Source organism: Schistocerca piceifrons, chromosome 5 (genome assembly GCF_021461385.2).
Source record: "Schistocerca piceifrons isolate TAMUIC-IGC-003096 chromosome 5, iqSchPice1.1, whole genome shotgun sequence".
Classification (NCBI taxonomy): Eukaryota; Metazoa; Arthropoda; class Insecta; order Orthoptera; family Acrididae; genus Schistocerca; species Schistocerca piceifrons.
Window position 1 is genome coordinate 452,455,256 of NC_060142.1, and position 72,089 is coordinate 452,527,344.

A 72,089-nucleotide genomic window follows, 5' to 3' on the forward strand; every position below is an offset into this window, starting at 1 on the left:
TTCCGCAGACAATTAACAGACCACTCGAGAGCCACTTGTTGACGACGCAGCGTCCTCTCCGAACGACTCAGGGGATCGATCGGTCCTCCTTTAATCGAGTTTCTTCCAACCTTGATCCGCGGGGCTAATCCCCCGCGACCGTCCCCTGTCTGGCCCTGGGCGTGGGCCATCCTCGAGATGTCGCGAATGCTAGTCGTTAATACTTTTGAAACTGATATGAAACCAAGAGTTTAATCAAAGAAATTATGATTAGCATGCAATCACCAGTGAATTTCATAGAGAGGCTGTCACCACCGACTGCAGTATTATTGGAAAAGGTGTATGGCAACAGAATATGATATCGCCATTGTTGTTGAATACCGTTCTTGAAAGAGCGTATAGGAAATAGAGAAAGAAAAAAAAGGCTGAAGTGAAAATCAGAATAAAATTACGAAGATATGAAACAAAAATACATTTCATTTTCTTGTGGTATGGTAATAGTGGGAGATGACGTGGAAACAGCCAAATTACAGATTAGTATGTTTTAACAGCTCTTTAAAAAACAGGAATACGTACGTCTTATGTGAAAGCAATAATATTGATGGAAGAGGAATGAGACCCAACACAAATATTACAGGCCAAGAACGAAACAGCTGAGTGACGCAGAGATTTAAGAATCTATAGGGTAACTGTCAAAGTGGTTATTGCATTAAAAGAAAATGAGAAAGAAATGGCAGCAGGATACCAATAATGCCAACATATACCGGGTGATCAAAAAGTCAGTATAAATTTGAAAATTGAATAAATCACGGAATAATGCTGATAGAGAGGTACAAATTGACACACATGCTTGGAATGACATGGGGTTTTATTAGAACCCAAAAAATACAAACGTTCAAAACATGTCCGACAGATGGCGCTTCATCATAACAGAATAGCAATTATTAGCATAACAAAGTAAGACAAAGCAAAGACGATGTTCTTTACAGGAAATGCTCAATATGTCCACCATGATTCCTGAACAATAGCTGTAGTCGAGGAATAATGTTGTGAACAGCACTGTAAAGCATGTTCGGAGTTATGGTGAGGCATTGGCGTCGGATGTTGTCTTTCAGCATCCCTAGAGATGTCCGTCGATCACGATACACTTGCGATTTCAGGTAACCCCAAAGCCAATAATAGCACGGACTGAGGTCTGGGGACCTGGGAGGCCAAGCATGATCAATGTGGCGGCTGAGCACACGATCATCACCAAACGACGCGCGCGAGAGATCTTTCACGCGTCTAGCAATATGGGGTGGAGCGGCATCCTAATAAAACCGCATGTCATTCCAAGCATGTGTGTCAATTTTTACCTCTCTATCTACATTATTGCGTGGTTTATTGTTTTCAAATTTATACTGACTTTTTGATCGCCCGGTATATAATAAAGAATCCATCTCAGTCAGTGCAAAATTCATTCGCTGCAATTACTGATAAAATGGGAAACACAGCTTCCAAATGAAGGTATGGAACTGTATGAAAAACACCTGACAGAGAACTTGGAAATAAAGAACGTAAACTATTTAAGGAAGATCCAGTTATCCACGAAAAATGGATATAAACACAAATTAAGACCGAGTAAGAAACTATATGAGAACTATGAAAAACCCTATACGTCCGAGAAGGAAGTCGACCGAGCCTCTGTGGACACGACAAAAGAAAAACACCGGAGTGAACGGTTTAAAGAATGTAGGAAGACATGGATGGCACGGTGACCTGCATTAACTGTCTAAAAGAAGTAAACATTGCTTACTAATGGAATACCACAACAAAAGTGCGGTATTAGAAAAACAGAGCGTGTGAGAAGAGGACGGTGATTTCTGCATGTCAATAAAAGGAAGCCCAGTAGAAAAATAAAGTACTGAGGAGAACGCAAAAATAAATACAAGAAGAAACGCTTATAGTAGCCACAGTTTACTTGTACGCAATAAATAGCAACAAAACTAGCCGAAAAATATAATTTTGTGAATGTTGATTTTCCTGGCGTGTGCTGCTGATGAAAGCTTCATAGGTTTCCCACCAGCGAGGTGGCACAGTTTCTGTTAACTCACTGGACGCAATTCGGGAAGACGATTGCCCCAATCTTCAAGCGGTCATCCTGATTTTTGTGACTTGCCTAAGACACTCCGGGCAAATGTTGGGATGGCTCCTTTGAAAGCGCACGCCCAATTCGCTTCCCCAACATTGAACTAATCCAGTCTTGTGCTCCGTTTTCAGTGATTGCAATGTCGATGGGACGTTAAACCATAATATTCCCTTTTCCGTTCGGGTTTCCAGCAGAGTGGCTGCTTTAAAATTAGGCCACTTTTCGATGAGTTTCACTCTCACCGCTTTCTGGCAATATATCGAGATTAAGCAGGCATCCCATGTATATATATCTGATCGGCTGCCATCACTCATCACCACTTCCCTCCGGTTCGGAAGTCGGCGACCTGTAGTAGGAGAGGATGGAGTGGAACGCCGTTCAGGTCTTGGTTCCTTCAGTCTTATCCAGACTCGCGAAACATCCACTGATGGCAGAATTCTTCACGTGTAACTCCTAGTGCAGTGTTCAGTTCGAAATTATCTGGTAGCTCATGTCATTTACACCACACACTTTTTTGTTTTCAAGTTCTCCCACTGCCTTATTTACCTCTGAACCTAGGGTAAAATCTCCTTTTTCATCTTCATTGACTGATTCTACCTTCTCAGTCTTCAGAACGGAAGGTCTGTGATCCGCTTCATAGACGATTTCAATATATTCTTTCCACCTATTCTGAACAGTGTGTGGATCACTTAAAAGAGTTCCACCTTTCCCTTCTATCTCCATATTTGCTTTGTTCTTCCTTCTCTGAAACACTATATCCTTGGCTACTCTGTACACCTTTTCGTGCCGGCCGTTGTGGCCGAGCGGTTCTAGGCGCTTCAGTCCGGAACCGTGGTGCTGCTACGGTCGCAGGTTCGAATCCTGCCTCGGGCATGGATGTGTGTAATGGCCTTAGGTTAGTTAGGTTTAAGTAGTTTCTAAGTCTAGGGGACTGATGACCTCAGATGTAAAGTCCCATAGTGCTTAGAGCCATTTGAACCATTTTTTGAACATCTTTACGTACTTGCTCTCCTTCTCCAGTGTCTCAATTTCTGAATAAATTTCTCTCGCCCATTTTTCCCTGGCCTGATCAGTTACTCTTCTCAGCTCATTGTTCAGTCTTCTGTGTTGCCTTTTTCCTTCATCAGCTTGTGCGTTTCTCCATTTTCTCCTTTATTCCATCTTCAAGATCATGTCATCGATGACCCATGGTTTGCTTCTCCACCTGCACTTCACCAGATCAATAACATCTTTACTGGTTGCTTTGAGGGTGTCTCTGAACTTGTTCCACTGTTCATTAATTCCATCTGTCTTTTCTCTAATTTTCCACTTGTCTCGGACTCTTCTTCAAGCTTTTTGTTTATAGTACAAGCCACATAATCCACGATTTTGAATCCCACAGTGGAGAAGCTTAGGAACATCTATATTTTTAATATGCTCTTAATGCCATGTAATGTACATTCTATGCGTTTATACTATTATAGCATAGTAACTGTATTGGCTTCCATTTAACTTTAAGAGGCAAGCAAATTAATACAGGTGATAAGATAAGCATCTCAAGATATGATACATTCACTTACGTTCCGTGTAAACCATATGTTACTGTTGTAAATATTTACGAAATACAGTTAAAATGCATTACCAGTATCGTATTTTCTGGTTTATATATGGTACATCCACTTAAATTTACTACAAGTAACAGCTACATTCTTAAACAATTTCGGAATAATGTTAAGACGGAACACAACAGGGATGAAAATGTCATGTCGGCACAAGAGGGAATTGCATAGTACTCAGAGCATATTAGCGAACCCAATTATATTGATTATTTTAAAACATTTAAAAGAAATCTGTCAGGAGTTATTTAAAAAGTAAAGAAACTACAAATATTTTGTTATTACGATCAAGCAGTATTAATTTATTCTTTCTATAAAATTAACAGTTCCTTAGAGCGACGTGTGGTTTTATACAGTTGTCGTAATTAAATCAAGAAAAGTAGCTTACTTTAAACTTACAATGTTATGTCGTGATATGTAAACATAACCTGCAGCAAGATTAAAATAAACACAAATCTTACATACATAGTTTCATTTACACCACTTTGTGAGCACGTCTATTTCTCAAAACAAGTAGAAAAAGCCTTTTTACTTACATCACAAAGTAGTTGCCCGATTTTGGTGTCCCATCATTGCGCCTTGAATTTACATGCCATCTTTTACGCCCATTTATATCTGAAAGAAACCTATAAAACTTACAGCGACCATGTTGTTGTTGTTGTTGTGGTCTGCAGTCCTGAGACTGGTTTGATGCAGCTCTCCATGCTAATCTATCCTGCGCAAGCTCCTTCATCTCCCAGTACCTACTGCAACCTACATCCTTCTGAATCTGCTTAGTGTACTCATCTCTTGATCTCCCTCTACGATTTTTACCCTCCACGCTGTCTTCCAATGCTAAATTTGTGATCCTTTGATGCCTCAGGACATGTCCTACCAACCGATCCCTTCTTCTAGCCAAGTTGTGCGCCGGCCGCGGTGGCCGTGCGGTTCTGGCGCTGCAGTCCGGAACCGCGGGACCGCTACGGTCGCAGGTTCGAATCCTGCCTCGGGCATGGGTGTGTGTGATGTCCTTAGTTTGGTTAGGTTTAAGTAGTTCTAAGTTCTAGGTCACTTATGACCTAAGATGTTGAGTCCCATAGTGCTCAGAGCCATTTGAACCATTTTGAACCAAGTTGTGCCACAAACTTCTCTTCTCCCCAATCCTATTCAATACCCCCTCATTAGTTACGTGATCTACCCACATAATCTTCAACGTTCTTCTGTAGCACCACATTTCGAAAACTTCTATTCTCTTCTTGTCCAAACTATTTATTGTCCATGTTTCACTTCCATACATGACTACACTCCATACAAATACTTTCGGAAACGACTTCCTGACACTTAAATCTATATTTGATGTTAACAAGTTTCTCTTCTTCTGAAACGCTTTCCATGCCATTGCCAGTCTACATTTTATATCCTCTCTACTTCGACCATCATCAGTTATTTTGCTCCCCAAATAGCAAAACTCCTCTACTACTTTAAGTGTCTCATTTCCTAATCTAATTCCCTCAGCATCACCCGACTTAATTCGACTACATTCCATTATCCTCGTTTTGCTTTTGTTGATGTTCATCTTATATCCTTCTTTCAAGACACTGTCCATTCCGTTCAACTGCTCTTCCTAGTCCTTTGCTGTCTCTGACAGAATTACGATGTCATCAGCGAACCGCAAAGTTTTTACTTCTTCTCCCTGGATTTTAATACCTACTCCGACTTTTTCTTGTGTTTCCTTCACTGCTTGCTCAATATACAGATTGAATAACATCGGGGAGAGGCTACAACCCCGTCTCACTCCCTTCCCAACCACTGCTTCCCTTCCATGTCCCTCGACTCTTATAAGAGCCATCTGGTTTCTGTACAAATTGTAAATAGCCTTACGCTCCCTGTATTTTACCCCTGCCACCTTTAGAATTTGAAAGAGAGTATTGCAGTCAACATTGTCAAAAGCTTTCTCTAAGTCTATAAATGCTAGAAACGCAGGTTTGCCTTTCCTTAATCTTTCTTCTAAGATAAGTCGTAAGGTCAGTATTGCCTCACGTGTTCCAACATTTCTACGGAATCCAAAGTGATCTTCCCCGAGGTTGGCTTCTACCAGTTTTTCCATTCGTCTGTAAATAATTCGCGGCGGTATTTTGCAGCTGTGACTTATTAAACTGATAGTTCGGTAATTTTCACACCTGTCAACACCTGCTTTCTTTGGGATTGGAATTATTATATTCTTCTTGAAGTCTGAGGGTATTTCGCCTGTCTCGTACATCTTGCTCACCAGATGATAGAGTTTTGTCAGGACTGGCTCTCCCAAGGCCGTCAATGGTTCTAATGGAATGTTGTCTACTCCGGAGGCCTTGTTTCGACTCAGGTCTTTCAATGCTCTGTCAAACTCTTCACGCAGTATCGTATCTCTCATTTCATCTTTATCTACATCCTCTTCCATTTCCATAATATTGTCCTCAAGTATATCGCCCTTGTATAGACCCTCTATATACTCCTTCCACCTTTCTGCTTTCCCCTCTTTGCTTAGAACTGGGTTTCCATATGAGCTCTTGATATTCATACAAGAGGCTCTCTTTTCTCCAAAGGTCTCTTTAATTTTCCTGTAGGTTGTATCTATCTTACCCCTAGTGAGATAAGCCTCTACATCCTTACATTTGTCCTCTAGCCATGCTTGCCTAGCCATTTTGTACTTCCTGTCGATCTCATTTTTGAGACGTTTGTATTCCTTTTCACCTGCTTCATTTACTGCATTTTTTTATTTTCTCCTTTCATCAATTAAATTCAATATTTCTTCTGTTACCTAAGGATTTCTACTAGCCCTCGTCTTTTTACCTACTTGATCCTCTGCTGCCTTCACTACTTCATCCCTCAGAGCTACCCATTCGTCTTCTGCTGTATTTATTTCCCCCATTCCTGTCAATTGTTCTCTTATACTGTCCCTGAAACTCTGTACAACCTCTGGTTTAGTCAGTTTATCCAGGTCTCATCTCCTTAAATTCCCACCTTTTTGCAATTTCTTCAGTTTTAATCTACAGTTCATAACCAATAGATTGTGGTCAGAGTCCACATCTGCCCCTGGAAATGTCCTACAATTTAAAACCTGGTTCCTATATCTCTGTCTTACCATTATATAATCTGTCTGATACCTTTTAGGATCTCCAAGAATCTTCCATGTATACAACCTTCTTTTATGATTCTTGAACCAAGTGTTAGCTATGATTAAGTTATGCTCTGTGCAAAATTCTAACAGACGGCTTCCTCTTTCGTTTCTTAGCCCCAATCCATATTCACCTACTATGTTTCCTTTTTCCCTTTTCCTACTGTCGAATTCCAGTCACCCATGACTATTAAATTTTCGTCTCCCTTCACTACCTGAATAATTTCTTTTATCTCATCATACATTTCTTCAATTTCTTCGTCATTTGCAGAGCTAGTTGGCATATAATCTTGTACTACTGTAGTAGGCATGGGCTTCGTGTGTATCTTGGCCACTATAATACGTTCACTATGCTGTTTGTAGTAGCTTCCCGCACTCCTATTTTTTTATTCATTATTAAACCTACTCCTGCATTACCCCTATTTGATTTTGTATTTATAATCCTGTATTCACCTGACCAAAAGTCTTGTTCCTCCTGCCGCCGAACTTCACTAACTCCCACCATGTCTACTATTATTTGAGTAGTTTGGAGTTGCATACCCAACCATTTGACGCTGTGGAACGATAAAATTAAGCAGAATGGCCTGATTCACTTTTCTGCGCCACGAGAAGCATACAACACTGTTCTCGGATCAGGATTGAAAAAGGCGGATTGTTCAGCTCGGTATATCCAGTGCTTTATATTGCAGTTAATTAAAGGAACTTCTTTTGTCTTAGATTCTTTTGTGATCCGGTGCCCACACCCGCAGTGCGTTCTTCTTTAACAAAACTAGTAAAACTGTGCTATTTAAAAACTGATCTGGCACATATTGTCTGCAAATGAACATACCCAAAGAAATGGATTAAGCCGTTCTTTAGAGCTCAGATAACGAAAATTCTCTATAGCATGATTTTGTCTGCATCTAATGTTATTCCTGTGCAAGATATTATGTGTCCTAGAAATTTAATTTTATACCTCACAGATTTTTTTCATTCCAATAAATCTACGTTCTCTTCCCATTTATGGATGTCTATTAACAGACCATCATCATATAAAATAACCATGTAGTAGTTAAAGCACTAAGACTATATCCAGGTCAGTAATGAATGCACCTTAACTCATGTTTAACTCAGATGGTAATATGCAAACTTGGTAGCTCCTTCCTACACTAATAAAAGCAGCATATTTTCTGCATTCCTTGGACAGGCTTACCTTCCAGCATAACATATCAAATTGATTCTAATGAGGTACTTAACTCCATGAAAATTCTGCAAGTGTTTGTCTAAATTCTTGGGTGATGTTTTTATAGGAATAATGATGTCGTTGACGGCTCTTGCATCTAAAAATAGGTGAATGTTACCACAGAGCTTTGCTGCAACTAGCAGAAGACTACAATGTGGTGATATTAAGGGTTCCATTATTCTCCAGACAAGTATTTGCCTTACTTCATTAGTGACCACTTCCCTGTTGATCTATGGGATGGATTACTATTCCAACAGTATGTGTCATGGGAGAAAACTTCCATTTTATATTGGTACAGGTTAATTACATCAGGTTTGTTTCCAAATACATGCATATACTTCAGGAGTAATTCTTTAATTCTGCCTACTGCAGGGCATCAATAGTAGCAGACTCTGGTATCTTTTTTTTTACTTGATCTTGAATACGCTCAGTCTGATTGTTTTTTGAAAGTGTATTACTGGTGTACGTTGTCATTGTCTTAAGAAATTTTACTTTTAAGCCCCAGCAGTATTTCCCATTCTCTCCCTTTATTTTTACCAAGTTAATTGCTCTCTTTTAGCAGTCTACATCTCTACGTCTACATCTACATCCATACTCCGCAAGCCACCTGACGGTGTGTGGTGGAGGGTACCCTGAGTACCTCTATCGGTTCTCCCTTCTATTCCAGTCTCGTATTGTTCGTGGAAAGAAGGATTGTCGGTATGCTTCTGTGTGGGCTCTAATCTCTCTGATTTTATCCTCATGGTCTCTTCGCTAGATATACGTGGGAGGGAGCAATATACTGCTTGACTCTTCGGTGAAGGTGTGTTCTCGAAACTTTAACAAAAGCCCGTACCGAGCTACTGAGCGTCTCTCCTGCAGAGTCTTCCACTGGAGTTTATCTATCATCTCCGTAACGCTTTCGCGATTACTAAATGATCCTGTAACGAAGCGCGCTGCTCTCCGTTGGATCTTCTCTATCTCTTCTATCAACCCTATCTGGTACGGATCCCACACTGCTGAGCAGTATTCAAGCAGTGGGCGAACAAGCGTACTGTAACCTACTTCCTTTGTTTTCGAATTGCATTTACTTAGGATTCTTCCAATGAATCTCAGTCTGGCATCTGCTTTACCGACGATCAACTTTATATGATCATTCCATTTTAAATCACTCCTAATGCGGACTCCCAGTTAATTTATGGAATTAACTGCTTCCAGTTGCTGACCTGCTATTTTGTAGCTAAATGATAAGGGATCTATCTTTCTATGTATTCGCAGCACATTACACTTGTCTACATTGAGATTCAATTGCCATTCCCTGCACCATCGCTGCAGATCCTCCTGCTTTTCAGTACAATTTTCCATTGTTACAACCTCTCGATACACCACAGCATCATCTGCAAAAAGCCTCAGTGAACTTCCGATGTCATCCACAAGGTCATTTATGTATATTGTTGACAGCAACGGTCCTATGACACTCCCCTGCGACACAGCTGAAATCACTCTTACTTCGGAAGACTTCTCTCCATTGAGAATGACATGCTGCGTTCTGTTATCTAGGAACTCTTCAATCCAATCACACAACTGGTCTGATAGTGCATATGCTCTTACTTTGTTCATTAAACGACTGTGGGTAACTGTATCGAACGCCTTGCGGAACTCAAGAAACACGGCATCTACCTGTGAACCCGTGTCTATGGCCCTCTGAGTCTCGTGGACGAATAGTGCGAGCTGGGTTTCACACGACCGCCTTTTTCGAAACCCATGCTGATTCCTACAGAGTAGATTTCTAGTCTCCAGAAAAGTCATTATACTCTAACATAATACGTGTTCCAAAATTCTACAACTGATCGACGTTAGAGATATAGATCTACAGTTCTGCCTAGAAAGCATTTGCTTGAAGGGAAATCGATTACTACATACTTCTTCCTTACGAAATCATTGCCGAAAATTCATTCTATAATTTACTCACTCACTATTAGACACCTGAGTTTGCATTTTGACCTTTATCAGCGTAACACCGATGGCTGCAATGATATTACAATTTTTTACAGGAAACTAAGGATCTTTATGACCTCACAAATGTTATTAAATAAATTAAATGACATGACATTCACCATAGTCCAATATCTAAGCCAATGATGGTCAACGTCTTCCCTACTATAGCAAGTACTTTTGAACAATGAAAACAGCATTGTTAATGGCCAGCAAATTAATTCTTTCCTAATGTCTGTGACTTTGTTGTAACATCATAAATTTGTAGGCTTACACACTTTGGCCCCAGACCAGGCGATGACCAACATTTGATGGTATAATGCAGCCAGACTTACGTTGTCACATTCAGTGTTGTGGGGCAGGCCTCTTCCACTACTTCAGCTTCATTTATGTTTATGGTGGGATTATGCATCAACCTATCAGGTAAAAATGTTCAGTTTCATACTGGCGCTTCTTGCATGTCACTGTCGCTGTGCATGGCTGTTTGGTTATATATTATTTACCAATCTTCCAGGTCAAAACTGACTGCAATATTTCGCTTCTTATTCTATTTAAAGTTGATTCGTTATATCAATACTTTCTGAAGTTAACTACAACCCTTTATTCTGCTTTTACTGTTTCTTATATCTAAATTCCTCTGATTGTTGTTGTTGGTGTTGTTATGGTTCTGCCAGTGCCCATTAACACCAGAGTAGTAAGTAGTGATATCAGTTATCATTTCGTATCATTTTATTAAAGTTTGGTGGACTACAATCAACCTACTGTGGTTTATGCATTGGAGACATCCCGATTTGTGACAAGTAACTTCCTGATTGTCTCTAATCTTACCGTTATTTCGTGACTGTGAAAATGACAAAGAAGGCTGTGCTGCACCATTATTGTGATTGTTATTGAATTCTGAATCTCCATGGATAAAATCATGCGAGTCTAATAAAGACGTAAAGTATTCAAAATCCGTTTCTGGTACACGTCTACCTTTTCCTTTAGATCCGGTGGTAGTTTCGCTTTTAGTATTCTTAATTGTCCCTATGCGATATTGGTTCGTCCCAATACCAGGTTTTATTCAATTATTTTTCAAAGTACCTGCCGAATCTTCCTTGTCCATTATTGAAGGATTCCAGAATAAAAACCTTCTTATGGAGTGTTTCATGGACACAATATTACCAGTATTTCGATTAGATCATCCTTTCAGACTGCTTGTACTTTTAAGAACTTCTGCAGTCCCATTTGTCAAAGGGCAGCTTCTTCCCGATTGATATCTGTGGTGACGTGGATCTTTAGTTGATTCATCCATGGTCTCAGCAATATACCCTTACATGATCAGATGAAGATAATGGGGTGAATACTTTTTTATCTGGGGTAAGCTCTTGAAATTGTCTGTACTTTGAGAAGCATTTATTTCATAGAACAGAAGACAGATCCTACCTAATGTGGCGAGGGTTAGGTAAAATACTTGTGTGATTCATATCATTACTAACCTTATTATCTCTTCACTGTGGTAAATCCTTGCTTGATGCCATTTGAATGTGGTTCAACTCTGTGTTAATTACTTCTCCTGAAGCACGCCCCATCCCCAATTGTCTGCTGAGCAACATGTAACAGTTCGGAATCTATTTTTTCATTTATGTTAGTCTCCTTACTGGATATCCACTCAGAAAAATCTATAGAAAAATTCTATCTATATATATTAGATCGAAGGTTAATCTTTACCTATGGCTCTACTTTTAGATTTCATTTTCGAACAGACTTTGATTTCTGCTTGTGCATCAGACAACTGTTTTGTTGGATCAGGTAGGCCGTGATACGGATCTTTCAGGGTAGTGATTTCTATAGTTAATGCACTTTGTTGCAGTGGCATAGGTGACCTATGTTGCAGTGGCATGGGTGACCTATGTTATTGAGACATAAGTGTTGTGATCAAGACTGAACTTTAGTTAAAATATAATACCTTGTTGATCACTGTTTCCAAAAATGTTTACCAAAATTCTTCATACCCATCTTGTGGGATGCTGTGCAACAATACACAGTTCTCCAGAGATACATTAATGCAAAATTAATGGCTCTGAGCACTATGGGACTTAACTTCTAAGGTCATCAGTCCCCTAGAACTTAGAACTACTTAAACCTAACTAACCTAAGGACATCACACACATCCATGCCCGAGGCAGGATTCGAACCTGCGACCGTAGCGGTCGCGCGGTTCCAGACTGTAGCGCCTTTAACCGCTTGGCCACCACGGCCGGCATACATTAATGCATCAGGAATTCAATGCACAAGTGGGTTGATGGATATATCCTTGCTAATGAAGGGCATTTTGATATTTCAGTCAGAACAGTGTTTCATACTGTCGCCAGTGGGGTACGTTAAACATTTCATGTAAGTAAACGTTTCATATAATGCTGATAAATTCTGTTTCTGTGTGTTTCTCGTCTTTAATGTGATTATGAAGAGAAGTGTAAATGAGACCCTTGTTTATATAATGTAGCTCGTGGCTTTATGTGTGAAATACGTTTCCTGAAAGTATGGCCATATCTTTTTGTTACACTCTGTATTCGACGGAATGTCATTTGCATAAATGAGAAATAATAGAGGAGCTAATACTGAGCCTTGTAGAACAACATATTTGACTTTTTTACCAGTCAGCAGAGACTGGCCTTTTTATATTGACTGAATTACTAACGGCAACAAAGAGTCAACGAAGGAAAGATCGGAGGAAAGAGGGGAAAGGAAGAAGAAGACTTGGAATGCTGAATGATATTAACAATGGACGATATTAACGGAAGATTGCGAAAGAAGCACAGGCGAAAGTCGAGAGCGTATATACGATGCGTGTCATAAGAATATATTACAAAGAAGGAGGGAAGCCTGAAAAAGCTTAGAGTTACAATGAATTTGTCATGCTATGTTACGTCATGGCTGTCACTAGCTACTAATGACAACATACTGTGGTTTGTATCGTGGCAAGGCACGCCGCACGTCAGTATTCAAATGCAAGCGCGCGCGCACACACACACACACACACACACACACACACACACACACACACATTACGCCGGTGCTCTTAGTTCCTGTAAGCTGCCGACAAGCTGCTAATAACCGGTAGAGCCTGTTGCCTGCGGCGAGTAACTGGAAGCTGTTGGCGCCGGTGGCCGCTACCGTGCATGCCCTTTCCCAGGCCGACAGCTCGGGCGTGACTGAGTTGCACACTGCCGAACGAGTGTCGGGGCGTTGGATGGGGTAAAAAAAAAAATTAACAAAACGTGGCGCAGCCCGTCGGCGCCAGGCCACGTCGCCGCCCGCTGCAGACGCAGCACCGCTCATCCGTCACGCGGCCGGCGGTGCCGAGCCTGTCGGGGACGTAATGTACATGCAGACCCCTGCCGGATCATCGCTTTATTGAGCCGCGGAAGGGGCTGCCCGGCCGCCCAGCAACCCAGTAGCCCTCGGCGGGTCTGGCGGACGCACACCACGGCACAGCGCCGTACGGGCAGCGGATAAAATATGCACCCCTTTGGCTCTCACGCACGCGCGCCCGTTCGCAGCCCGCGGCTACAAATATTTTGTTAGAGCGACAAGCAACGGCGCACGACCTCCCCTTGCTCCCTGCAGAGTTTTGCGTCGGGGTGTATGTGTACGTATGCGTTATACATCGGGGAAAGAGTGAGAGCGGAGATTTTGTTTTTGATGGCGCCTGCCCTGAGGCTAGCGTGAGACGACGCGGTAAGAGGATTCGTGGCCGGAAAGAGAGGACGCAAATTTTGCAGGGGAAACTTTACCGTCGCTCATAAATATAAGCGTTATTAAGGTCGGCCGAGCACTCTCGGTGACTAGACGCATTACGACAGGCGCAGCGCCTTACAACCACCTTTGGGCTGAAATACGACGATAAGCCGAATCTGCGTTCGCATCTATATTTCACGAGTCACCTACGGTCTATAGCGAACGGTACCTTTCATACGACAAACATTTTACCCTTGTTTGTTGAATTCGTGAATGGCCCACGGAAATGGCTCTGAGCACTATGGGACTCAACTGCTGAGGTCATTAGTCCCCTAGAACTTAGAACTAGTTAAACCTAACTAACCTAAGGACATCACAAACATCCATGCCCGAGGCAGGATTCGAACCTGCGACCGTAGCGGTCTTGCGGTTCTAGACTGCAGCGCCTTTAACCGCACGGCCACTTCGGCCGGCGGCCCACGGAAAGAAAGACTGTCTGTAAACTCCCGCTTATGGCCTAAAGTCTCTGACTCTTCTGTAATAGTCTTGTTGCGAACTTACACTCTTCGAATTTCAGCTGTAACCGTCTACATGAAGCGCAACGCTCCTCTTTTAGCGACAGTCACTGGAGTTTGTTGAGCCTCTCTGTTTCTCTTCCACCGTTACTAAAAGAACAAGTGAAGAAACGTGCAGCTCATATTGAAACTTCTCTACCTCTTCTGTTAATTGTACTTGTTAAGGGTGGAATAAGTGTTTCGTAAGTGTCGCGAACGACTTCGTACACAATGGTAAGGAGAGGTGTGCTACAGAATGGTGTTGTTGTAATGCTGGACAGGAGCAGAAATGAGTGGCGAACAACTTAAAACAGTAAACATAAGATTTACTTAACTTGTATATATCTAAGTGAACGAAGACTCATTACAAAGAAATAGAGTCCACCTTTCAATGTCAACAAGGGTTATGCTCCTTGCACCACAACATGAACGATGGTGTTGTAAGGAAGAGGCTCCAAGTGCAAGTGGGCGACAGGCTGCCACCGGCAGCAGAGGGCGCTAATAGTCCACAGCCACTGGAGGCGTGCTCCATTGGCTCTACTGGACCCCCCATGACCACAATCGGCGTGAGCTGGAAACTACTTTCGTCAATAAACTACGTTTCCTGATGATTTTTCCAGTGAATCTGACCCTGGCACCTGCTTACCCTTCAGTCTGTTTTATGTGGTCGTTCTACCACAGGTCCATTTACCGTTCTTATTGTTTCAAGTGGTTCAAATGGCTCTGAGCACTATGGGGCTTAACATCTGAGGTCGTCCGTCTCCTAGAACTTAGAACTACTTAAACCTAACCACCCTATGCAAATCACACACATCCATGCCTGAGGCAGTATGCGAACCTGCGACCATAGCAGTCACGCGTTTCCGGACTGAAGCGCCTAGAACCGCTCGTTCACCGCGGCCGGCTCTCATTGTTTCCACCAATAGCATAATCAAACATTAATGCAGCTGATTCTTCAGTTTCTTCTGGCGTATTTCTTGCTCGAACAGTCCACGGGTGTACTGCCATTCCATAGTGTCCAATGGACACAATATTTCGGCGATCAGACACGTCGTCATCGTCAGGTGCGCTGACGAACTGAGCTCCTGAGAGCGGTCGGCCGTATTTAATACGTAATATCGCCGAAATATTGTGCCTGTTGGACACTATGGACCGGCAGTACACCCGCGGATTCTCTGAGCGATTAATGGAGCTGTTAGCCTACATACAAGCATAGACTTAAGTTCTGGAACAACTGTCAGTCCCTGCGCCAAACATGTGTCCTCTGCAGATCTTTCTACGTGTCAGTACAGTCTGTTAGACGTTAACTGCCTCGGGCTTGATGTAACACATTTGTTCGTATTAACCCCTGACATCCTGGTACACATGATAAGGGGACCCCTTTGAACTCGGCGGTCAGGAAATTGCAAGGCGAAAGGAGACTCTATCAAGGTATTGAATTGCAATAAATTAGTAGTTAATAATGCTACAACAACTAAGTTATTTTGGATAGTAACGTAGCTACATTACTCTGATTCCACAAATTATTAAATGAAAAACTGTGATACAGAAACGTTAGTTTATTTATAAAATGATACAATATTCGGGTTGTCACAAGACTCAACATGCTTAAATCTAAATCTGCCTCAAACGTTTTAGCACAATTTAATAATAAAATAAAGAATTATAAATCAATATTTAATCACAATTAGTGAAGGAAAAACCTGGGTTGAATGGAGCAAGTAAACTACTGCAGCTACCTTTCTTCCAACACCACGACACATGTTCTCTCAAATTTAACTGCTTAAATGAATGATCACTTGGCTCTAATAGTAAAAAAAAAGAAAGTCAAAAGATCTATTTGTCTAAGGTCTTTTCTTTGCTCAAAACATATCACCGTTACTTTAGCCGCATGTTACCTTTTATCTCTCTTCCCTTCAGTGTGAACTCAGTGTTTCACATTGGGCAGCATGCTTGCCGTGGGAGGACATATTTGGTGGTTGCGGCAGCTGATGGCGCAATGCAACTGCAGGTCTCGCCCTCATCTCATCCGGCAGTAGCGGATGCAAATGGATTGCTATCGCAGTCTGCCTCCACAGTACATCGATGCCACTGTACGAAGCCAGCAATATCACTCAGTGCAAAACAGCAAACCTTCGTCTCTAACTGCCGCAAGCTACAGCCTACTGATGACATTCTAACGTCAACAAAATGAACAGTTGGTCTTTGGAAGCCAGTTTGCACACCTGTGTTTTCCCTCAGTCCAAATGCAGAGTCTCTTTACTTAAAAACCGTGACAGTCCGCCTTGCCTCAGAGCAATGCACATACGCCTCGCCTATGACCATATGCTAGGGAGACGCAAGATGCAGCTACCAATCAAAATAATTTAGAATCATGCGTAAACCCAACCAGCATGTCCAGCATAGAGGAGCGACGAGCCTCATCTGGAGCAGAATGAGCACCCAAAAACATTGCTCCAACTCCACATGCCGACGATAAATTCCTTTCCCACAACTATTTGTCCGAGTACCAAGCGTGTAACCTTGAAAGACTTTCTGATTTTTGATATCGCGGGCCTGGAGAAGATGCTATCAGGTCCGAAAGTCCTGCCGTCCGCCTTCCTTAGCCTCATGCCTTATTCGCATACAGCGATATCCTGCGTTCACCAGCCCCTCTCTCCTTAACTGAGGGCTCAGTTTTATTATGTGGTGCCCCTCTCTGCACTGTCCATTCCCTGCTTCTGAAGGGAAATCGGCTCTGCCGACTCAGCCGTACTTTGGCAGACACACACACCCTCCACTCCCCTCTCCTCCCTGACTGCAAGTACTGTCGGCTGTTCCAGCTTCCATGAAGCTGGCCTCTCAGTGCCTAACTGCCTGTATGACACACGACATTCTCCCAGCGAGCGTCCAGAGAGCAGTTATAAATTCCTCTCACCACTAGTGAGTGAAACGAACTTTTGCCAAGAACCTGCAGCACAAAATGTCACATGCACGCTTGTCATTCCAATTGCAAGAGGAACTACGAAATGAATTTAAGTAAGGAAATCATTACATCCAAACCTACTGTTCACTCATTGAGTGATAAAAAAATTTGCAACTAAAGAAAGCCGGCCGGAGTGGCCGAGTGGTTCTAGGCGCTACAGTCTGGAACCGCGCGATCGCTACGGTCGCAAGTTCGAATCCTGCCTCGGGCATGGATGTGTGTGATGTCCTTAGGTTAGTGAGGTTTAAGTAGTTCTAAGTTCTAGAAGACTGATGACCTCAGATGTTAAGTCCCATAGTGCTCGGAGCCATTTGAACCATTTTGAACTAAAGAAAAAAATGAAGTTGCATAACTGGAATTTATATAAATCTTGAATTAAAATGAGGTGAGGTGGCCCAGACACGCCGACACAAGTCTTCTGGCGTTGAAACCTTCCTATGGACAACAGTAACGTCTGCAAAGAAGCCTCTCAAAGTTTTCATTGTTATCCACTAAATCAAGCGTATCATTTATAACGGCACTACATGACTCCTGTTCGGGTACTCCACAAATTTGCTTTACTTCTGTCGAATCAGTGCCCTTAGGAATAATGCTTTTAGCCTTGTTATTCGCCCTGAATCCAATCAAAACTCTGGTCCTACCCTCGGTAAGCTCGTATTTTCCTCCGTAAGGAGAGTACGGAACTGTATCGAATTTTTGTATGTCCGTCCTTCTGACTGAAGGTTTGAGGGACTTCGGCAGTTCACTTATGTAATAAAGTGGAACACTTGCAATCGTCCTTTCGATGTTTTTTATTTTATATTTATCAGTTTCGGTGATTTACTACACCATCCTCAGACCTTAACTGACGTTGAGGTAGTGAATTCCAGTCGTGGACACGATCGCGTCAGTAGCTAACCACTTACGGACTTATTTCCGTAGACTGTGACAGTTATGTCGTGTCTGCAACCACCTACTACCAATTGGCGCCAGTTCCAGATATAGACATCAGATTCGGAGAAATAATTTTGCTTTACCTTGATCATATCCAGCAGCACTGCATCCACATCTGGTTCGCTGACGCATGCCTTGGAAGTATCGCTCTGCTCGGAGGTCAGTGATGCTGAATCTTGGTGGTGGATGCCAGTATTTGGCTGGCAAGTGGAAGAAATTTGAAGTTACTGATCACCAAACTTAGCGCCAGTGTATTGGCTTAAATTCGACACCTGTTTCCAGGGTTTCGTGAAGTGAGGGCATGTAACATTATTGATGGTGATCCGTCAGCCGGATGGGGATGTTTAGCTCGGTGGCCTCTTAGTGCTACTCAAGAGGAGTAGGCTGTGCATTGACACTGCCGTTCATCTCTCCCTACCGTCATCGTAATCGTGCAACACAAACATAACATTACAGTGTACATGCACCAATTGCACCCATCTACACTCATGGCACAAATACATGTACTAGACAACTCTCACATACCCGCAACGAAGGTGGCCAATGTACGTGGAGGAAGAACACTATTTCTGGCGGGCAGCTGAACCCACCCAGCGGTGTATCACAACCAACAACGCTATACGATATTTAATTTTTAATATACGGTCATTCGATGTGCAATGCCAGATGAAAGTCTTTCCCTTCCCCCTGCACTTCTCTATGTGTCACACCCTTCAGCTGCACACACAGTTGTTACTCGTTCGTGTCTCCTTCTTATTTGATCTCTTGCATAAATAAATCCAACACAGAATTTACCCAGTCCAGATACCATCGACCTCCCTTGCTATTTGTACCCCCTGTCTCCATTTTATTTCAATCAACGACAGCTCTTATTCATTTGTTTTCTTTCCTATGTCGTACAGGAATCCTCGGATTTTGGATTTTGTATTTAAAGATCATGTTTCACACTGTAATGTCAATACTCCACACCCATAAATAAATAGTGCATCGATTTAGAACGAATAGGACAAAAACTGCTTAAACAATCTTGCATTTAGAACGGCTTTAGAACGGCTTACGGCTGTGAGCAGAGCAATAACTGTTGTGCGAGAGCTAGCGACCGGCGACGTATCTGCTGGTTCAGTTCACCTGTTGCAGATAAAACCTACCAGCCCTTATTTGGTCTACATTCTCTCTGACGATGCGCTGCAATTGGGATGGCATATCTGCTCTCTGCGTTACCAAAAACAACTCATGGAGAGGTTCGTGCACCATCAAACAATTGACAAGCGAGTCTGGTGAAAACGCTCTATATTGTCAAGGCACTACAATGAGGTGACGAAAGTCATGGGATAGCGATATGGACATAGATAGCTGGCGGTACTATCACGCACACAAAGTATAAAAGAGCAGTGTGTTTGTGGAACTGTCATTTGTATTCAGGTGATCCATATTAAAAGGTTTCCGACTTGATGATGGCCGTACGATGAGAAATAATAGACTTTGAAAGCAGATTGGTACTTGAAGCTAGACACATGAAACATTCCATTTCGGAAACCGGTAGAGAGTTCAACATTCTGCGATTCATGGTGTCAAGAGTGTGCAGAGAATACCTCACACCATGGATAAAGCAGTGGCGAAGGGCCTTACCTTAACGACTGAGAGCAGCGGCCTTTCCTTAGAGCTGGCAGTCCTAACAAACAAGCAACACTGCGTGACATAATCGCAGAAATCAATGTGGGACGTAAGACGAACATATCTGTTAGGACAGTGCGGTGAAATATGGCGTTAATGTTCTATGGTAGCAGGGGACAATTGCGAGTGCCTTTGCTAACAGCACGACGTAGCCTGGAGCGCAGCTCCTGGGTTCAAGATCATATCGGTTATCTCCTAAAAAATGCCATGGCCTGGTCAGTCCCGATTGCAGTTGGTAAGGGCTGAGGTAGGGTTCGAATGTGGCGCAGACCTCACGACACCATGGGCCCAAATTGTCAACAAGGCACTACGCAATCTGGTGGTGGCTCCATAATGGTGTGCGCTGTTTTTATGTGGAATGAACTGGGTCCTTTGGATGTTTTGCTATTTGGAGACACTTTGCAGCCATTCATGGACGTCATGTTCCCAAACAACGCTTGAATATTTATGAATGACGACGGGCCATGTCACTGGGCGGCAAGTGTTCGCGGTTGGACCGTAGAACATTGTGGACAATTCTAGCAAATGGTATGGCCAGCCAGATCACCCGACATAAATCCCGTCAATTATTAATGGGACATAATCGAGAGGTCAGTTCGTGCTCGAAATGCTGCACAAGCAACGTTTGACGTTTATAAACACAAAGATATTAGCGCGACGCACCGGAGTTCATAGAGACTGCACTGTAGCCACTTATTCCTAGCAATAACGATATCCCGTGAAATCGCCAGTCCAGGGATTCCAGTCTGAGATTAAACAATGATAATCTGTAGCTATAGTCACAGTGTAAAATAAAATATTGAAACACCAATTAAACTTACGTAACTGTTCATATTTCGACTCTGCAAACATCAGATCAACTACCAAAAAGATCACTGCATCACCGAATGTAAGCGGACACCAGCTACCCGTCCTCACTCTACACTCATCCTGATTCTCCTCGAACAAGGGACTTCGACCCATATTTGTAACGTTTTATCTGATATCAAAGTCAGACACATCACTTTTCCGGCGATACACAATTTTGATCTTTCGATGCTCCGTGCTTGTTCCTCCCGTGTAAACTCTCTCTAAACCTAATTTTGCCGTCGCTCTGTCTACGGTAAAACGTATACACCTGGTTGGACTACATTAGCCGGCCGCGGTGGCCGTGCGGTTGTAGGCGCTTCAGTCCGGAACCGCGAGACTGCTACGGTCGCAGGTTCGAATCCTGCCTCGGGCATGGAAGTGTGTGATGTCCTTAGGTTAGTTAGGTTTAAGTAGTTCTAAGTTCTAGGGGACTGATGACCTCAGATGTTAAGTCCCATAGTGCTCAGAGCCATTTGAACCATTTGGACTACATTAGCTCATCTTACCCTTCAGAGTGTCGGCCTCCATATAGAGGAGGAGGAGATTGGTGTTTACATCCCGTAGACGACGAGATCATTAGGGACGGAGCACAAGCTCGGATAAGGGGAGGATGGGGAAGAAAATTGGCCGTGCGCTATGAAGCTATCTGAAGCAGTTTAGGAAAGTCAGGATAGCCAGACTCGGGTTTGAACCCTCGTCCTCCCGAATGCGAGTCCAGCATGCTAACCACTACGTCATCCTCCGCCATAGACTAATAGGGTATGCGAATTTATTGACCTTAATCACGTGAGCCTAACTATATTTTTATTTAATTTTTTTTACAAGTAAAAGAGTAGGGGTACTCTCTCGTTATTTATTATGAATAACGTATGGGAAACAGTACAGTCATACATGGTAAATTGTCCTTGATCATTGATGCAATCATCGCACGCTGGCACCAGGTTGGCATACCCGTTTGGTAAAACAACGTGTCCTGCTGCGTGAAGAAGTCCGAACTGCCTGCTGCACATCCTGATCTGACAGCAAACTCGACCCTTGAATGCCTTTTTTTAAGGGGCCGAAGGCTTTATATTCGTACGGGGAGAGATCAGGACTATAGGGCGGGTGCTCGAGTGTCGAACCTCCCTGTTGAGGCTGGCCACCCAGGTCGACCGACGTCTTGTGTCGAATGGCGTCCAGCATGAAACTTTATGCACAGTTCCACAACAGTGGTTTTCGATGGAAATGCTGCCTCATACATGTTCTTCATTCTAGGATGAATGTCTACTGGTTTTTGTCCTTTGGCAGCCAAGGAAAGGATAATAGCACCTTGGTCCAGTCTGGAAGCATTTGATAATGACATCGCCATAGTTCACGTCCCCGCATTTACCGCGCACACATAGGAAACACAGGAAAGCCACAGTAATGCACTGCGTACACGTCGGTATTTACATATCCGGAACGGTGTTGCGCAATATTATATACGCTGCAGCAACGCCCTCAAACGGAAACTTCTGATCGCTCTTTATAACTATGAACGGAACCAAGGTGGTCCAGGATTTCTCACTTTGACATGTCACTGTGCATGATTCGTCACTCCACGAATGCATATTGCGCTTCGTTGCACCCGATTAGGAGGTTCTAATTAATAGAGAGGACATAATTTCACACTCTTTCCAGCTGCATAGATGTAAAAATATAGGAATACAACCACACTTTCACCAATTGACGAACAATACCGTGCATTTTTTTCGTGATTGCTCGATTCCATTAGCCTGTATTGTATGTAAATCCAGAGGAAAAACACTTTCCAAACTCATTGGAATACACCAAATAAACTTGCAAGAATACCGTAGTATGTAATGACTAGTTAATCGTGGATGCACTACAAAAATTTTTAGAAGGATACTTCGAACTTATATTACACCCAGATTTCACCTGCTTGCAATGGAACTGTGGTGGTGATATTTACCTTCTCAGTTATTAATTGGTAATAAATTAAATCTCATAAGTGGAAATCAATACTTTTTATGACCATTGAGCACATGTTGACCTGAAATGTTCTAATTAAGGAATGTTTCTGTCAACCTATAGTAAAGTAAAAGACGGGAGGCTGTTCTCAATATGAAGATTTCTTTGTAGACCGCAGTGCTTAACTTCTACCGATCCTATCGGAGGCATTAAGCAACTACCTTCCTCCGACCTATATGCGACCTATATACACTGACGGAAAAATGATGTTGTGCGACGTAAATGAAAGTTGGTAAGTGTATCTCTACATCTGGAAGATGAAATTTTCGTTTCTCGCCTGTCGCATGAACGTGGGGCTAGTTATTTCACCATCAGCATGCAAATAAGGTTTTCATTAAATACACGCTGTAACGGTCGTGAGCGTTGGTTACATCTGGGATTGGACACGCTGAGTTGATATTGGTCAAGAATACCTTTAAGGCGACGAAGACGCCAATTTAAACACCTCACTGAGTTTGAAGAAGATCGTGTAGTAGTGCTACGAGGAGCTGGATGTTTCTGCGACACTGCAGAAAGACTAGGGAGTCTGCTGGCAGCGGTAGTCACAAGAATGTACCGTCACAAGAAGACCGGGCTTCGGACATCCACGTGGCACTACCGAGACGGACGACCACCGTGTTCGGCATATGGCTCTCTCTGGCGGCAATTTGAGCAGCAGTTGGCATCACAGTGACATAACGAACTGTTACTTCAAGAGCATCTCCGAGTCAGACGCCTGTAGCGTCCATTCCACTGACCTCTGACTGTCGCCATTTGCGAATTTAATGGTGTCAAGCATAAACCTCATTCGAGGGCAGGATGGACGTCGGTTGCGTTTCCTGATGAAAGCCGGTTTCGCCTCGTTGCCAATGATGGATGTGTGTTGGTTAGAAGGAGGCCATTTCAGGACCTGCAACCAACCCGTCCGCGTGCTGTACACACTGGATTTACACCTCGAGTTATCGTCTGAGGAGCGATTCCGTATGAGACAGGAGTGCAGGAGCATTCTCACTGTTATCCTAAGCGTCCTGACTGTAATACTGTTCGTCAGTCTGGTGACTGGACCCTTTGTGCTGCCATTCATGAACATCATTTCAGAGGGTGTTTTCCAACAGTATAACGCTCTCTCAGATACCGCTGTTTTAACGCAACATGTCCTGCAAAGTGTCGACATGTTGCCTTGTTCTGCTCGATCACCAAATATGTCTCCACTGGAGTACATATTGGACCTCATAGGAGGATAACTCCAGCGTCATCCGCAAACGCATTAGTCGTCTCTGTATTGACTGATCAAGTGCAACAGGCGTGGTATTCCATCCCACGAACCGAAAGCTGGTAGCTGTATAACACAATGCGTGCATGTTTCCATGCTTGCAAGCAACATTCTGATGTGTACCCCTGTTATTATTACACCATCATTTCACATTTTCAATGACTTATCTCTCGCGTACATTAAGTTGTGATCTTGCAATGTTAGTCACTTAAAAATAGTACACAGACGAATGTATTCCCTAAGTTTCATTACTCTAGAGTAATTATTTTTTTGTGTTGCAATTTTTTGTATGTCAATGTATAAATGTGGATTTCACGCCATAGTGTAACTTGCTGTTAATCACATTAACAAATCGTTGCCGGAGATGAAAGAAGTGCCAAGTGACTGAGTTTATTAATTTCGTTCATTGTATTCGATGTTTCAGAAAAGCCTTCAACTGTGTCATTCATGATTTAAATCATGAAAAGTTACTTATTTTTTAATGTTTAGCACAAGGCGTTTCGAGACTTTATTGTGATTTTCAAGTGCATTTATTTACTTATATATCAAAGTTTTTAAACATGGCTGCTTGGTTCAGTGACCGTTTCTAAATTAAAATTTGAAACAAATGACCCCTCGGTCACTATTATTTTTAGTCTTATCGGCCAGGTTCAAACACTGCTAACAGTGCCTTCATCATGACTGTTAGCAGTGTTTAAACCTGGCCAATAAGGCTAAAAATAATAGTGACCATCATGACTGTTAGCAGTGTTTAAACCTGGCCAATAAGACTAAAAATAATAGTGACCGAGGGCTCATTTACTTAAATTTTACTTAAATGTGCTTAGTGATGCTTGCATGTTAATTTTTATGCCTCTCTTACGTCTTTTTGAGGTTCGAAGGCATTGCGGCTCCTCCATTACACAGAATATCACGCACACGCCAATCAGCACTTAACACTGTTTGTTTACGAAACATGCTACTAGTGGAGGATGTACAATAGCTTCTAACCTCACAAAGACGCAAGAGAGGCAGAAAATCGCACATGCAAAAATTACCAAACATATTCATGTAAACAAATGCACAAATGCACTTGAAAATGAGAAAAAAAATTCTGCAACCGCGTTGCTCTAAGCATCAGAAAATAAGTAACTGGTGCAGTTTTCATTACTTAACTCATGACTGAGTATATCCTTGGATGATCGTAATTTTACACTATAGCCACTTAGCCACTGAAATACACTATTCATCTGCATGTTGTCCACTGCACTACGATTTAATTTTCCTTGTCTTCCATCAATTTCTCTACGTTATTGCTTTCATTAGCGTGCTTGTTGCCATCGAAGCACAAGATTTTCCAAAGAAAGGAACTCCAGAAGCTTTGTGGACACTGGCAGTTGTCTCATGTGAGCCACCCGCCCCCATATGTGTCACACTCCTCTTCGTGAGGGGAGCAGGACTTGCTGTGAAATACAGAGCAGCTCTGTTCGGCTTATCACTGTGTAACAGCTGTAAGGCAGTTATCTGCTTCTGTTGACTTTCCGGCTCTGTGGCGCTCTTTATCCTTTTTAATAGGTTAGTGCAGAAACAAGTTTAAAATGGCATTCAAGTCATGAAGTTTTATCGGCCACACCCTGTTTTATGGATCGTGTGCTACAAATGTGAGACGTAAACAGACACAAAACGTTGCAGTATGTCAAGATTAAAGTGGATGTGAATGTAATACTGAACTAATGAAGTGGTAAGAAATGATAGACATAACGGTTTTTGGACGAGTGCATTTTCTGTTTGCTGTTGTCACCACTTAAACAATTATTTTTGCATTGAAGAAACTATTTTATTCGGAATAAAATAAATTCTGATATTGTATTTGAAGCAAAAGATAACAGGATACAGAACAGAATGCGTCAAAGAACGTCTCACGACTAGACCTGACAACATTACTTTAGCAAGTACCACTCTCGAGGTTCGATCCTCGTCCACCACACCAAATCTGCCAAAAACTTCCAGTTTACAGCACATTCTGCTGCAGAGTGAAAACTTATTTTGGTGAAAGAAAGTATACGAAATATGGCGCGCCCTAAAACTAGAATAACGCTACAATTAATTATCCTCGTAAGAAAGGAGGTGGACATGACAAAAACACTACGGGTCTATCAGTCATCTTTATGTAACATACACAATAGTCACTAAAATTGTCACAATCACAATCGCTGGCGGAAAAAAAAATGTACAACATAAACGAAAACTGATGAACGTGTTTCTACATCTGAAAGATGATGTCTGTGCCAATTTCGCACCAGTGGCGTAAGAGTGGCGCTGGTAGCACCATTATGAGGACGCATATACGGTATACTTAAAATGCATGTTGTTCCTCTCGTGAGCTTTGAGATTGGACGTAAGGAGGTGTCCTTACGGCGACAAAGAGTTGGAGTGTATGAATGTCAATACTGCGGCTGCACTTCGTCTTTATCAATCCGCGGCAGAGAGAAAAATTCATTTGTTCAATGCCCTATGTTGTTACATACTCATAGTGTATATTCTTTTATACATGAATGTCCGAAAGAACAGACACCATTCCTATGTAAAATATGCGCCTGACGTCAAATTTATCTTTCAGTGCATATGATCAATTATGTTCGGCTTCTTAGGGGCATACAGTAGCGCTGCTAGCGAAGAGGAATAATGGTCAGTGAACATTACTTTGCAGTGTGAGCATCTGGAGACGTGGGTTGGATGGGAGACGTGTTAGGATGGTAGAAGCGGTTTAGTCACCCGCTAGCATATAGCGGGAAATCCAGGTTCGAATCCAAGTCCAGTATAAATTTTAGTATGTTGCCATTGAATAATTTCAGTGACCAGTGCAGCAAAAGTCGGAAATATCTTACGTCAAGTAAACATGCCTGGTTGTGGCTAGGACATTTCTACACAAAATCCTTCCTTCTCGCAGTGTAAATTATGCCGGTCTCTGAATTCTGGAAGCGTGCAGAGAAGTACAGCCGTAAGTAAAGCTCTAGGGGCGGGTCGCTAGTCCATCCCAGATACCTCAGTCGTTAAGAGATGCAAGGTTCTAGATTGTAGCCGAGGTCTCGTACATAAATTTCATCTACCAGGATATTTCAAAACAGCGCGGACGTCGCGGAAAGAGTGAAATATTCATTCTGCATCATAGTTCGGATCGCATTGCACGAGCCTTCACGAATGCAAGTGAAAGTACATTCTCAACATCTGGATAAAGGACCGTTAGCCCACAAACTATTTTTTAAAAACGAACTACAGACAAGCACCAGCCCTTCCAGCGACTTGTCTTGGCAGCCCTCCGGAGATTTTTTCTATAAAGTTACTGAGACAGCAGCACTGCGCAATTTTCACATTACTATCAGCACGAGAGTTGTGGTGGTTACGCTCTGCCATTATTGACTACAGACTCATGGTGTATCCCAGAAAGCAAGGGATTAAACTTGTCCTTTCACTGGCGTAAGTCTTCACCTTCTTTTTAGTTTTCAAAAGAGTAGAAGAAAAACGTATGGTTAAGAACAATGTTGGAAAACGGGAATTTACCATCGAAGAACGACATTTACAGTTCAGTGGCAGCGTACCGTGTCATATTAAGATATACTTTTTCTTATCTCCCAGACATCTGTCTCCACTCCTGTCCCTAAGCTTCGTCCGTTTCGCTGTCTCTCTCTTCATCTGTCACCATCTTGCCAGTTTGCTCCCTTTCTATATTTATCCTTTACTCTCTCTGTCTCTCTCTCTCTGTCTCTCTCTCTCTCTCTCTCTCTCTCTCTCTCTCTCTCTCTCTCTCTCTCTCACTCACTCTCCCTCGTCAAAACTAAAACAGAAATGGGCATCTGTTCCCCAATATTTCGAATGGAGACACGCTTTAACTACTCTCGCTTTCTGGTATTGTGCAGGAATAGCAAAAATTCAGCAACAATCCACTGTACCTAGTTACTTAGTACGTGGAGAGTAGTGGCACATCTTAGTACACATAATTTCCTGTCAACTAGGCTTCAGGAAGAGATTATCTGCAGAAATTCCTATTTATTCTTTTGTGTGTGAGACACAACCAAGGCTACAGAGATTTGAGGGCAGTAGCTATTTTCTTTGAGTTAACAAAAGCGTTTAATTTTATGGATCATAGAATACTTCTGCGATAAGTTAGAACACGACAGACGTAGGAAGCAGAAGGTTTTCCTCCAGTATCAACAAACAGGGAAGAGTTCTGAGTCCGACTGCGGTCACGTGAGGTGACGAAAGCTACAGAGTTCTGTTCACAGTTCACTTCTTTTCGTGATGTAGATGGGGTTTTAACTTGAGAAAACTAAATATCTCAGAAATGAAGCATCGTATGAAAAAATGTAGTAGATGAAAAGTTAACGTTAGTAGTGGGGATATCTGTCTGTGCTACAACTGGCAACCACCTAACCACCCCATTTGCGTTGGCTGGATCAACTTTGTACTTTCAAATAGTAAATCCCCATACATTGCATATTCGGATTCTACGCAGAAAAATACGACCGGTTTATTCAAACCATTGTTTCCCATTCGTGTTACACGGCGCCGTAATAGACAAATACAAGTGTCTCTGTTTTGGAATTAAGAACTGGCACATCTGATTGTACATTTCATTTACTACGTAAATGTTAACATTTGTGTTATAACGGTTGATATGTATGTTCAAAATTTACATTAGTGTTGAAGATTTGGTTGTTTAGTATATTTAGCCCTTTCATTGTCTTGTTGCAAACTACGCTGAGAGTGGTCCACGAACAACAACATGGATGTAATAGTTCTCTGTTACCATTGGGATGGTTGACATCGGTGAGTCCCCTTGTCTGTCACCACTTCGGTGCTTGATTTCGGTGCACATCCATGGCGAGTGCGACTGTCACTATCACTTCTTGGACAATCTGTGTCACTGCAAAGACTTTGGCTCGTTTTCCGCTGGTAGACGCGTCGCGGCCTGCGGGAGGTTCAAAATGGCTCTGGGTACTATAGGACTTAACTTCTGAGGTCATCAGTCCCCTAGAACTTAGAACTACTTAAACCTAACGAACCTAAGAACATCACACACATCCATGCCCGAGGCAGGATTCGAACCTGCAACCGTAGCGGTCGCGCGGTTCCAGACTGAAGCGCCTAGAACCGCTCGGCCACCCCGGCCGGCCCTGCGGGAGGGTTCGGTTCTTGGATGGAAACACACACCGAAATCAATCATACTGATGAAGGGGGGATTGCAGTACAAAATTTGATAAAATCTAACGAGGTTATCACGGATTCCGAATGTGAATTAATCTGGGTGAAAAGTATCAAAGGACGGTCAAAAATGGTGATCAGATGCTTTTATAGACCACCTGGGTCAGGATCTCTAGTTGTAGAGCGCTTCAGACAGAGCTTGCAGAATGTCATTAGTACTTCTCCTGATCATGCCGTTGTAACAGGGGGTGACTTCAACTTGCCAGGTACAGACTGGGAGTGTTATACCATCAAAACTGGTGCCAGAGACAGGGAATCGTGGCATTGTTCTCAATATCTTGCCCGAAAATTACCTTGAGCAGATTGTTATTGAACCAACTCGTGAGGGTAACGTCTTAGACCTCCTGGCAACAAACACACCTAAACTTATCGAATCAGTTGACGTAGAGAAAGGTATCAGTGATCATAAGGCTGTGATAGCATCTATGACGACGGATCCTACAAGGAATGTTAAGGAAGGTAGGAACATATATTTGCTCAGCAAGGGTGAGATGGTGCAAATTTCTGAATACCTCAGCAGTCAGCATCAAATATTCGGTGATGAGAAAGAAGATGTGGAGAACAAATGGAAAATATTCAAAGGCCTCGTTCAATAAGCCCTAGACTAGTATGTTCCCAGTAAGGTTTTAAGGGATGGGAAAGATGCACCATAGTTTAATAGCCGTATTAGAAAAGCACTACGTAAACAAAGAGCACTTCATCTCAGATTCAAAAGAAGTAAAAACCTAGCTGACAAACAAAATCTGAACAAAGCTAAAAAGAGCCTGAGGAGATGCATGAGAGAAGCGTTCAATGATTTTGAAAATAACACGTCGTCAACTGAGCAGAGTAAAAACCTTAAGAGATTCTGGTCGTATGTAAAATCAGTAAGCGGGTCAAAATCATCTATCCATTCTCTCAGCAACCACACCGGCACCAAAACGGAAGATAACATAGAGAAGGCCGAAATACTGAATTCGGTCTTCCGAAGTTGTTTCACCGTGGAAGAGCGTAAGACTGTCCCTTCTTTCAACTGTCGTACGAACATCAAAATGACAGATATTGATATAACCGATCGCGGAATTGAAAAGCAGCTGCAATCGCTTAGTACTGGTAAGGCGTCAGCACCAGATGAGGAGCCAATAAAATTCTATAAAGATCATGCGAATAAACTTGCTCCCCCTGTAGCAGTCAGTTATCGTATATAGCTTGAGCAACGAAAGGTACCTAACAACTGGAAAAAAATCTTAGGTCATTCCCGTTTTTAAGAAAGGCTGTAAGACAGATCCACACAATTATAGACGTATATCGTTGACTTCAGTCTGTTGTAGAATTATGGAACATGTTTTATGATCAAGAATTATGACGTTTTTGGGAAATGACATCTCCTCTATAAAAAGGAAGATGGATTCCGTAAACAGAGATCCTGCGAAACTCAGCTCGGACTGTCCCCTCATGAGATCCACAGCGCAGTGTAAAACGGCGCTCAGGCTGATGCCGTGTTCCTTGAGTTCGTTAAGTCATTTGACACCGTCCCGCATTGCCGTTTAATGAAAAAAATATAAGCTTACAGAGTATCGGAGCTGACCTGCGATTGGATTCAAGACTTCCTTGCAGATAGAACTCAACACGTCGCTCTTAACAGAAATAAATCGACAGATGTAGGGGTAATATCCGGAGTACCACAGGGAAGTGTGACAGGACCGTTTGTATTTACAATATGTGTAAATGATCTAGTAGAAAGCGTCGGATGCTCTTTAAGGCTATTCCAAAATAGCAACGCCAGAAAATAGTGAGAATCTGCAGAACGACCTGCAGAGAATTGATAAATGGTGCACGCTCTGGCAGTTGACCCTGAACGTAAATAAATGTATAATATTGCACATACGTAGGAAAAGAAATCCACTACTATACAGCTACACTATTGACGACAGACAGCTGGAGACAGCGTTTGCCGTAAAATATCTAGGTGTAACTACACAGAGTGACCTTGCGTCGAATGACCACGTAAACCAGATAGAGGGAAAAGCAGACACGAGACTCAGATTCATCGGATGAATCTTTAGGAAATTTATCTCATCCACGAAAGAAGTCTTATAAGGGGCTTATTCGCCCGACTCTTGAGAATTGTTCATCTGTCTGGGATCCCTGTCAGGTAGTACCGACAGAGGAGAAAGAGAAGATCCAACGAAGAGCGGTGCGTTTCGTCACGGGATCGTTTAGCTGTCGAGAGAGCGTTACGGCGATGCTAAACAAACTCCACTGGCAGACGTTACATGAGAGGGGTTGTGCATCAGAAGAGAGTTACTACTGAAATTTCGGGACAGCACTTTTCAGGAGGAGTCGGACAACATATTACTTCCCAACAAATACCTGTCGCATATTGACCACGTGGAGAAAATTCGAGAGATTAGAGCCAACACAGTGGCTTACCAACAATCATCCTTCCCACGCACTATTCGCGAGTGGAACAGGGATGGTGCGATCAGGTAGTGGTACCGAGAGTACCCTCCGCCACACACCATTCGGTGGCTTGCGGAGTATGATGTAGATGCAGATGAGGGAAGCCACAGGAGTCAAGTTTTTCGATGGTTTGGTGACTTATCACAATCAACCCCATAGGGAACAGAATACTACGTTACCATACAAGTAGCTTATTTCCTATAAATGTCAATGTCTAGCCATATTGTTAACTTACGAGAATGCAGTCGACAATGGCCGATACTTGGACAGGAGCACAACCATTTTCAAGGCAAAACTGCAGCCAGTAAGTGCTGTCGAAATATCGGCGGTTGTTGGAGACGTCAGCCGATAGCGTTCCCCTAAGTTACTTGAACACTGTACACGACGGGAGAAACTCAGGTCTCGAGCCATATTATTTGTATTGTACAGTCACATCTGCAACACTTGAGTAACGTTTCAATGTCGGTATCAACTGGTAGAACGCAAAGGTTTACACTTATGTCACAAATGAAATGTGTAACGAAATGCTTTGGTTCTTAATTGAGGAAACAGGCACAGTTGATAGCTGGTGAATGTAGCGCCACCTACCACATATGAGAAGCAATGGTTTGAGTAAACCACACGTACTGTTTGCGTGTAATTGGAATATGCAATATAAATAGGGGGTTTCTCAATTGAAAACACAAAGCTGACCTCACACATGCAGAAGGGATGGTTACGAGGTGTCTAGTTGTAACACAGAGACCCCTTTAGTGGTATTAACATTTCACCTAGAACTTTTTTTTGCACGATGCGTCATTTTCGAGATATTTAATTGTCTCATGTTAAAACAAGCACACTATGTGTCAGTGGTCTGCTATTACACAGGACAAACGGCACAAAAATTGTTCTCTTAGCTGATTACATGCGCGTTATGGTTAAAGACATGGAAGGTAATATAAACGATGTGTGTAACAGGATAGTCAGTAACATCAGAACGTGGTTTTTGAAGAATATATTAACTTTTAACTGTAACAAAACTCATTGCATACGGTTTTTGACTAGGAACTCTTATGAAAGCGAAATTTTATCATGTAATAGTGGTCAGTGAGTTAAGTCGACCATTTTAAATTCTTAGAATTGAGGTTTACAGTCCTACAGAACATTCTATATCTTCAGCAATAGCTGAATGCTGCTATATTCACTACAAAAATGACCACTGACACTGACACAAGAAGACTTACTCCCTTTGCTCGCTTTCGATCGGTTATCTTGTATAGTGTTTTATTTTGGAGCAACTGCGCGCCCTTTCCAACAATATTCTTCGCCTAATAACAGGAGTCAGACTGATATGCGATGTCAGTTCGTGTAGGCCGTTGTTCTAACTCTGCCGCCTCTGTATAAATACAGTGAGATTCAACTACCCCTACCTATGAGTTGTATGCAACCCAAGATGCCTTCATATTCTCTCGTTCGCTACATGAATGCTACTAGTCTTACAGAAAAAAACGAACAAAATATTTTTCTAGGTGAGTCACTGTAATTAAATTTTGTAACGGGATACGTTTTCGATGGAGGCCACGGTTTTTGAGTTATTCAAGGAAAACGTCTTTGAGGCAACATTTGTACGTTTCTGCTGCATAATGCGAAATCTACGCCCTCTAGCGAAAACATACCCCAGTACAAAATTTAACTATATTTAATTTCCCACAAAAACGTAGTGTTCATTTTTTCCTCTAGGACTAACAGTTCGCGTGGAGCGAACGGGAGAATTTGAAAATTTGTGCGCGGTATTTGTAGGTGCTGCAGGTTGCATAAAACTGATATGTTGGGGCAGTTGAATCACCCTGTTTATTCCAAAAGTGAACTTCATATCCACTTGTCCAATACTTCGCTCAGCATTGTACAGAAAGGTGTGCACTGTTCAGCACGTTACATTTGCAGTGGGCCTCGTGTAGTGCTCAAAAAATTGACTGGTAAATCCCAAGTACTGGAATCGAAGTTGAAAGGTTTTGGAAATTTGGAAATTTGTGGTAAGGACTATGGTACCAAACTCTGAGGTCATCTGTCCCTAGGCTTACGCACTACTTAATCTAACTGAAACTAACTTACGCTAAGGACAACACACACACCCATGTCCGAGGGAAGACTCAAACCTCCGACGTGAGCAACCGTGCGAACCGTGACAAGACGCCTGAGAACGCACGACTACCCCGCGCGGAGGCTTGAAAGGTTTTCTTGTACCTACATATCGTCTTGGTACTTAACGTTGACAATATGGAGTCATTGAGAAGAAACTCTAATATTCATTCAGTGAGCACAAGACGTAAAAGCGATATACAGTTGCGTACCACTTCATTGAGCACTGTAGAGAAAGATGTGTACTTTTCAGAAGGATTTTCAAGGCATGATAAACCCCACATATACATACGTATACAAGCTGAAGTTGAGAGGCTTCCTTGTAAAGCACTCCATCTGCAGGCCACAAGTGGCCTATCGGGACCATCCGACCGCCGTGTCAACCTCAGTTGAGGATGCGGAGGGACGTGTGGTCAGCACACCACTCTCCCGGTCGTTATGGTTTTCTTTGACCGGAGCCGCTACTATTCGGTCGAGTAGCTCTTCAATTGGCCACACGGGGCTGAGTGCACCCCGAAAAATGGCAACAGCGCATGGCGGCTGGATGGTCACCCATCCAAGTGCTGGCCACGCCCGACAGTACTTAACTTCCGTGATCTCACGGGAACTAGCGTAGCTAATGCGGCAAGGCCGTTGCCGGTTCCTTGTAGCATACTCATATTTTGCACAGGAGTTTCTCGCCACAGTTGAAAACTATTTTCTGTAATGCGCTATTTATTCGCATACCTTCTGTTTTCTTTCGTGTTTTATTACTTCCTCTTTGTTTACAATTTTTAAGCATCATTCTGTGAAGTATGTATTGACTCGTGTCGTGACCAACTGGCTTCCATGGTTCAATGGAATTTGATAAATAAATAAAGAAACAAAAATAAATGTAGCTGTCGAACTAGTTTAGAAATACGCAACAATTGGATGGCTTGTTGACAACGACTCAGAACTTATTCCTTTACGGAAAAGTTATTAGGAAACTTTACTTCCTCAAAAAATTATTTTGTACTTTTTATGATGCACATGAGCTGTAGATGGAACAACCAACACAATAGCTTGATTCGTTTAGGCTGTGGCGCCCAGTGTGTTACGTGAGCGTGACTGTGGCCTCTGAAGTGCTTTTATAGGCTAGAGAAACCTGCTGCGCTATTGTGGACGCATATGGAGGAGAGTGCGCCGTGGTGCCGGGGCGACGGCCACCGGCTGGACAGGCGCCCTGGGGGTCCCCTCCGCCGGTAAACGAGATAGAGTTATCTGCGCGGCCGCAGGCTCGGCGAACAGGGGGCGCCTTGTGCGCCGGCTGGCGCGTGCGAATTCCAAACAGCTCGCACCTTGCTCAGCACAGTTCAGCTCGGTGCTGCTGAGCGCCTTCTTTGTGAGGCCGCGGTCGCGGCGTCTCTCGCTTCGGCACACGGCGCGGACCGGCCTTGAGGTTTCCCCGTGGCTCGACGCCTCCGTTTAGTACTCAGCCAGGCACAGTGCTGCATCAGAGTCGGGGAGCGGCCCAATGAGAGCTACTATTATCATCGCATAAGAACACAACATTAGCGTAGATATCTGTAGCGTACGTAAGCAAAATTGGACTGGAGAGTGTTGTGCCAGCCTCCTACACTATGAAGTGCCTCTCTGGGTCTCTTTGATGCATGGTATATTACTTTTAAAGTAGCTTGTATTACCACATAACCTTTCCCTCGAAAATTCTTGTCGTAGAATGACGGAAACTGAGGCTAAATAAAGAAGGTAGCTAGAAGAATATTTTTAAAGTTGATCGAGATCGTGTCTTGGACAAGGGAGAATAATAACCAGACTCCAAGTTGCTGTGCAATACGTTTATCGCTCTATACCGCAAATATAGTTTTTACAGAAACCAGATGGCAGTTACAAGAGTCGAGGGCATTAAAGGGAAGCAGTGGTTGGGAATGGAGTGAGACAGGGTTGTAGCCTATACCAGATGTTACTCAATCTGTATATTGAGCAAGCAGTAACGGAAACAAAGGAAAAATTCGGAGTAGGAATTCAAATCCATGGAGAAGAAATAAAAACTTTGAGGTTCGCCGATGACATTGTAATTCTGTCAGAAACAGCAAAGGACCAGGGAGAGCAGCTGAACGGAATGGACAGTGCCTTGAAAGGACGATATAAGGTGAACATCAACACAAGCAAAACGAGGGTAATGGAATGTAGTCGAATTAAATCGGGTGATGCTGCGGCAATTAGATTAGGAAATGTGACACTTAAAGTAGTAAAGGAGTTTTGCTATTTGGGGAGCAAAATTACTGATGATGGTCGAAGTAGAGAGTGTATAAAATGTAGATTGACAATGGCAAAGAAAGTGTTTCTGAAGAAGAGAAACGTGTTAACATCGAGTATAAATTTAAGTATCAGGAAGACGTTTCTGAAAGTATTTATATGGAATGTAGCCATGTATGGAAGTGAAACATGGACCATAAATAGTTTAGGCAAGACGAGAATAGAAGCTTTCGAAATGTGGTGCTACAGAAGAATGCTGAAGATTAGATGGGTAGATCACATAAATTCTGAAGAGGTACTGAATAGAATTGTAGAGAAGAGAAATTTCTGGCACAACTTGACTAGGAGAAGGGATCGGTTGGTGGGGCATATTCTGAGGCATCAAGGGATCACCAATTTAGTACTGGACGGCAGCGTGGAGGGTAAAAATTGTAGAGGAAGACCAAGAAATGAATACACTAAACAGATTCAGAAGGATGTAGGTTGCAGTAGGTACTGGGAGATGAAGAATCTTGCACAGGATAGAGTAGCATGGAGAGCTGCATCAAACCAGTCTCAGGACTGAAGTCCACAACAACAACAACACCGCAAATACTGAAAACACACTATTTCACAGTGGAGTTTTTAGGCAGGCACTGACAGAATTAAAGTGGCTCAAGACAGACCTAGTTATTTGAAGCTTCCTAAGTGGGTGGTGTCTTTAAAACTTTGCTGACTTCTCTGGACTGACTACAACGATGCGGCGTCTGTACCATATGGCATTTAGAGTGTAACTTCTCCCTACTGTGATTGCAGAAACAAGCCAACCGCGTTAACATGTTTGTTCCGTCATCGACGTGTGCAGAAAAGTTCTCGACTGAGAAGTATGGGGACAATAATTTTAAATATAACGTCAGTGGGAGTTCAACGGTTCGTCCGTCGCCCCACTAGCGGAACGAACAGCGCGGTGTATTGCTAAACGGAACGGTCCGCATTCGATTCCCGGCCACCTCGGAGATTTTTTTATTCTAGGGTACTTCGTGTTACATTGCCCATACTTTCGTATGGGCATAACTGGCCCTTAGCTGTTTGAGTGGGCGCAGCCAGAAAGCCAGTTGAAAGAAATAAAAGATTGCTACGATTTTAATCGCATTTATTTACTGATGTGATCTCTTCCCATCAGCATAAAGCTATTACCCAGTAGCATATGTTAAACGCTAAGCACTGTATGATCGTGGTATCAATTGAAAAACCGAGGAGCCGCCAGCACCAGCCACAGGGGGCCCAAAAAACCTGAGGTTGGCTTTAACGTAAGCCGCAACCGGTCACAATAAACAAATGTTATTGCGATTTCGACTGTTGTTTTAACCAAAGTATAGCACCAGATCTCTGCACTTCACGTACAGTGTTGTCGTCAGGAGACGGATAATACAAAATAATAATAATAACAATAATACTAACAATAACGTCGATTCTCAAGTCGCTTCTGCCTCAAGTTTGACTGACTCCGCGAGCAGTGTTGTCACCAGAAGACGGATCACTCAAAGTAATAATAACAACAAGGCTAGTAATAATATCAATATCTATTCTCAAGTCGCTGCTGCCATAAATTGGAGTGACGATGATCTTCTCGCTGAAAGTGCTCACAATAGTAAATAAACGCGACTGAGACTGTGTTTTACAATAAATATGGATACCTTACGTAACGTTGATGGTTCTGCATTTGCATTTCACAGGACCTTGACTTGAGCATGTGCATGATGTGCCTTGGCAGAACGTAAATCTAACCCATAGTAATAACTTCTGTCCGCTATGGCTCCTGGTCCATGCCAACCCACTGGGCTACACTTTCCATAAGATTTACCTGTATGGTCAAAACAAGAACCGAATGTTCTATAAGCAAATCTCCAGGGAGAAAAACCTTTTGAGATATGGGATGTTTTACATGAATGAAGACCAGGACTTACCCGTACATGTTGTTCTCCTGATGATTCTCCTCATTACGTTCTTACTCGTTTGTAAGTGGTTGTGTTTGCTCGTATGTACTTTCTGCGGCACTGATAGCAATCACAACAGCTACAGCGGTGCCCTTCATCAGCCATTCAACATCAACGGTATTAAACGCTGAAGATTCACAGTTCACAGCTTCTTCTTTATGTATCGATAAGACGGATTCCATATCGAGTCTAATCATAAAATACCAAGATGTCACGTGCTGGCAGATGGATATCCTCGAACGACCATTGAAGCATGACATCAGAGTCGCATCATTATCAACGTGTAGGTAGGAATTTCGGGTAACAGACTCGCAAATCCATACTCCTCATCGTAATCATTAACCTACTCTTTTTTTAACAATTATTCCCCACTCTAACACAGAACCTGCAGAAAGACAACTGTTAGGGTTTTATAAGGCGCTTCACCATTCTATTTTCTATGGCTCGTATCATAACACATAACCCGAACGTTTAGTGATGCGTGTGGGTTGGTCGAGAAAATCCAGCAGCGCTTCTAACCATTCATCCCTTAGTCTGAAATTTTCTCTGTGGGTGATTTATATCACTCATATCAGCAATGTTGAAAGGAGCGTGTGTCTCATGTGACCAGGTTCGGGGACTGCCGGCCGTGTTCACACGAATTCTTCACTCTATCAGAAATACGGCTGAATGATGTTTTAGAGTGGGTACTAACCACCTGAAAATCCTAATGTAATTACAACATGTACTTGGCTGTCAACGGGCAGAATTGCCTGGAGCTCGATATATTTCTATTTATGCGCAATTATTACGGAATCGTCCGCCCCGATAGCTGAGTGCTCAGCGTGATGGATCGCGGTCCTACGGGCCCGGGTTCGATTCCTGGCTCGGTCGAGGGTTTTCTCCGCTCAGGGACTGGGTGTTGTGTTGTCTTCATCGTCATTTCATTCCCATCCGGCACCCAGGTCACCCAATGTGGCGTCGAATGTAATAAGACCTGCACCAAGGCCGCCGAACCTGCCCCGTAATTGGCCTCCCGGCCAATGACGCCAAACGCTCATTTCCATTTCCATTACAGAATCTATTTTCTAATTTAAGTCAATACTGTCTCCTGTACAAAAAATAAGACCTTAAAAAATCTTAAATAAATAGATCCTTTCTACATTTGAAACTGAATGTTTATGTAGCGGACGTGAAAGTAGTAGTGGCAGTCTGTCTTAAATAATACATCTTGTCTACATTTGACAGTGAATGTCTATAAGAGACTGAAGGTAGAAGTGGCCATATTTGCAGATATTTCCACTGTCGGAGCTGTTATACTTCTTATCGATACATGTTATCTGCAATGTGTAGCTTTAATTATGTTAAAAAAAATTTTTAACTTGTAGCCTGCAAGTCTGAGTACCTTTCCGTAGCGTGGGGGTAAGGGGATATTTTTTAGATCGTTACCAGCGAACTATTTTATATTATTAAATGATGTACACTTGCTACAATGGTTCAGATTTTATTTTCTCATGCCGTGTTGGAAGTCTACAACGTTTAAAAATGTTTGGGGCTATGTCTAGCGGTAATCATGTAACGTTGGAATGGGGTCGTTTATCGATATAACGAATTTGATTTTGTAAAGACATTACTCAGTTTCTAGATATCTTCAGGTATCATAAAATTATTTGCAACGGCTTGTATGGCGACGTTCTTGCTGTTGTAAGGAGCACACCGCCATCAGTGGCACCGTGACAGAACCAGCTTTCATTAGAAAACACAACAGACGTCCACCCTGTACTCCAATGTGCTCTCGATTGGCACCACTGAAGTCGCAAATGTTTGGAGTCATTGTATTGGACGCTACAGGGCATCTGGCTCGGAGCCGTCTGTGAAGCAACTGATTTGTAACAGTTCGTTGTGTCACTGTGGTGTCAACTGCTGCTCTAATTGCTGCTGCAGACGCCGTACGTTGGGCCATAGCTATACGCCTGTCGACAGTCGACGTGGCCGTCCGGAGCCCGGTGTTCTTGCGACCTCACATTCTCGTAATCACTGCTACCAGAAATCATGTACATTGGCTACAATACTGACAAGTCTTTCTGCGATATTGCAGAAGGAATCTCTAGCTTCTCATAGCCCTATTACACGACCCCTTAAAACTCAGTGAGGTGTTGATAACATCGTCTTTGTCGCCTTAAATGAATCCAACACGAACAATCTTAAGGGTAGCTAACGCTCACGAGCGGTACAGCATGTATTTTCAGCAAACCTAATTTACATTGTCATAGTGGCGCTACTAGCGCCAATCTTATGTGACTGGCGCGACGCTTGAATAGATTTCATCTTTCAGATATAGGAGCAAGCCAGACTTTCATTTATGACGCTGAACTCCTTTTTGGTGTTGCAACTTTTTCCAGTGTTTTTTTTTTTTTGTGAGTGGATTATTTAGTCTTTGACACACTGTTCTGCAAAACTGAAGGACGAGGTAGATGGAAGTAGCGTAACATATTAACAACTCAGTGGACAATAGTGAATGTGCGGGAGCATGTTGCCGAAGGTCTCCCAGTCATGCACAGAAAAATGGATGTCATATGGCGTAAGGTCAATGTGACTACAGCGCCCAAACGGACCTCGCCTCACAAAGCGAAGCATTTGAAAGAACAAAAAAATAATGTCTGTCAATTATTGAGCAGTTTCGGTGCACACTGGTGGTGTTTTTCATTACAGCATCGCCCGGATGCAACATCTGGATGAATCCGCACTGCGAAATATCATCGGAAAGCTGGACACTGAGACGAGAGGGACGCCCCTATAGCGGTAACAGCCGTAGCAGTTGGCTGATACTCAGCAAGTTAGTTCAGTGTTCGTTTCCTTTACGTACTACTGCGAAGAAATAAACTGCGCCTGCTTATTTTACTGAGCATACTAGTGTTTAACCAACTTCCATTAAGCTTTTGCATTTGCGTAAATCTTAGTGCATATCCTTGTGTGAGGCGACTTCCTCGTGTAATTTTACCGCCGACAGAAGCGCCACGTCACGCAACATAGTTTGAATCTCGTGTGAGTACACACATTAGTGCCAAGTAAAATTTCTAGTAAAAGTAACTGTTGACACTTCCATTTCCAGTAGAGAAATTTATTTCTCTTTTAAGAGTTTGCGGATCTTGCGATCCCAGGCTATAGTGACAACTCTTCAGAGCAGATTTTTAGTGCTTACTTATTCTCCGAGTTATGTTTTGCGTACATTCCAAACTCAGTAGCGCCATACTCCGGTACTTTTCACTTTGGCGGTTGTCCGTACTTTCTAAGTTACTCCTAACTACTTTGCTTGTATTTTTTGGAAACTTATTAAATTTTTTCACATAGTGAGATGTGGCTAAGGACTTGTTGTGAGCGGACACAAGGTGAGTTGGTTGCTATCCGTAAACAGCTGGAAGCTGCACTGACCATGTTGAACAGGCTTCCGGTTACTGCTGAAAGCGGCAGCGATACTGGGGCCGCAACTAACGAGACCTGAGATGCCTCTGGTGCCGTCGGATACCCTGATGACCTGGTTGTCGCTGCGTCTTCTGATACGCAACGTCTGGTCGGTCCATCCTCACTCTAGAGAGAGTGGCGGGCATTGGTGGATTCGCGTGTAACTGCGCGAAAGGCGAAAGAGGAAGCAGGCAGCACGGCTCGCCTATTCCGCCTTAGCAACATGTACGAGTTGCTACCCTGCGCTAATAACACTTCTCAGGCTGCCCCTCGGATCAGCGGCCGATGGTCCCGGCGAAGGTTCAAGTCCTCCCTCGGGCATGGGTGTGTGTGTTTGTCCTTAGAGTAATTTAGCTTACGTAGTGTGTAAGCTTAGGGACTGATGACCTTGGCAGTTAAGTCCCATAAGATTTCACACACATTTGAACATCAGCGGCCGATTTTCCTGCTCAATCTGGACAAGTGCAGAGGGCGGGTATGCTAGAAATTGGGAGCAGGTAATGAAGCCCTTTAGGGAAAAAGCACACAAGGATGAAAAAAATGCCAGAGTGTACACGGTAGACACACGGTACGTTTGCTGGGGTTCTACTTTTTTGCGTGGAGGAGATTTGCCACCGACTATCGAGAACATTGGATGCAACCAGCTGCAAATGTTGGCACATGTTGGCACCCTTGCGTTGTGAGACCATCTTCGGCTCCTTTCGGTGGATGGCTAATTTGGTGAAGGTAAATGGCATCGGACTCAGGATGCAAAAAAATGGTTCAAATGGCTCGGAGCACTATGGGACTTAACTTCTATGGTCATCAGTCCCCTAGAACTTAGAACTACTTAAACCTAACTAACCTTAGGACATCACACAACACCCAGCCATCACGAGGCAGAGAAAATCCCTGACCCCGCCGGGAATCGAACCCGGGAACCCGGGCGTGGGAAGCGAGAACGCTACCGCACCTCAGGATGCAGGCAAAGCTATTCGTAGCAGAAGAACCTTCAACATTGCAGCTATTCGTAGCATCATAAACAGGCTCGATAGCATTTCTCTGGTTTGGAGGAGAGCAGGAACCAAAGGCTCAGACTACTCTGCGACGGTATCGGATGCGAATTTCTCGACCTCCACAATTGGCTGGAGAGTTGTAGTGTTTTCCGTCATAGGTCAGGCGTCATCCAGCAAGCGGTTACTAGGTATGGTAGCGGAGTACATGTGGCGTGCACATGGGGATTTTTTAGGTTACAGAGATCTCACAGGCCCCCTTGCGACCAAAGACGGATTGCCTGCCAAAATCAAACATCAGCCACAATGTTCTCAAAGAATGCTCGTCCTCGAAGATCGGATATAGAAAAGGCTATTGTGATGTTAGAAAACTGCAGGAGCCTCGAAGGAAACGTCCCAGAATTCGTACCACTTATTGGAGGTTATATTGCCCGGATAGTATTAGGAAAGAAATTTTATGGAAACCAGAAGTGATTGGCAATGCAAACCTAAGTTCAGATCGGCATACTTGTCGTAATGATAGGATCACCAAAGGTGAAGGTGTATTTGCTGCAGTAGAGAACTCGATAATATGTGGCGAGATTTATCATAGATTCCAAATGTGAATTAATAGAGATAATGGAATGTAGTCGAATTAAATCGGGTGATGCTGCGGGTATGAGATTAGGAAATGAGACGCTTAAAGTAGTAAATGAGTTTTGCTATTTGGGGAGCAAAATAAGTCATGATGGTCGAAGTAGAGAGGATATAAAATTTAGACTGGCAATGGCAAGGAAAGCGTTTCTGAAGAAGAGAAATTTGTTAACATCGAGTATAGATTCAAGTGTCAGGAAGTCGTTTCTGAAAGTATTTGTATGGAGTGTAGCCTTGTATGGAAGTGAAACGTAAGCGATAAATAGTTTAGAAAAGAAGAGAATAGAAGCTTTCGAAATGTGGTGCTACAGAAGAATACTGAAGATTAGATGAGTAGATCACATAACTAATGAGGAGGTATTGAATAGAATTGGGGAGAAGAGAAATTTGTGGCACAACTTGACTAGAAGAAGGGATCGGTTGGTAGGACATGTTCTGAGGCATCAAGGGATCACCAATTCAGTATTGGAGAGCAGCATGGAGGGTAAAAATCGTGGAGGGAGACAAAGAGATGAATACACTAAACAGATTCAGAAGGATGTAGGTTGCAGTAGGTACTGGGAGATGAAGAATCTTGCACAGGATAGAGTAGCATGGAGAGCTGCATCAAACCAGTCTCTGGACTGAAGATGACAACAGCAACAACAACCTCTTATATTTTGATGAAATATGCTAATTACTTCTGTATTTGGGAACATGACATCCTCTGAAGGTGTTTCCTTAGTTAGAGGGACTTGCTTTAAGTAGGTACAACTATCACCTGACTTCAGTCTAAAAAGGTGCAGCTCTAAAACCAACTACTACAGGAATTTTTCCATGAGTGATCCCACCAACCTCCACATTATTGTCACCTATAAGCTTAGCCAGTCTCCCCTTCCCATACCTATTGAGGTGCAGGCCATGCGTAGTGAAATCCGATCTACTGACAGACTCAACTGTTACCACTACAATGTGACCCATGCCCCCTGCCATCAGTGCCCTCTCCAGCCCCATGTTAACGCGCCCAAGAGTCGCATTAAGATGACGCCGATCATGACGCTGAAATAGTTGCTCGAAATGCACATTAGTGCCAACAGTTTGAGTAGCTATCTTTACCAGGTCATCATCTACACCATGTTCCCCGTCCCTATCAAGACTATTTCCTGCTTCACTGCCTGATTCTTCTTGGTAAAATTCCTACATACCTCCCCTATGCAGTCAGTCACCTGAGCCAACCCTGCATTAGGAGGAGGAGATTAGTGTTTAACGTCCCGTCGACAACGAGGTCATTAGAGACGGAGCGCAAGCTCGGGTGAGGGAAGGATGGGGAAGGAAATCGGCCGTGCCCTTTCAAAGGAACCATCCCGCCCTGCATTAGGCTTCACAATGCTGGTGACCTGGTACTCACTCCCCAACACTTCCTGCCACTGCTGGTTCACCCAACACTTCCTGCCACTGCTGGTTCACACCTCTACCGTGTGAACTACCAAGCAGCAGCATCCTCTTCTTTCTGTTAGACTTTGCAACTGACTGCTGAGGACTGCCCCATGTTTCCTGCAATGTTTTCCATATATGCCTTCCTCACCGGTTCTGCGCAGAACCTCCGCATTTCTTATCTGTCCACCTAATTTTCAACATTCTTCTGTAGCGCCACGTCTAAAATGCTTCGGGTCCCTTCTTTTCCGGGTTTCCCACAGTCCATGTTTCTCTACCACACAATGCTGTGTTCCAAACATACATCCTCAGAAATTTCCTCCCAAAATTAAGGTCCACGTCTGAGACTAGTAACCTTCTCTTGGCTAGGAATGTCCTTTTTGCCAATACTAGGCTCCTTCTTGTGTCCTCCTTGCTCCATCTGTCATGGGTTATTTTGCTACTTAAGTAGCAGAACTCTTTACCTTCATCAACTACGTGATCACCAATACTGATGTTTAGTTTCTCACTGTTCTCGTTTCTGCTACTTCTCACTGCACTCGTCTTTCTTCGATTTGCTCACAGTCCATATTTTGCACTTGTTAGGCTGTACATTCCAATCAGCATATCCGGTAATTCTTCTACACTTTCGCTGGAGATTATAATATCGTCAGAGATTCTTATCATTGATATCCTATCACCTTGAATTTTAGTTCTGTTACTGCTTTCCGATCTATAGATTGATCAGTAGAGACGAAGTGATTCTACCCTATCTTACAGCACTTCGTAGTTGATCTTCCACTTTTATTATCCCTGTCGGTTCTTGTACATATTGTATATTATCCATCTTTCTCTATAGCTTACACCTATTTTTCTCAGAATGTCGAACGTCTTGTATCATTTTGCAGTGTCGAACCATTTCTCCAGGTCGACAAATCGCATTAAAGGGTCTTAATTTTTCTCTAATCTTGATTCCATTATCAACAGCAACGTCAGAATTGTCTCTCTGGTGCCTTTACCTTTCATAAAGCCAAACTGATCGTCATCTAACAGATCCTCAGTTCTCTTTTCCGTTCTCCTGTATATTATTCTTGTCAAAAACTTGTATGCCTGCGCTGTTAAGCTGATTATGCGATGATCCTCGTTCTTGTCGGCTATTGCAATCTTAGGAACTGTGTGGATATTCTTTCTTTTTCTGAAAGTCGGTTGATGTATCGCCTGACACATACATTCTACACGCCAACTTGAATAGTCGTTTTGTTGTCACTTTTAGAAATTTTCATTGAATGTTATCTATCCCTTCTGTCTTATTCTAAGTCTTCTAAAGTTCCCCTAAATTCTCGATCCCCTATCTCTTTTACATCGATCCTTGTTTCTTCTTCTGTCATGCGTCGGAGAAGTCTTTCCCTTCATATAGGTCTTTAGTGTACTCTTTCCATCTATCCGCTCTCTCCTCTGTATTTAACAGTGCAATTCCCGTTGCGCTCTTAAAGTTACCACCTTCCCTTTCATATTCACCGAAGATCATTTCGACTTTCCTGTACGCTGAGTCAGTCCTTCTGACAAGCATTTCATTTTCGATTTCTTCACGTTTTACATGCAGTCACTTCGTGTTAGCTTCCCCGCACTTCCAATTTATTTCATTCCCAAGTAACCTGTATTTCTGTATTCCTGAGTTTGTCTGAATATTTGTACTTCCTTCATTCATCGATCAACTGCAGTATTTCTTCTTTTACCCATTGTTTCTCCGAAGTTAGCTTCTTTATGTGGACGGTTTCCTTTATAACCTCTGTGACTGCTCTTTTTAGTGATGCCCATTTTTCTTCAACTCAATAGCCTATTGGGCTACTTCTTATCGAACTACGAGGCGTATTCGAAGAGTAAAGTCCGACTAGGCGCTAAATGGAAACCACTGTGAAAATCCGATGGAACTTTGCACAAATGTGTTGGACAGTGTCTTTAGTGTGCTCTTTTCAGTTGCGACCGCGAAGTGTTCACGTAGAAATTCCTAAAACAACAGTGTCTCCAGCCAAGTATTTAGATCTGGTGAGAGGTTTCGCATGAAGCTGTACAGTTCAAGCGGTTATTTCTTCAATACAATTTTTAGCCACATTCTGCAGGGGCAATGGAGACGCTTCTGCAGCGTTTTCGGTAGGAAGTCTTTCATCACCCACAGTACTACCTTTAATTGGCTCCCTCCGTTGTTCACTTGTGCTCACATGAACCGCTGGCAACGAAGACAACATTTCGGCACAACAATGAAGGTCCCATCAGCGTAAAGAATTGACAGAAAGCCAAGGTAGCTGCTTCCTGTGACGAGAGTAATGGAAAGTTTGTACAACGCCACGACAAATGTCTGTCGGAGAGGCGACTATTTAGAGAGGTAGCTGGGAGGTGTGGCTAACTGTTTCGAATAAAAATTTTTCATTTTCACTGTTTTCAATCCGCGACCGATCGGACCTTACCTTCTGAACAGCCCTCGTACCTAAAGTCTCAGAGAACTTCAACTTACATCTTCATATCCTAGTACTTCCGTATTCCACTTCTTTGCGCATTGACTTTCCTGACTAGTTCTTAAACTTCAGCTACTCTTTATCACTACGAAATTGTGATCTGAGTCTATATTTGCTCCTGATGCGCCTTGCCATACAGTATCTGATTTCAGAATGTCTGCCTGACGGTGATGTAATCTAACTGAAATCCTCCCGTATCTCCTGGTCTTTTCCAAGTATACCTCCTCTTTTTGTGATTTTTGAACAAATTTACTGCAGAACTCAATTAACATTTCTCCTCTCTCATTCCGAGTACCAAGTCCAGTTTCTCCGGTAAGCCTTCCTTCTACTCCTTTCCCTACAACCGCATTCATGTCTTCCATGACAATTACTTTTAATATTCCTTTACATACTGAATTACCCGTTCAGTAACCTCACATACCTTCTCTATCTCTTCATTTTCGGCTTGCGACGCCGGTATGAGTACATGACCTACCGTCGTTGATTTGCTATGGATATTCTGATGAAAACCAACCTATCAATTAACTTTTTCACAATAATTCAGTTTGTGTCCTACGCTGTAGAACTAGAGAATATGTCATACGCTTAAGAATTATGACTTTTGAAGACAGAATATTTCTACAAAATTCAACATGGATTTCATAAACGAAGCATTCACTCCGTCTTCAGGCCAAGAGTGGCCTACCTGGACCATCCGACCGCCATGTCATCCTCCGTGGAGTATGGGGATAGGAGGGGCGTGGGGTCAGCACACCGCTATCCCGGGCGTTATGATGGTATTCTTGACTGAAGCCGCTACTATTCGGTCGAGTAGCATCACGAGGTTGAGTGCATCACGAAAAATGCCAACAGCGCATGGCGGCGCTTAATTTCGGTGATCTCACGGGAACCGGTTTAACCACTGCGGCAAGGACGTTGCCCTTCGTAAAGGAAGATCTTGCGATATTCAGTTCGCACTGTTCTTCCATAAGATCGATAGCGGTGTATAGAACGGCAGTCAGGCAGATTCCGTGTTTCTTGACTTCAAGGTGGCCCCGCACTGCCATTTAACGATAAAACTGCGAAATTACTGAGTTTCGGACCCGATTTACGAGTAGATTGAAGACTTCGTTGCAGCTAAAAATCAACGCGTAGGTCTTAACGGAACGTAATCGACAGATTTGCGGAGAACCGCAAGGAAGTGCGACAGGACTGTTGCTAGTTACAGTGCATATGAATGGTCTAGTGGAAAACGTCTGAAGTTAATTGGGACTGTTTGCAGATGATACGGTTATCTATAGGAAAGCATCAGTGTCAGAAAACAGTATTGATTTGCAGAATCGTGCAGGCTATGGCAGTTGACCCTGTGCGTAAATAAATCAAATATATTACGCACACGAGAGGGAAACAAATCCACTACTGTAGAAATACACTATTGACGATAAATAGCTGGAAACATTATTTACCGTAAAGTATTTAAGACTAACACTCCAGAAACACCGTTAGTGGAATGAACGTATAAATCAAGTAGCAGGGAAAGGGGGCGGCAGACAGAGTATCATCGAAAGAATCTTAAGGAAATGTAAATCATCCACGAAAGAAGTGACTTGCAAGTCGCTGGTTCGACCGGTTCTCGAGTATTAACAGGTAGAAATGACAGAAGGGATAGGTAAGATCCAACGAAGAACGACACGTTTCATCACTGGTTCGTTTAATCGGGCGAGAGCTTTACAGAGATACTCAACAAACTGCATGGCAGACATTACAAGAGAGGTGTTGTGCACCATGGAGTGTTTTACTACTGAAATTTCGTGAGAGCCCTTTTCGGAAGGCGTCGAATAACACATTACATATTCATACATACATCCCACGAAATGACCACGACGAGGAAATTCGAGAGAATTGAGCTGATACAGAGTCTTACCGACAGCCATTCCTTCCACTCGCCATTCGTGAATGCAACAGGGAGAAGGGGATCAGTTAATGAAAGGTACTAGAATCACTATCCGCCACACATCGTTAGTTGATTTGCGGCAAATGATGTTCATGTAGACGGAAGAAGAAAAAAATGTTTCACATTGCTTGTAGCATTGTTTCACGTGCGTGGGGAGCGTTCTGAACCACAGGCACTGCTGCCCGAAGGAGAATAGGCGGCCGACCACTGTCAACTACAGAAACAGACAGCCTCTGCATTGTGCAACTGTTAATAAGGGACCCATGTCAAACAGCAGGTCCAGTTAGAACCACATTTAATACGACTGAAAGACATGCAGTCTGACGCTCGACAGCAACACGACGACTGCTTGGGGTGGCTTCCTTACTCGATGACCAGTACAACTTTGGCGGATTAGTTTACCATGAACCAGTACGTACTGATCCGTTGAAACACGCACATCCGTGGAACGGTTTGCAATGGTGCCAAGAGCATAGGTATTAGACCAACGGAAAGTGAGATGACGTGCTCTTCTCGGATGAGCGCAGATTCCGTCTGAATAATGATTCTGGACTTACAGTCATATACTGGGAGTTGGGAACACCTAATGCAATCAGCAACATTGTTGAACGTGATCGCTTTGACGGTTCAGGTATTACTGTGTAGGGAGACATACCGATACTTGGGTAGTGACCTCCAAACCTCTGATGACAGCACTCTCACCTGTCAACGTGAGAGACTTTAGTCCTTTCCCATGTGCTGTTCGATGTGACCACGCACTGCCATCCATAAAATAAAGTCAGTGCCGAATGCACCCCTAACTTCATTTTTATGGATGACATTTCGTGTCAGCATCGAATAGCGAAGGTGGGGAGCTCCTGAAACGAGAGGATGTTCTGCGAATGGAGTAGTCTCACCGTTCCCCCGAATTCAATCCAATCTAATACGTCTGGGATGCTTTGGAGAGACCTACTGCAGTACGTCCACGTGCACCATCTACCACGCAGCGGTATAAACAGGTCTGGTGGAGGAATGAAACATGCTAACACAAGAACCCTTTACCAAGCTTACGGACAGCATGGGATCAAGTTGCAGAAAGTGCACTGCTGTTCGTCGTGATCAGGCACCCTATTAAGAGCCACCTCGCGCCAGGGGACCATCATAACTCGCGGTGTCTTCAGCGCAAATACTGTCACTGAATAAAACTGTCATTTCTTTTTTCATCTCTGTACTGTAGCATTTCTTTCTATGTATGACCCAAGTCTTATCGAGCTTTGCCCCTTGGCACTGACATCAAGTGACACTTACTTTCATCTTAAAGTTTTACAAGCCACTGTACTTACGTTTACATTTCCTAAATAAGTCCTTTCGAATAAAAGAGTAGTTTAAAAACACGTAAAACATAACAAAAAATGGTTCAAATGGCTCTAAGCACTATGGGACTAAAACTTAGAACTACTTAAACCTAACTAACGTAAGGGCATCACACACATCCATGCCCGAGGCAGAATTCGAACCTGTGACCGTAGCAGCAGCGCGCTTCCGGACTGAAGCGCCTAGAACCACTCGTCCACAGCGGATAACAAATGTATCACATATTTTCGATATCGATACTTCTTTTCCGATTTTATCGAGGTATCGTTGCAATTCTAGAGTCTGTTATTGACATCAAGTATCGGACTAAAAATTATATTCGAGCGTCCCTACGCGAAAGAATTTGAATCACAAGGAAGGGTATGTTTCTCGCTGTAGGGAAATTAAGCAGAAATGACTAAGACAAATTTGTGGAAAAGACAAAAGGCATCCCAAAAAGTGTTAAATGGGAGAGGACGTAGCTGCGGCTTTATTTGGGTTCCGTGCCTCCATCGGTAAAAACTGAAATCTTATAGAATCACGTTGTCTGTCGGTCTGTGTGTCCAGCTGTTGAAAATCTTTTTTCTCAGGAACGGGTTGACGTATCAATCTGAAATGTATGTCCCATACTAATGCCTTTGATCCCTTGGTGGTGTAGACTGAAGCTTCTAAGCCAATGCAATCAAAACATGTCACTCATTTTAATACTCAGAAACTCATTCGTCGAAACCTATAGGGTACTTCCCGCTGGACAATAATCATGAAATTTGACAGCAAGGAAGGTTTCACTGTACAACCAAACGAAAAAATTCCGAAAACTGTAAATCTGTAACAAAATGACATTTTTTTTCATTTCTTACCTGACTGTCTGTGTGTTCGATTGTTAAAACCAATTTTTCTTAGGTAGGCGTATCTAGTTGTAATTTTTGGCACATACTAAGTCCTACAGTCCCTTGGCGGTATAATGCACGTTAGCTTCTAAGTAACTGAAATCAAAAGGTACGGCTATTTATGTCACATGTTTTGATACTCACAAACTCTCTCATCAAAACCTATAGCGTACTTCCTGTTGGTGTAGAATCACGAAAGTTGGCAAGAAACGAGGTTTCATAGGCCAGTGAAACGAACTCTGTAATTATAGCACGCTTTTTTTTGTGTCTGTCCGTTTGCCCATCCGTCTGTGTTAGACTCCTTTTTCTCAGGAACGGATAGACATATCAAGCAGAAATTTACGTCACCCAATAATGCCTACGGTCCCTTGGTGGTATAATAGACGTTAGCTTACAAGTCAGTGAAACCAAAGGTACGGCCGTTTATGTCATATTTTTATGCTCGCCAACTCAGTAATAATAACCTATAGGGTACTTCCCGTTGATCTGCAATGACGAAATTTGGCAAGAAGTAAGGTTTCACAGAAAAATTAAAGGAAAAAATTCGAAAATTGTTAATTTGTACTACATTACACGAAAAAGTATTTACTTTTTATTTGTTATCCTTCACCAAACTTGACATTAAAGCAGTAGTTCCGCATTCAGGCTCATTCGATCGCAATTATAAAAGTCGAACATCAGGCAACGAATTACTTTATTGCTCGTATGAAGCGTTTCGGAATTTATGCTTCATCAGATCTCCAGGAGCGATTACTGCACGTAGAAATGGAGTTTGAAGCTGTGTCTGAAACAAACATTCGCATACTTCTGCATGACTTTAGTCACATTTATATTGTTGAAATTAAAACGTTCTACAAAATCTTGAAATCCCTGAGACTGATATCTTGTCAGTATAAACTCCGATAACAGAGAGAAATGGTGGAGTGAATTTTCTCTTTTTGAGAACCTGAAGGGCGATCTATTTTAAATGCAAAAAACCATTCAACAGCAGAGGTAGCAGAAAATGTTTATTCATTTAAGACAACCAGTTTCAACCGACTTTGCTGTCATCTTCAGGTCCCAAAATGTTTTTGTTGTAAAACACGTCCATTTTACGCTGAACCTGCACTTGATGTCTTGCGCGTGAGGCTCAGCGTAAAATGAACGTGTTTTACAACAAAAAGATTTTAAGACCTGAAGATGGTAGCAAAGTCTGTTGACGGCGGTTCTCTTAAATTAAGAAATATTTTGCGTGCTCTTGGCTGTTGGATCGCTTTTTACAGAATTATCGACTCCCGGAATGGAGAAAATGTCCGTATACACAGTGCGTGAGTCCTGATCGCTCTGGACAGTTTTGAAAATCGTAAGAATACCATTTGGTAAGATATTTCGCTGACGAAGTTGCTTCATTAGCAAATGAGATAAGCAAGTGAGATGTTAGTTACTAATTTTCGTTTCCTTTTCGGCAGCGTTCGTGGTTTCTAGGGACAGAACAAGACCTAAGAAACTGACGCGAAGTTGTAGACGTGATATTTACAATAACAGATGACTCGAATCTGGAAATAGCACTATGCTAGACAAGCAAATTTGTAGAACTTCCTTTCAGACCACGTGCGACTAGTGTTGCACTTCCTCATCCTGTCAATGCAAATGCTCGACAGTTGCAGGATTTTTCCAGCTCTATCTGATCCGCAATGCTAGTAACTTGTCGGCCGGCCTGATTGCCTGCCGGTCGTCTAGACAGCGTCGGCGGCGGCGGTTGCATGCGTGGCGGCGGCGGCGGCGGCGGCGGCGGCGGCTGCAGTTGGGCCCGGGACTCGCCGCGCCGCTGCTGTATTCATTATTCAGGCCTTCGATCGAGCGCGGGGCTTTTTTCCATATTGCGTAGCGGCACTCCTTATTGATTTCCCTCTTGTCTCTCCCACCTTCGCCTCACCCTACACCCCTGCCCCTTCCTATTTTTTTGTAGAAAAAAGTGAAGGAGGAAGGCAGATTGGGAGCGCAACGCCACCGCGTACCGCTGCGCCTCTGCAATCCCCGTAATTGATCGCTTCACTGTCTCTTCCGGGGTCTGCCGCTTTGTCGTGCAGCCTCGACGCTAGAGCCCGTTGAGTTCTCTTCCCCAACGGCATTCGATGAATTAATAACAGTGATGCAGTGCTTCCCACAGCAAGGACGATCGCTTATTATTTCTCAATGGACTTAGACGCAGCTACACAGTATCAGTATCTTATAAACATTTCTTGTTTCACGTAAGAGTGATCGATACGTACTCATCGTGGAGTAAGGTACGTGTCCCCGAGCTGTCGGCTTTTGTACACGTTGTGGCTAGGTATAGTTTTTAGAACGTTATTTCAAAGTAGCTGATGACGTCAGTGTTAAAAAAATGACGCCGACATTTGCACTGTTGTGCAGATATTAAATGGTATGTGTATATAATTTTACAGTTAATTTTTTTGTTCTTTGATGTGTTAGGACGCGCATGTACTTGTGATATTTGTATCGTTAGTCACGCGCGCGACCTCATCAGAGGTGGTGTGCTGCTCGGAGAATAGTTACGTCATCTTTGCTGTGCGAAGATGTGCGGGCGTTACTTGTTAATCCCGAGGAGAGGAGAGATGGAGTCTTAACGGTCTGTCGTGGCACTGAGCTTGTACAGGAAATGCGCAGAATACGGTGCTCTTGGGAATTATTTTATTCATTATCATTACGCACTGAATTAGACGGATGTACTAAGGCAGATACCAGTTTCAGAAGACTAGGATGTAAGGTAACGAGTGAACATATTTTATTTTGTTGCCGCAGTATTTGGTTAGGCATTCTTGATTCGACACGGACATCAATATCAGGAATATCTAACTATCTTTATAAAGTTTTGACCCTATTAATGTTAATGAAATTGAGAAGACGAAAAGAAATTAATTATTAACGTAAGGACTTTTGTAATAGATTAAATTTTCTTGTTGAGCTACATTTTTGTATTTCTGTACAGTTGATCTTACGTGATTTTTGTACAAAGATAAAGATTATTATGTGAATGTATACATGTTTGCTTTACTTCTGGACTATCCCTTTCTGAATATATACTCACTTTACGAGTGTAAGCTGTTGCGTATCCATAAATTCGTTCATAGAGAAATACAGAGACTGTCAGAAAAATGTGTACACACTTTAAAGAACGAAAAGTATTACTTATGTGCTTGTTTTACATTTAATAATTGATCACACATGTTGCACAACCTTCAGTTTAGCACATGGTAACTTTAAATGTTCAAAATGTTCAGCGTTGGCGGCTAGACACATAACAGAACGACGAGCGGTCTCCGCAGCTATGTCAGTCAATGTTACAGTGGAGATCGCTGCACATGTTGCTGTAATCTCCTGGCGAAGTTCCTCCAGCGTGCGTGGCTGACGTCGATAGATGTTATCTTTCACAGTTCCACACAAGTAAAAGTCCATAGGTGTTAGATATGGCGACCGTGGAGGGAACGCAATGGGCCCTCTTCATCCAATCCAATGCCCCGGAAAATTGTCATCCGCAAAAGCTCGTTCGGCTAGGTGGTTGTATGGTGGTGTCCTGTCCTGTTGCTACGGGACCTCTTGATCAATTCCATAAACCGCACGTATACCTGGAAAATTTGATGTGCGTAATATTTCTAGGTACACTTCTCCAGTGACAGTAGCATCAAAGAAAAAGGGTCTTACTAAGCCCCTAGATGATTGTCAACATCACACATGAACCGCTGGTAGGCTGACCGCGTTATCCACATAAACATGCGGATTTTCCGGTGCCCAGTTCACATTGTTATACCCATTCACGGTTCCATTAACTTTAAATTGTTCCTCGTCATTCCACACTAACTTCATCACAAATTGTTCGTCATCAGTTACCATTTGCTGATACCATTCTCAAAATGCATTCGACGATCAGGATCATCATCATTAATCGCATGAAATAATCGTGGAACGTAAACTTTCCACTTCACAGCTTTCAGAATTCTTCGTACGCTTGTATTGCTAACCCCCACTTCACGTGCACATTGCGTAGCAGACTTCTATGGAGAATTAACAAACGTTTCCAACACGAGTGCTGACGGGGCAGAATTGATAGCTGTAAGCTGTCTTCCTGATCGTCCTCTGAGAATATCACAAATCATTCCGTGCAATTCAAACTTGTCAATGATGCGTTTAATTACTAGGCATGTTGGTGGTTCTGTTTCAGACTTCCGCCTCCACTAACGTTGCACTTCAACAGAATTATCAAACATGAAAACCGCTTCACAATACGTTTTCGTTGCTCGAATGTTAAGAGTGCTCCAGTCCTCTTGTTTTTCCAATACCCAGATAAAAGTACTAACATCTGTTTAGCCAAAGACCGTACTACAACACACTAGTTGCTCAAACCGAACGACTACATCGATATCTCGATAGGGCCTGACAGCCTGACAAAGTGTGTATACATTTTTCTGGCGGACTCTGTATATGCATGACCTAACCTTACGTTTACGGTTAGGTACTAAATCTTGCTGCGGGAATAAGAAGCAAATACGACTGCGAGAACGTAAATTAAATATGCACTGTTAGAACAACCTGCATTAATAAAGAGACTACAATTTTAGGAAGCAAACAGGTGAACATTTACATAACCTTCTTTAACTTTCTTATTTATTACGATAATTTTTAACATTTTCAGTGCATTGTAGATACAAAAATAAACTGTGGTAAGAAATCAAACGAAACGTAATAACTGTGTATCGAGGCGTCGGCGACCACGGATATCTTACACCAAACTACAAGGAAAACCTCTCTGAATCACCTCCGGAACGCCGCGCGGGATTAGCCGAGCGGTCTCAGGCGCTGCCGTCATGGACTGTGCGGCTGGTCCCGGCGGAGGTTCGAGTCCTCCCTCGGGCATGGGTGTGTGTGTTTGTCCGTAGGATAGTTTAGGTTAAGTAGTGTGTAAGCTTAGGGACTGATGACCTTAGCAGTTAAGTCCCATAAGGATTTCACACACATTTGAACATTTTGAACCGCCGGAACACGTCTCTCTTACAGCTGGTTGACTCTCTAATTGTCATAAAGTACTAGCAGCCGTTATACGATATCATTCCCGAGAAGGTTTGTCGGGGTGATCACAACTTGTTGAGGTAGAGGCATTTAGCACTTTTGTGCGCTGCGACTTAAATATATGTGTATGTGTGTGTGTGTGTGTGTGTGTGTGGTGGGGGAGGGGAGGTTAGTGGGCGGGAGTGGAGCGGCGGGGGAGCAGGGGTGATAAATGCAAGTGTTTAACGATTAACAAGTCGGTGATTCTGTTTCCATGTGATTCGATTCCTGATGTTCATATTATGCACGATACCGTTCCACAGTAGCACTTTGTGGGAAAGGAAATCAAACAACCACTAGAAGAACACCTCTTTATGGATGTTTTCTGTTAGCTATGTTTTTCTTGAAATATGTTTCTAATACTGTGGAAACTATGTAGTCGCAATTTTATCCATCCTCAACCTCTTTCCCATACAGTTGTGACACATTGGATCCACATAGGGGAATGAAGACCGCTCGATTTTGCACATCTTACCAATACGATGGCCAAAGATTCAGTAGCTTTGTTAATATCTTCAATTGAAATGTTTCTTTTTTGCACTCCAGTATCTCTAGGAAACGTTATTCGGCTCACACCTCGAGACGAAAACAAGTTGTAATAATGATGAAGATACAGTTGTTTACTTTTCGTTTCAGTGTGATATTTTTCTACCAACAAATGACGGAAGAGTCAATTCCCTTGTTAGATTATTTTACAAGTTCAGTCCTTAGTTTTCAAATTACTATTGTTCTGAAGCGAAGTTAAATGAAAATTGGTGTTTAACGTCCCATCAATGAGGCGGTCATTTGAGAAGAAACATGGTCTCATTTTATATAATGATGGCAGTAGAAAATGTTTTCTTTGTTTACTTATTAATTTGTTTTTCCTGAGAAGATTAGGGCCACGTGGTCGTCCCTTATATTTAACAGGGCACACTACATATTTACACGTTATAAGTGACACTAAGCATGAAATATTATAAAATATTTGATAAGTATTATAGTGCAGAAAGAGAAAAAAAATGAATACAGCTGACAGTATAGGAGCAAGTGACAGAAAGGTGGGTTTAAACGACGAGGGCCAGCAGCAGTGGACATGAAATGTGGGCTGGAAGAGGGGAATGATGAGGAAAGTGATGGAACACCATTAATGAAAAGAAAAGGAAAAAGTGACGTGACTGATCGAAGGATGAAAACAGAAAGAAGCATAAGTGATAGAGGATGGGGTCGTGTGGTAGCGTTCTCGCTTCCCGCGCCCTGGTTCCCGGGTTCGATTCCCGGCGGGGTCAGGGATTTTCTCTGCCTCGTGATGACTGGGTGTTGTGTGATGTCCTTAGGTTAGTTAGGTTTAAGTAGTTCTAAGTTCTAGGGGACTGATGACCATCGATGTTAAGTCCCATAGTGCTCAGAGCCATTTGAACCATTTTTGAACAGAGGATGGGAACACTTGCTTTTCTGTTTCACCGAGGGGTAAGATGTCCATGTACGCAAATTTTTAGCGGAACGTCAGAAAAGTGACAAGGGGTGGCGTTTGTGATTCTTCGTAAAGGCCGCAGAACATTCAGCTGCATCTGGTTGCAGGATGGCTTGTTCCGGATAGGGGTAGCAGCGGCGAAGATGGAGTTCGTGGAAGTTTTCGTCATGCGTGGGCACTGCTATGGTTCCACGTGACACTCTGTCCCCCTGAAGGAGGATCTAAACGCGCTACCAACTCCCTGGATTCATTGTGAAGATACCATACTCAAAACTCGACATCTGCGAAATAGAGTGAGTAATAAAGTGCAGCAGAATATTTATTTTCCAGAGGATCACATGCTTTAATTTACTGACTTTTATTGGTTTCGGTTTACTTAAAACCCATGTCGTATCTCCCACTGCGACAGCACAGGGTCCAAAAGACGGGCACGTCCAGTGTTCCATTTGACACAGAATGCTGTCCAGTATGCATATTGGTCAGATCTCCTAGTGTCGCAGTTAAGGGTCTGAAGATCATCTGTTAAACAAATCTGAACCTGAAAGCAGTGGAATATCGGTACTTTTGATATTGACAGATAACAAATTCTGTTAAAGCAAGAAGTTAGCATGACGTTCTCCTATATACAATGTCAATATTTTTGACTGATGTTCAAATGGCTCTGAGCACTATGCGACTTAACTTCTGAGGTCATCAGTCGCCTAGAACTTAGAACTAATTAAACCTAACTAACCTAAGGACATCACACACATCCATGCCCGAGGCAGGATTCGAACCTGCAACCGTAGCGGTCGCTCGCTCTAGACTGTAGCGCCTAGAACCGCACGGCCACTCCGGCCGGTTTGACTGATGTACACACAGTGCTGGGTGCGCTGTATTAATCATTGTGCCTGGCGCATAGTTGAATAAATATTCTGTAGGCATTTTGATCACTTCGTTACTTATTTTCCATGATATTCGCAGTCTTTCTCCTCTCATATGCATACATGTGTGTGTGTGTGTGTGTGTGTGTGTGTGTGTGTGTGTGTGTGTGTGTGTGTGTGTGAAACAGAGAGAGAGAGAAAGAGAGAGAAAGCGACTGTGTGCACAGAAGAGAGTTGTGGCTGAACAGTGTAAAAATATTTGTCAAGTCAGTTCGATACTGTCTTGCAGAAAGGTGTTCAGAGGACTGGGGATTCCAAATATTGTTTCACAGTTTGTTGAAAAAAAAAAAACACCAACGAGATACACAAAAGAAATTTTATTGCTTTACTGATTTCAGCCACATAGTGCCCTTCTTCAGGAGATTAGTATCAGATTGTATTATTAGAGAGTTCCTTCATAATCACTTATTACTTTTCAGAATATTCTTCCGTTAACGAAATCTGTCATACGTAACATATCTCTCTTTCAAGCCGGCCGCTGTGGACGAGCGGTTCTAGGCGCTTCAGTCTGGAACCGCGCTGCTGCTACTGTCGCAGGTTCGAATCCTACCTCGGGCATGGATGTGTGTGATGTCCTTAGGTTAGTTAGGTTTAAGTAGTTCTAAGTCTAGGGGACTGGTGACCTCAGATGTTAAGTTCAAATGGTTCAAATGGTTCTGAGCACTATGGGACTCAACTGCTGTGGTCATTAGTCCCCTAGAACTTAGAACTACTTAAACCTAACTAACCTAAGGACATCACACACATCCATGCCCGAGGCAGGATTCGAACCTGCGACCGTAGCAGTCGCACGGTTCCGGACTGCGCGCCTAGAACCGCGAGACCACCGCGGCCGGCTCAGATGTTAAGTCCCATAGTGTTTAGAGCGATTTGAACTATTTCTCTCTTTCAAAGCAACAGTGCAGTTGACGCGAGGGAAAGAAATAGTAGGAACGATCTTCTAAAAGGTTTGAAGTCACTCACTATGGTTCAAAAGCGTGTCCGTTATTCAAGAATACACGTTTTCAACAGCTGTTCTGTAACTGCCCCGTTTACCTACTAAAATAGACAGTCTGACAGGAGCCTAAAGAATTTCTTGGTGGCAAACTGATTTTATCCAGTTGAGGAATATCTTAGCAAACCAACTGTTGTAACTACATCTCTTAACAAGAGTTCTCTATAACATCTGACTTGTCATAGCTTCAGTGCAGCAGTACGATTTGCGCAGGTATGCCCTGTAAAGCGTTTATTTTATTTTTATTTTTAATATGACGATACTTGGCTAAAATTAGTTTGGAATTCTCTTTAGTGTTTGAATTCAAATTTTTGCGCGAAATTTTTTAATTATGCACCTCTTTCAGAGTGTTTGGGAGGAGCAATAGGATAACAGTTTTTTTTTTTATAAGCATATAATGTGCATTTGCATTTCCCTAGTATGTTCAACATTCTCGAAGATCTGCTCGGTATGTGTCCACGGAGCATACAATGAATCAAATCTAACATGCGAATTGTTGATTTTACCGTATTACTTTGCTTCCAAAAATCCTCGGGTAGGATGAAATCATGTCACTTGTAGTGATTCAACTCTGAACTCTCATTGTCAACGCTATTAACGTGGCTCTCTTTCATCGCTACAGTTAGCGCCCGCAAGTATCGAGATCCTCCTTCCACTGCCTGTGTGCGTGTGGACTAGTGCGGATTTCTGGTGCTAACCAGCGTTGAGCCCACGGGAACGGGACACGCCGTAGTCAGCGCTAGTTGTGGTGTACGGCCCGCTGGTACACGTCTGAAATAACACTTCCGAACGATAGTATAAGACAAACAAAAATTTGTATGATTCCCAACGCAAATTCATGTAAAAGTAACCATCAAATCTGACTTCATTTCATAAAATAATTTTTTGTAAGTTGTAAGGTTGTAGCAAAAAATGATTACAAATTTGAAATTTGCAAATCGTGTTGCAACATGACAGCATCGTCGTAAAGGCCATTAACCAATACTTTAATAATTATTTTCCACGTTATAGGCAAAAGTATGGTTTACTGCTAGTAAAATTATAGATTAACTAATGTCACAATTTAGAAAACAGCAGCACCATTTTCAGTTAAGAGATTGAAAAACTGTAACAAATTTTAATGGTGTCTCTAACATTTCAATGTATGAAGAATTTGAAACATACTAGTTTGGAGCTGAAGAGTTAGGATTCAGCAACATTTTATATTGTATTAGCAAAGTTTATGGAAGCATGGGATTACATTTTTTCGTGTCGGCTGCGATATAGCTCTCTGTCACAAATTAAATATGTCGTTTTAGTGAATATTTTGGTAGAAGGCTATAAGCGACTAAATAGCAGTCTAGAGGTCTTCTGTAACCGTGAATCGCGTTCTCACTTAGATGTACGTCCGAGGTACGTCTGTGGGATTGTCACTGAGTCACGGCAGTATCGGTAGCGTAGTCAGTCCAGACTACACACTCACGACAGTCAGGATGTGAGGGAAGCGTGTGTGTCTGGGATGACGGTAGAAGCCTTGTATCTCGAATTGACTTGTTAAAATTTGGGGAATAACATAACGGAACCCTGTCGTGGAATGAACAGTTTTTTCACGTCTAGAGAAGCTTATTAACTGGCATTTTGTGTGTAACGCTGTTAGTGAACAGTGGACACATTTCCATTAACTGTCTTTCAGATACTGGGAACTTCCTGTGTTTCGTGTGTTTCACCAGTGTGACATACCACGTGGCAGACGGAAGTAAGCAAGATCAGCTGTCTATTTTAGGAAAATCGAACTTGTACTGAAGTTAGATGTCGATATCTTCCAATTCGTTGAGCTGTAATAAGGTGTAAGGGTGAGGAGATTTCTTTTTTTTTACGTATTCTTGAATTGGGAACAACTGTATGAGGTGAATCGCAATATTTCTCACCACATTACAGCTTTTCACACAGTTTTCAACTCGCCAACATAAAAACAACGCAATGGATAACGAATCTTGCCAATATCAAAAGTGAAATAAGTTTATACACAACAATGTTAAATATTAACTATCTGAAAGAACATTAATCTTAAGCACAATATTATGAAAGTTTAATTGGAAGTTTCTTTACATTAATCCTAAGCACAATAATATGAAAGTTTAATTGCACGTTTCTTTACAAAATAGCTCCTACACATACCTTATGATGTTTGACAGTCCGATTCCGAGCCAAAGTTCGGTACTACTTAGAATAACAATCAAGTCTATGATGGATGGTTGGTCAAGTGACAAATTTGAGGGCAAGATTACCCAAGGCCGCTCGAGTTTACGCTGGTGAAGCAACAATGTTTATGCCTCTGCCCGCGGTATTTACCTTAACCTGCGACGTGCTGCTGTCTGCAAGGCCACTCTCTCCCGATATACACGCACATGGTTGGAGCAGCGTGCTTATTATAGTGCCCTCTCAGTTCTTGCAAGAACAATTAACTAATTTGGCTGGTTCGTTTCTCCACTGTTGGAGCTAACGTTGCTACAGCTAATTTTAGCTGGAGTGCAGCCACTGTGAAAGCAGTGTCCACACCAATTTCTTCTCTGCGTCGTTGAAGCGTTAAGTGCTCCGTTCTGCACTTGATGCCAGTTCAGAGAAGAGTCTCCTCCACAAAATTTCTGTGTTGTCCTACTCATGGCAGAACTGCCTCCCTCCACTTGGGTTCCTTTTTCTGGTCACGGCTTTTTTTAACCAGTAGGAGCGTTCCTCTCATTTTGTAGAAATACCCTCGCAACGTCCCTTCTATCAAACTGAGTCGAAACTTCAGTAGTTTTCTCCTTCCTCGTGAGTTTCCGTCAATCAGACGTTTTGTGCCCATTCCAGACGCCTAATGTACATTGACCTTTCCATGTGTCGCACACCCTGGACGAAAATGCGTCACTTGCTTTTGTTCGTATCCCGTTGGAATTTCGAAACAAAGTTTTCTAAAGCTTCTTCTCTGTACCGATGCCCTCCAGCTTGAATCATCTGGCCCGGGGTCACTGTCCTCCTTCTGCCACCCCTTTAAGTGGTTGCCGGCGTAAATCCCGCAGCGCGGCTTCCCTATGCCATTGTGGAGCTGGCTTTTCAAAATTAAAAGCGACTCGACTCGCATTCCCTGTTCTACCTTCCGCTCAAAGACATGCATTGTATAGGAATGGTGTGTAAATTACCATCGATTGAATGTCATCCCTTTTGGCATTACATATTGATAGACAAATGTTCTCATAAGTCGATTTACGTTAGGTGTCATCTTCACCTTCTCACTGTGATTTGTAAAGGTCTTATGTAAGGTACAAATCTGATCACTTATTATGCCAACCTACAAAGAAACTTTTATAGCCAAGTGCAAGTTTTTGTTAGGGAAAATTTGTAAAGAGCTTCTCTTCATATGAAAGGCTTGGAATCAGTATTACAGTTATTAGCCCATGAAGTCGTTCTTATTAACTGAACAGAAAACTTAGTCATCAGAAAGCAGATTTTCCTCCATTTCAAGTTTCTGAAAATGTAGCCGTTTTCCAGCACAGTAGCGGTGACGTCAGATTGCAGGTAATCCATTTTTGACGTAACGAACGATCTCAAAATCGGCAGGTAATTGCACGGTCACCGCACATCGCCCCAAAGCTTTTTCCTGCTTGTGCACTTGGTTATTAACTGATTTCAGCTTCTCCGGGGCCGGGAGGTGGGCGGGCTGTCTGGGACTTTAACGGCCTCTTGAACTATATGGAAAACGACGGCGCCGAGGGTTCACTGCGGTTACCTACTAAAATTAGACAGCCGACGCTAAGCCCCCTACTCCCTGTTTGTCGGGAACCAACTCACGCCTCGCGCACTAAAAGTTATTCCGAGTACGCGAGAGTGCCACCGTCCGGGCGGTCTGGGGTCAGCAGTCGCGACTCGGCGCGCTCCACGTAAACGTTATTTTCTGCCCACGCGCTTGGCTGCCGCGTGTTGATTGACTCCGAGACGCATCTGACGACGGTCCGCTTTACGAGCTCCCTTCTGGTCGCGGTTAATGGCCGTGTCTCGAGTCGGAGTTAAGGTGCTACCCGTTTTAGAATTTGAAGGCGATGGTATCCTTTACCTCAACACCTCCACAGATTTCCGATCGGGATGTTTCACTGTAACGTAACTGGAAGTATATAGGGTTTAAAAAAGGTCTTTGATTTTTATACACTATTTGAGCAAAACATCTATGATGGCCTACGAAGACTTTTAGCTCCCTCTCATGTCGTTTACGTTAATGCTTCTTCGATTACAATGATACCATAGATAACTGAAACTCATTCCTTTTTTTTTTCTTTTTTGGGCACAACTAAAGATGATCACGTAGATCGAAAACGTTTATGTAGTAAATGAATTTTTCTTGCAGTCCAATACTCTTTTACATTCTATTACTTTTAAGCACTGGATCGCCTTGTCTGTCGTTGTGCTTATGTTGTGACGAAGTTGTGAAGTTATCGCGACAAATACTGTCCGCAAACAGAGGTCACAGTACGCTGCTTTCATCGGACGTAAAGTCGCTTTGAAGTCAGACAAAACTCAGGTAACATCTACATATGGTTCAGATGGCTCTGAGCACTATGGGACTTAACTTCTAAGGTCATCAGTCCCCTAGAACTGAGAACTGCTTAAACCTAACTAACCTAAGGACATCACACACATCCATGTTGGAGACAGGATTCGAATCTGCGACCGTAGTGGTTGCGCGGTTCCAGACTGTAGCGCTTAGAACCACTCGGCCATCTCGGCCGCCCGTAACATCTACAAAATTCATGTGTGATGCGGATGTCCGTAGTGCATGTAAGTATTACTGATAGCTCTTATCTCCATTTAAGAGCAGCGTTATGTTAATATTGAAACTACCTCTTTAATTATTTTTTTATTAAACATTTACCTACAGAATTTTCCCTGACAAGGACAACTCAGTCTTAACCCACAATAAACAAGCCCAACACCAACTGACTGCTATACATTGACAACATGACTTTCAATAATTAACACAAAAGTATGGCCCTAAATTGCAAGAAATCCTAACAATAACGCAAATCCAAAAAATATAAAATTAAAGAAATATCGAACTACCTACAACTCTTGTTAATTGTGTAAGCTAATTTCAGTCACGAACCTCAACAGTACAAACCCCATTGTTTTTCGTACTTCACTTACTTCACAGAAAATCTTCATAACACGAGCTACAGCAACTACAGCAAGCAGTAACTACAGCCAGCTAAATAAAAGGATTCTAACTACCATAGGCTCTAACTTCTAGGAGGTATATGGTTAGCGAAAGAAAGATTTTGTTAAAGAGCAAACAATGTATTTAGAAACATCTACCTTATTCATGTGACATCCAGTTCCAAAAATTATATAGTTGTCAATAATTCCACTGCCCAAACATTATCAACCAAACATCAACCATCATAAAGCTTCCTCCGTATTTTCTTCTAAACACATGATTTCATCTCACTTTACAATGCATGTCCTACCAACACAGTCTCCACTAATAATATCATGTACATACACTTCCCTATCCACTCGCTAACTGCTAATCCGTCCTCAAAGAGCACTGTCAGCGATACTAACACAGTCTATAGCGCTGCCAACAACAAACAACATGAAATATTTCTGTCCGCACAACCGTTTCAAACGTGTGTTGTTTTATAAGGAGAACTAATGAACATACTGAAACAATTTTCTTTCATTGTTTACCAAAATAACCCACTCGGCTGTAAATCTTTTCAAAGACCCTTCGCAATGCATAGGCTACGAATCAGTTCCGAAAACGATTTTCTTTCAGTTTTGGAATTTTTAGCTCTTACTTAGTATGAATATCAAATTCCGTATCTTTTACAAAAATCATGTACAAATTCTGAAAATCATTTACGTGTTGATTTTTGTAATTTCTCTAAGCTTATCAAAAATTAGTTCATATTTTGCATAAGGATCTGAGTTATATTTTCTCTTGAAATAGACGTAGTTTTCTCGCTCATAAAAGTTTCTTACTAGAGAAATGATAGGCCCAATGCTTTGCGCAGTCCAAATGGCAACGCAGTGGAAGCAGACTGTGCCAGCCTCTCATTGGTGTATAGCTGTTTGGTCGTTCACTTAGCCTACAGTCTCCTATTTTCCTCGGGAGCAGGTGTTCGATCAACTGGCTGTCCTGAGGGAGCGCGAGTGCTTCGAGATGTCACTGACTCAGAGAGAAGCCACACGAAAGATTGCTTTGATAGAAATACTCTAACAGCTTTTATTTTACTAATCGTTAGTAGACCATGACTTGTGTCACTGAAACCCAACTACTCAAAAGTCGAGGGCAAAAATTCGTACCTGTGGCAGTACGCGAAAAGTTCAACAGAGTCAAACAGTAGTATCGCAACCACCGAGCAAGTGTACTGCCACTCCCGTAAATTGCTCTACATTTTGTATCAAGACTGGTTCTCATTAAGACTGAGCTCAAATCACTGACGAAGATGACGGAGGTAGTCATCGAAAGCTTGGGATGTTATCCAAATTTGACGCGGCAAGTAAACCGAGAACTTTTTATGCATGATTGTAATTAGTATGCGAAATAATAGAGCATTGGTAAATTAGAATTTCTAATCTGGATCAGCATTTAAAGCTAGAAACATTGTACTCACCAAAAGCAGTAGCTTTGGAAGACAGATTCGAAATAATTAGAAGGACTGGCGCTGAAAACATTTTCATCGCTCCTTCTTTTTGACAAAATCTATCAGTCTTGAGTTGACGTTTTCAATTTTACAGGGTTCTGACCTTCCACAGCATAGCATCTGTAATGCACTTAGTCGTTTTACTTTCATAGGGCTTCGATGAAACGTTTTAATTCTCTTGAGCAGCGAATAACTGAGCTCAGCTTCTGAAGACGAGATAAGCATCCTGATTAACAATCTCAAAGCTTTAAAAATCTCACGAAGCTCATCCACCAGAATCAGCCAAAGAAACGGTAATGCATCGGAAACTTCTCTCAACTCAAACCTAGCGTAAGAGACATGAGGCTCTGCCTTCATCTTTCTTTTCTCCAAAAATGAATACGTGTCTGTAATCCCAAGGTAATTGTCTGGAAAATATGTTATGTATTTGTCAAAATGATTTACATTAAATAAGTTTGTTGCAATGAGGTGTTCAACGAATAGAAAACGTAATTTTATTTTGGAATGAAAGACGTCAGCCACTTACACAGTATCCCTTTTTTTCATAATCATTAAAAATTTTTGGTCTCTTGGCATTCATTATTTCGTCATTTTCAAAAATAATCTGGTTAATGATGGAATCAACGTCATCTCTGATGCTCTGCATTATCGCTTCAATGTTCTGAATATATTGTTTCGCTTTCGTCAGTTCAGTTATCTTGTTTTGAAACCGATTAAAATGTATTTCCTCATGAGGCACTATCTTACTGCAAAAGGGTTGCCGGGAAATGAAATCCATTTCTTGCGGTCTTTGTTTGTCATAGTTCCATGCTCTCGCTTGTTTGAATCGCTTCCTTTGGAGTAATGTTCTCGCTAGTTTCTTAAACATGCTTTGCTACTCGTGAATAGTAATTCCATCTTGTGACACAAGGCGCAAGCCCTTCTGAACACTTTCGGCATTTGTGGAGAGTTTGAAAGGAAAGAAGAAATACCTGAAAGACGTGCAGAAAAGATGGGCACCTTACTATTAATAGACGGTGTCTTAGACATTATACAGTAATTTTGAAGTGTTGTGCATAGTAATGGATGTAATTTGCATCTGGGTGTCTGTCTTTTGATAATTTCTGTACCCCGTTTGATCTATCACTCTTAACGTTTTCACCGTCATTACTCTGTTACTATTCTTGCCCTATCATCACCAATTAAGGATTCAGTTCCTTTCATAATATTCTCCGATACAGTATGAGCATTTCGACTGTATCGATTAACAGTTTCCAAAGTCTTTCAAAGGGTTTTCCATCAATAATGTATCGCAAAACAATAACCAAATAAATTCGCAAAACACATTTGAGGTTTCATCAGCGATTATTGCAACATAACCTGCACGTTTTATTTTTTTATGAACTTCCTCGTGGCATGCTTTCTGCATTCATTGCATCAGTTCGTTCTGAAAACTCAAGCTTGATTGTTAATCTGAATTAGATCACGAGAAACCATCTTATTTTGTGAGGCGTCAGATTCATCGTGATGTCCGGGAGACAGCTCCAAAACACCACGGAACTGAATGTAGCTTACAGTTAAATTCAAATGTATTATATCTAACTTAAGCAGTACATTGCAGAGAACCGTCAAAGTTGCAATATTAATTTCCTTTATTACTTGATAACTAGTTTAGAATCTAAGCTCATTATCAAATCATCCATTAAGTTGTGCAAAACATGCGTTACGACAGCCACATGAGTGTCCATTGCAGAAATACACATATTTCTTATAAAGCAACCCAGAACTGAACTTGACTCACCTAACCAATGTTAACCATATTGACCATGTAGCTCCATGATTGCAAATATGCTGTCTTCACTTGCAAATGCTAAAAATAGGCCTCAAAGAAGTCTGATGTATTTCGCTAAGGCATCTCGAAAAGGTAGGTGCCATTACTTTTTCTGTTTCTAGTGGTCTGTTTGTCGTCGATCCTACGGGGTAGTTGAACAGGTTCCGCAGTGCGTAGAAACAGTTCGACATTTCATCCCATTCAGTAGCATTGGTATATTTTTCCCTGAACGATGTCATTTAGTGTCTATAACACAATATAAGAATCCTGCAAATATTCCGGAATAAATGTCTCATATATTATACTTCTTCTCCTTTTTAAGGTATAATGGAAGCATTACACATCTTCGCTATTGAATACCAAAGAGCTGCACGATATCGAGTGTTTCACTGTCTGAGTCTGGTCTGGACGGTATGTTTGCACTATGAAAGTCTTAATATTGTGTCGGACCTCCTTTTGCCCAGAGTAAAAAATGGTTCAAATGGCTCTGAGCACTATGGGACTTAACTGCTGTGATTATCAGTCCCCTAGAACTTAGAACTACTTAAACCTAACTAACCTAAGGCCATCACACACATCCATGCCCGAGGCAGGGTTCGAACCTGCGACCGTAGCGGTCCCGCGGTTCCAGACTGTAGCGCCTAGAACCGCACGGCCACTCCGGCCGTCTGCCCAGAGTAGTGCAGCCACTCAACATACCATAAAGTCAACAAGACGCTGGAAGACTCGTGCAAGAATACTGAAGAATGCGGTTACCCTCGACGCTGCATCACAGACAGGAGTGTCTGCGATGGTGTACTCAACTACGAACCTGGGTGCACGAATGGCAAAACGTCATTTTTTCAGATGAATCCAGGTTTTGTTTACAGCATCATGATGGTCGCATCCGTGTTTGGCATCATCGCGGTGAATGCACATTAGAAGCGTGTATTCGTCATCGCCATACTGGCGTATCACCCGGCGTGATTGTATGGGGTGCCATTGGTTACACGTCTCGGTCACCTCTTGTTCGCATTGACGGGACATTGAACAGTGGACGTTACGTTTCAGGTGTGTTACGACCCGTGGCTCTACCCTTCATTCGATCCCTGCGAAACCCTACATTTCAGAAGGATAATGCACGACCGCATGTTCCAAGTCCTGTACAGGACTTTCTGGATACAGAAAATGTTCGACTGCTGCCCTGGCCAGCACATTCTCCAGATCTCTCACCACATGAAAACGTCTGGCTCGTCACAATACGCCAGTCACTACTCTTGATGAATTGTGGTATCGTGTTGAAGCTGCATAGGCAGTTTACCTGTACACGCCATCCAAACTCTGTTTGAGTCAATGCTCAGGCGTATCAAGGCCGTTATTATGGCCAGAGGTGGTTGTTCTGGGTACTGATTTCTCAGGATCTGTGGACCCAAATTGCGTGAAAATGTAATCACATGTCAGTTCTGGTATAATATACTTGTCTAATGAATACCCGTTTGTCATCTGCATTTCTTCTTGGTGTGGCAATTTTAATGGCCAGTAGTGTATTAAACAATTAATTAGAACCACAGCAGCCATGTTCATGATTTATTAGAAAAAGTCTTTCGACATCCACAATATTAAAAGACTAACCCCATTCATTGTTCATGGTGTATGAAGCACAGTCCCAATTGCAGGCTTCCACGGGCCAAAATCTTGATTTTCAGTATTCCGTGTACTTAACGACCAAAATTAAAAAGCTGCCATAATTTACTTTTTAATAGGTATAATATTACGTTGAAAGTTTCATTCACTAAAATAAATATTAGAACTATAAGCTGTGTATATGTCTCGAGGCAACATAAGTTACGGCGCGCAAACTGCTCGGGCTATATTATTTGAGAATGAGAGCACTTAGCGACTTCCAGCAAACTTTAAACATAATTTAAAACATTTTACAAGCTCTTCCTCGCTTACGTGTTTAATTTTAAATACTGAATACATTTACTTATTTGTACGGTAGTCATTGATTTGAAGCTGTTTTATAGATGGTGTTGTATTCTTTACAGAATAGGAGTTTATTGGTACTTCTTAAAATGCTTTCCCATTTCATTTCAGAATAGCTATTGCATCTATTAAATACTCTGTAACGCAGGTTTCCGGTGGGAGTGGAGTTAGTGTAGGGGTTGTATAGATGTGGATTTTTATTCAGCAGTATTTCAATTTATTAACAGAAAAATACAATACGCATTAACAGAGCAAATGGGTTAAAAACACGCAAAGAATTTGTGCTGAATTTACTAGAAGCCTGAAATTTATGGAAATAATGTTACACACCCCGCCGGCCGCGGTGGTCTAGCGGTTCTAGGCGCTCAGTCTGGAACCGCGCGACTGCTACGGTCGCTGGTTCGAATTCTGCCTCGGGCATGGATGTGTGTGATGTCCTTAGGTTAGTTAGGTTTAAGTAGTTCTAAGTTCTAGGGGACTGATGACCACAGATGTTAAGTCCCATAGTGCTCAGAGCCATTTGAACCATTTACACACCCCATAATAGAAAATAAAAATCTTCAGTCGGGGCACCTCTGATTACATAAGCAGAGCTTAATAAGCACATGCATGTATCATTCAAAATAATTACTTCGCTCCGCTGAAGCACCTAGAATCGTGTGTAACACACACGCTAGCCATCAACGTAACAGAAGGACATCCAGCTACAGCCAAGCAACATGGGCAAACACACAGAAATTACATGACACACAAACAACGAGCATGAATATCGACATACGCAGAAACGCGACTTGAGTCGCTAAAGGCTTATCAGTAAGACAAACTTCCTCAAAAAATTTACTGTTTTACCCAAAAAGGCCTCATGTGCCTCGTAAAAATACAATACAATTATACATGGCAGTGCTCCGCTAATTTTGGGATCAATGACGGCCCCCGCGTGTTTAGTCAATTTAAGACCTTGATTGCACACTGACCCCAGCACAGACTCCAAATCCAGCTCAACTATGTGACACAAGTCACGGTCAGTCTTTCAAACGTTGAACGAAAACCTTTGTTCTCCAAACGCTTCCTGAGTCCCAGCTGCTGTAACCTCCGGAGGAATGGAAGCGAAAACCGTCCTCAGTTCCAGCCGAACGATGCCTCGCACTAAGAGCCGTTCGCAGCCCATGGTGACCATTCACAACTCCACTGCTTTGCTCCCTCCATGCTAAGCACTCTGAACTGCAGGAGCCGCTGTTGAGCTTCCCCCAGAATGGGTGGATCCCTATTAACAGCCTGTTCTACCGTGCCTGCTCTCTCGATGGTGATGGTGGCCACCCGTTTTCTGACAACACTGAACCGTGCCCACATGAGCACCTCTCGTGGCCAGTCATGCTGATGGAAATGAGGCTCGGTTGGCTGACCATGCTTCCATACTGGGATCATGACGCCACACCGAATACTGTTGCACACCACGGCATCATGTGCTGGCTCCCAGAGTCTGCTGATGTGGCCAATTAGCTGCTAGTGGGCGTTGTTTTATATCAGTGAGTTGGACTGGGATTCGTACCTGTCTCCTGCTTACTACGCAGATGCACTGACCACAATGCGCAAACCGGACACAATACTCACCACACTCACACGTACTACGCCATCTCGTGAGACACTAATGAAGCAGTCCGTCTTCATTAGCTTTGAAACTTCCTGGCAGATTAAAACTGTGTGCCGGACCGAGGCACGAACTCGGGACCTATGCCTTTCGCGGGCAATTGAGCTACCCAGGCACGACTCACGCCCCGTCCTCACATCATTACTTCTGCCAGTATCTCGCCTCCTACCTTCCAAACTTTACAGAAGCTCTCCTACGAACCTTGCAGAACTAGCACTCCTGAAAGAAAGGATATTGCGGAGACATGGCTTAGCCACAGCCTGTGGGATGTTTCCAGACTGAGATTTTCACTCAGCAGCGGAGTGTGCGCTGATATGAAACTTCCTGGCGGATTAAAACTGTGTGCTGGATCGAGACTCGAACTCGGGAACTTATGTAAAGTTTGGAATGTAGGAGACGAGATACTGGCAGTAGTAAAGCTGTGAG